The 72,089-nt window shown below is 41.7% G+C and overlaps 2 protein-coding genes across 8 annotated transcripts in view; one reads left to right on the top strand and one right to left on the bottom strand.

Annotated features, from left to right (window-relative positions):
• Nucleotides 1-6,486, top strand: part of RGS19 (regulator of G protein signaling 19) — a 19,279-nt gene extending 12,793 nt beyond the window's left edge. For 4 of the 6 annotated variants that reach the window (XM_075176666.1, XM_075176667.1, XM_075176668.1 and 1 more), the window contains 4 exons: nucleotides 422-540; nucleotides 1,168-1,242; nucleotides 1,448-1,682; nucleotides 5,135-6,486. In XM_075176666.1, the coding sequence (XP_075032767.1) occupies nucleotides 422-540; nucleotides 1,168-1,242; nucleotides 1,448-1,682; nucleotides 5,135-5,323 (618 nt within the window). In that variant the 3' untranslated portion in view covers nucleotides 5,324-6,486. The remainder of the gene's footprint in view (nucleotides 1-421; nucleotides 541-1,167; nucleotides 1,243-1,447; nucleotides 1,683-5,134) is intronic. The other 2 variants (XM_075176672.1, XM_075176671.1) reach the window with 1 other exon arrangement.
• Nucleotides 6,487-31,409: 24,923 nt separating this feature from the next.
• On the bottom strand, nucleotides 31,410-52,185 carry TCEA2 (transcription elongation factor A2). 2 transcript variants are annotated; one of them, XM_075176665.1, is made up of 10 exons: nucleotides 51,947-52,185; nucleotides 48,716-48,778; nucleotides 47,506-47,611; nucleotides 46,594-46,663; nucleotides 46,107-46,240; nucleotides 33,063-33,119; nucleotides 32,798-32,952; nucleotides 32,563-32,709; nucleotides 32,278-32,349; nucleotides 31,410-31,578 (listed from the first exon to the last, which is right to left on the bottom strand). In XM_075176665.1, the coding sequence occupies exons 1-10, from the start codon at nucleotides 52,016-52,018 to the stop codon at nucleotides 31,570-31,572; spliced, it is 885 nt and encodes a 294-aa protein (XP_075032766.1). In that variant the 5' UTR covers nucleotides 52,019-52,185; the 3' UTR covers nucleotides 31,410-31,569. The 2 variants fall into 2 exon arrangements, with proteins under 2 accessions (XP_075032766.1, XP_075032765.1); XM_075176664.1 differs by lacking the exon at nucleotides 51,947-52,185 and having other exon boundaries at nucleotides 48,716-50,767.
• Nucleotides 52,186-72,089: the final 19,904 nt, after the last annotated feature.

The following is a 72,089-nucleotide window of genomic DNA, read 5'->3' as shown; positions in this document are numbered from 1 at the left end:
TACACAGCATAGATTGGAGTAAGCACCAAAAGCAAATGCATTATGCAGAGGATGCTGGGGGAGCACTAAAACCATAGAGGGAGGCAGAGGTGTGCAGCCTGTGGGTTGGGACCTGAAGCGGGGAATCTGTTTTTGGTGTCGCCAGTTTGTCAGATATGTAATACATTCTATTGGTAAGAACCTCATTTGGTGTCCTTGGATGATACACTGACACAGTACCAGCTTACAATATGGCACAAGAGAGCTCTCTTCTCTTCTACCGAGTGGTGGAACACCAGTACATTGAAGGAACCTCTCATGTATCAGGGATATGATTACTAGAGAGGGTACAGTGTAGGGAATACACAAATAAAAGTGGGCGATTAATGATCTATCAAATGTTATGTGCACTGTATTCCTGACTGTATTCTCTCACTCTCAGTACACAGGCCCTGACCCCAGTGAGTCTCCCATGTCACGATATGACAGGAACCAGCCTACCCGGAATCACAGGTCCAACCCCTGCTGCTTCTGTTGGTGTTGTTGCTGCAGCTGTTCCTGGTGAGTGTGGGGGGACATTACCACTGCTTAACAGTGTTGCATTGTTTCTCCATCTGATGCTTGACATGAGCGGCTTGTGCCTGGATCTCTGTCACATTTTACCATGGGTGAACATACACGTGTGTGTCCAGATCTGAAGCATCCTACAGTTCATGGTTGAACAGTGACCGCATACACTGTCAATTGTGTTTATCATCCATCTGGATTCACAGTGCATGCTAATCTAGATCTGATAGATCCCAATCTATACTATTTTAGACTATATACTATGAAAATGGTTTTTAGAATCCACTTTTTTTTTTTTTAAGTAATAGTTTTTTTTGTTAAGAGAATAGATTTTTTTTTTAATAGTTTTTATTCTCTAATTTCCTACTTTTTTAATATGGTGTACTAATTCAGTTGGGGAAACATTTACTCATTAACATTATTAGATGTAGGAAAAAATGGAATAATGTTATAGAAACCTCCTGTTGTTTATTTATTTTATTTTTTTAATTTCCCTTAATGTCAGTTAGTCCCAGCAAGGAGACAGACTGCAAAGTGTGTATTACAGTGTTTGAGTAAAAGAGTCGACTAACAATAATTTGCATCATGTGACTTCTCTAATCCTCTCTGTTCTATTCCTAGGAATGAAGATCGCAACAGACGCCGTAGACTGTCCCGAGATACAAAGTTGGAGACTGTTCCTCACTGTGAGGTCTGGTGAGTGTGATGCACTTTATGGATTATGCAGTAATTATTTGTACATTGATGGGCCTATAGTAGGGCTCTCATGTGTCACGGTTTTTCAAGGAGAGTGCTCTCTCACCAAAAATATTCACCTAATTTAAACTCCTTAAGAACTTTGAGGTAAATGGTGACGTTGAAGTACAGGGTCTCCTTCTGACACACTCATCTGTCCAAACAGCACGAAGCCAAGCTCAGAAGAGGTGTACAGCTGGGCCCATTCGTTTGAGAAGCTGATGAAGAATCCGGCCGGTCGCAACGTGTTCCGTGAATTCCTCCGCACCGAATACAGTGAGGAGAACATGCTATTCTGGCTGGCATGTGAAGAGCTGAAGAAAGATAACGGCAAGCACAGTGTGGCAGAAAAAGCACGCATAATCTATGAGGATTACATCTCCATCTTGTCTCCAAAAGAGGTAACATCACAATGTCATACCCACCAGATATCCAACTTTTAACTAAAGGTCACGTTTCGTATATTGATAAAGGACCCTGTATTTGTCCTGAATTTTGACCTATGGGATAGCTGCACTCCCCAATAAAGGTAATAATAATCATGTAAATGCATTACTATGTGAGACAAACTTTATTTCTGTTCTTCATTCATTCCAAAAACATACTGGTAGGTTAGTTGGCTGCTATCAAATTGACCCTGTGTGTGTGTCTGTCTGTGTGTGTATGTATGTTAGGGACTTAAGATTGTAATCCCCAATGGGGCAGGGACTGATGTGAATGAGTTCTCTGTACAGCGCTGCAGAATTAGTGGCACTATATAAATAAATGGTGATGATGATGATGATTCATGTCCTTAGTCCCATAAATCATGCAGAAGTTTGAAAGAGAACCCCAGTCTGTAAAAGGATTATTTTTTACATTAACAATCGTAAAATAGATCAGCATGGTTGTATTTGTGGCTTTACTGCCCTCTTGTGGGCATTTAGCTAACTGCAAATAGTTTCTTAAAAGGGTTTTCTTGGTAAATGTTATTTTCATCAGCCTAAGCTACAACTGCAGTTTCCAGAACTTCTTAGGAGTTGTAATTCAACAGTATCAGAATATTTCCTGTTACTGATTGTATACTGCAATTCTAAATAGTTTACAGCTGGAGAAGTTATCAACAGCAAAAGTAGTTTGCACACGTAAGTAAGCATATTGTTTATAGTTTGAAATAACTTACTTTTTCTTAATGGTATGATTTTGTTAGATATTCAAAAGTGCACTGGAGCGTTCACAGGGCTGAACCAACCTGTAGCCAATCAGATTATTAAACATTAACAGGACTGGACCAAACAGTACCCAGAGCATTGCATTGAAACATTCACAATAAATCCAAAAGCAGTAATAAAATATTATGTAAAACACTGCTCTATACGAAACAAAGTTGTAACAGAAAGATTAAACATATCAATACTTACAAAAATAAAAATGTTGTGCCTTTTTAATATACACATATTTATTATATTTGTTTATTTTGGCAATATTAGTAATTTTCCACAAAATTTGGCATGTGGGTGACACAAATGATCACCATGAATATTTATCGATTGATAGGTCATTAAGTGCATCAGCCTGCGTGTGTGATCATTAGCTAACAGCTATCATGGAGCTTCTTGGGACAGGTTGCTTCATCCAGCTCGCTGAATGACTAGATCTGTGCACTTTGACCTACCAGATGTGTATCCAGACTAGTTACTAGCTCTGATTTGTTTTTTTAGCTGAAACAACCATACTGCATAGTGTGTCCTGGTATATGTGTTACATCTTACTATTATTTTATACAACATTTTTTATAATAATCATCCATATCTTATTTTGGATGATTAATGAGATTAAGCCACTATTTTGCTTACTCTGACTAAATCCATACGCACCATGTTAAAATGCAACCCTCATGTGATCTCTGGGCATAACTTACAGCTATATTTTGAGTTGAGCATATCTTACATTTGCGCCCACGTACTCTTGGAGAGGCGGGTTAGGGATCTTCAGGTGTAGATCCAGTGCACTATGTGCAGGGAAACATAAGTCAACGACGGCAACTGTGGCAGAATTTCATTCTTATTGGGAGTCCCATAGGCCTGATGCTAGTTTCCCAGTTGATGATGACGACGAACATATCTTTACTAAGATACACACAACTCAAATTACAAATGTGAATGCAAAAGTCTCAATTTTATGGACACTCTGCCTGTCGGATCCTCCTAGTTGGAGGAATGCATTCTTCTGAGTTCTTTCTGGTGAAAAGAAGAGGATGCCTCTGGAGGGGCCTCAATAATAAGGGCACAGTGGGGCCCCTTTTTAATTAAAAAGAGGACATGTCCTTTAATTGTTAAGGGTCCTACTTATGGACCTTTGAAGTAGTTTTTATGACAGTAAATTTCCAGAAAATGGTAATTTTCTGCGGATTTTCGCATTTTAAAGTAACAAACCTATTTATCATTAGAGCTCCCAGACTCTTTAATCACAATTGCAGTCCCATAGGTATCTATGAGGACTGCAAAATTGCCCTATTTATCAAGTTACGAAATTCTGAGCTTGACCCAGACTGATCTGAAGATGGCGTTAGCCGTTCTATGGCGAGAGCATCACAGGATAGGGACATTTGGATCCCTCCCCAGCAGATTTCATGTTCCTCCCCTCCTTACTATCGTACATTGTGCACAGGCCAGAAGTGATTGCGATCACTTTACTATAGACGGTGTGCCAGGACACGCTCCTATCAGAGCTGCTCTCCCAGCTGAACAATTTTAATAATTAGGTACATTAAATAATTTCATATCATTAAGATTATTAAGATAATAAATGTTAAATAATGTGAAGAAAATACAATAAGTGACAAATAGACCCCTAAATATGTGCATAGAAGACCAGAGGATGCAGTAAACAGTGGACGAATCTTCTAGGGGTGTATAATTATGTAAAGATAAAGCCTGTGCTCTCTCCAGTGTTCAAGGCATTATGCCTGATAATTGTGGTGAATATTGATTACTGTACTGTGTGCAGTGCTTTGGTTCTCTGCATGTCCATCCATTGCAGTGCTCTGTCCAGTGATTGGTTGCATTCACTTCTGAACAGTGAATTATTTCTTTTGAGTTGTCTCTAAATGTAAGGAATTACAATTCCTCTATAATTATTATTTATTTTGTGTCTCCTGATTGTAGTGTTTGTATTGAGGGTTGTGCTTTGAGTATGTCATTTCAGTACTGTGCTTGTTAATTACAGTTTTGTTGCAGCCACTGATTGCAGTACTAGAGGTACCCAGGTTTTTATTTCAGTGCCCAAACTTGTACATTAAAGTGTACCTGAGGGCTACAAACAGAGGGGGCTGCCATTTTGTGGCTGAACCAATATTCATACAAATGCAGACTTATGATTCACTAGGATCATCACTGAGGCATTTCATGAGGCAGATCTTTTTGGCCTCAACCAGTATTCAGATGCAGCCAAATTGGTTTACTAGGAACCAGTGACATCACTGAGGCATGTGGCACAAAGTGTTACTGATTCCTTGTGAATTGATAGGCTGCATTCTCATGAATATTGGATCAGCTGATAAAATGGCTGCCTGCACTGTGGGAAGCAGATGGGTATATTTTAATGCTAATAAATGGATTTCTTACACTGGGTATCATGGCATTATGTAATTGGGTTGTTGTGGTTTAGGCCAAGTATGGCTGAATTCATAAATGTCTCTACCGGAATTGACTTCTAAATGATGGTGAATGTAAGTTGCCATTTTGCCGATGGTAAACTGTGGAAACCATGTGCATGTTTGTAAATTGAGACTAAAGACGTTACAGTTCTTTACTGTGTTTTTCTATGCTCTCTAAATTTGATTTACTGTCTTGCTCTTGATCCCCCTCTGCAGGTCAGTCTGGATTCACGGGTTAGAGAGGTGATCAACCGGCGGATGCAGGAGCCCTCCTCTCACACATTTGACGATGCTCAGTTGCAGATATACACCCTGATGCACAGAGACTCCTATCCACGATTCCTCAGCTCGGGCATTTACAAGGCCCTCATGCAGAATATTTCACGCTCCAGTTCGGAGTCATAGGTTTGACCTTGTCAAGACGCTCCAGAAACAGACTGAAACGCACATTTTATACAAGCCGCTGGGAGTAAGAATGGGACGCAAAGGACAGGTGGTACAAGTCCCACTTTCTCCAGCCACCGTCCATGACCCCATACTCCCTCAGAGTGCGGAGCAGCACATGAGACTCTGCCAGTGTGAGACTTCTGCTCCCGTGGCTTAGAACTAAATGGTGACTGTCTTCACCTCACACCTCTCCTGATCTCCCTCCCCTCTGTCCACTGTAAAATGTGTACAGGAAGACAAAGGGGTATTAGGTACTGTATGGGGGGAATTTACCTCAGGACAAAAATACTACTGAACTCCCCAGGGGGGTCTGAGAGGGGGGTTGGTCACTTTGATTTTACATGAATGCCTTTTGTGACGGAAAGGGCTTGGGAGGACCTGGGTCAAAGATTTTAAAATGCGCTTCACGCTTAGCAGTCAAGAACTGGAAGATCGAAAGAGCTAGAATGTGGTGGTGGGGGAGGGCTTGGATATCTATTTCTGTACCCCTCTTCTGCTATTGTAAAATGACCACCCCCACCTTGTGCTATGTCTGCAATGTAAAAGGACGGTTTAAGGGGGGAGGTACGATTTTATTCCATTTTTAGGCATTTTTCTGAATATTTTAATTTTACATTTAGAGTGTTGTGGAAGCTAGGCCTACTCCATGCAGGTGGGGAGGATCCATTGCAGAAGAATTTCAGATGATTTTGGGGCAGAAGTTCTCCTGTCTTAGACACATAACACAAAATATATATATATATATAACTCAACACATATACTAGACACACAACATGCCAACCACACGCAGGCTGGGGGTCTGTTTACAGTGATCATTTAAAAAACCCAGCTGAAAATGTAATAACCATTTCCCGGATGTGGCTGTGAGTTGTTTGAGGACCAATGCAATGCTCTGCAGATCCTGCCTCCTTATGGAACGGAAATCATCAGCGGTTTTATCAGGTTCCAGTTGTTGTCTCCCCCTGTTGGCCAATCTTCCCAAAGCTACCAAATACTCCAGCACTCCTCAAGCAGATGTCACCGCCTGACAGTGTTACTTTGTTTCAACACCTCCATGAAAGTTTTAACAAACTTTTTATAAAAATATATATATATGTATAAATATATATATATATATCTAACATGATGTTGCTTGTTTAATCTGTTGGTTGGTGGAACCGATACCTTTGACTGAGTCACACACCTGTAATGCACTAATTCCAAGTTGTCATCATGCTTAGGGATTTGCACACTTCATGTCACGTAGCTCCCTCTGCAGGTCAGCAGCACACACTCCACGTCTCATAACGTTTTCACAGCAGAAAATTGTTGAGTTTAATTTCAAATAATTATTTTCCTAACAGTAATTTTGAGATTTGAAATACAGGGGAAAGAAAGCAGCTACAAGTTGTATTAACCACAGTAGCTATAGACTTTCTGTGTCAGGAAATTGTCAGAAACCATCAACTCCAGTAACGTTTCATCCACAGGGCTAATTTAGTATCAGTAGCGGCTGCCAGCAGATCGCTAGGGAAAATTATTTTTGTGATATCCCCAAATTATATGTAATGAATGCCTCTGGCAGGCCTGGCCAACCTTTGGCTATCCATGTGTTGTGAAACTACAAGCCCCAGCATGCTTTGCCAGTAGAAAGCCAGCCGATAGTTATGACGGCATGCTGGAACGTGTAGTTTCACAACCGCTGGAGAGCCACAGGTTTGTCAGGCTTGGTCTATTGGACCATGTTTGCAGTGATTGTCAATGTGAGAGCTTTCTCTGCTGGTAGCAGCGCAGACCGCATGTCATGTAGCTTTCTCTGCTGGTCAGCAGCGCAGACCGCATGTTGCGTAGCTTTCTCTGCTGGTCAGCAGCGCAGGCCCCATGTCACGTAGCTTTCTCTGCTGGTCGGCAGCGCAGGCCCCATGTCATGTAGCTTTCTCTGCTGGTCGGCAGCGCAGGCCCCATGTCATGTAGCTTTCTCTGCTGGTCGGCAGCGCAGGCCCCATGTCGCGTAGCTTTCTCTGCTGGTCAGCAGCGCAGACCCCTTGTCGCGTAGCTTTCTCTGATGGTCAGCAGCGCAGGCCCCATGTCGCATAGCTTTCTCTGATGGTCAGCAGCGCAGGCCCCATGTCGCGTAGCTGGTCTGTAGAGCAGACTCCATGTCATGTAGCTTTGTCTGCTGACAGCAGCGCAGACCCCATGTCATGTAGCTTTCTCTGCTGGTCAGCAGCGCAGACCGCATGTCATGTAGCTTTCTCTGCTGGTCAGCAGCGCAGGCCCCATGTCATGTAGCTTTCTCTGCTGGTCAGCAGCGCAGACCGCATGTTACGTAGCTTTCTCTGCTGGTCAGCAGCGCAGACCGCATGTCATGTAGCTTTCTCTGCTGGTCAGCAGCGCAGACCGCATGTCATGTAGCTTTCTCTGCTGGTCAGCAGCGCAGGCCCCATGTCATGTAGCTTTCTCTGCTGGTCAGCAGCGCAGACCCCTTGTCGCGTAGCTTTCTCTGCTGGTCAGCAGCGCAGACCCCTTGTCGCGTAGCTTTCTCTGCTGGTCGGCAGCGCAGGCCCCATGTCATGTAGCTTTCTCTGCTGGTCGGCAGTGCACGCCCCGTGTCGTGTAGCTTTCTCTGCTGGACAGCAGCACACATTCCATGGTGTCTTAGCTCTATGTGGATGCTGGTCAGAAACACACACTCTGTAATATAGTATAAATCCACACCAAATCTCGCTTACCATGAAGGTGAACATAAAGCACCTTGATCCTTTGACTGAAGAGTCATATGCACTAAGGAGGGTAGAGACATGTCACGAAACAGACCATGATTGAATCTGGTTAGCACTGAGAAGACCTGGATTCATGAAGGATACAGTTTTATTTAGCTGTATATCATGACAGGTTTGTTGCATAGGATGTATCTTGCTATGGAAGCAGTTTTTATATATTGTGTAGACAGTTACAGTAATAGCTGCAGGTGACAACAACAACTAGCCCTTTGACATGTCCTTTTATAGGGAGTTTGATAAGACCTGATTATTTCTGTCATTAATTGAACTCCCTGGAAAATCCTAGGTCTTCTTTCTCTACATAACTAGAAGTCAGGCGTTAAGTCTTACAAGACGATTCCTCCCATCGACACTCCTCTTTACTCATCACATTAAATGTACAGACCCCACAAAATGTACAAAATACAATGTTCAGATAAAGCTATATTCAGCATAACATGTTATATGGATTTTATGTTCTGTGACGTCCTGCATTGGAAGATAGTCAGAATTCACACCTCATGATTATCAATCCTGTTTCACTGTAAGGCCAGAGGATCTCCAGTCCAGTGTGTTGTGCTGTGGAGGTATATATTCCATATTTCTCTCCTGTCGTGTCATATTACCCTGTGGGGACAGACTACATCTCATCATGTCATATAAACATTGGAGGACAGACTACATCTCTCATCATATCCTATTGGCCTGTGAGAAATACTGCACCACCCATCACACCATATTACCCGGTGGGGACAGACTACATCTCTCGTCATGCCACATTTCCCTGGATAGGATCTACAATTTCCTTCACCTCATAGTACCCTATTTGGATAGACAACATCTCGTGTCTCGCAACATTGTAGGGACAATCTACATCTGCCATTACGCCATATTGCCCTGTCTGAAAAGACTGCTTCTCCCGTCGCCACATATTTCCCTGTGGAGACAGACTACATCTTCCGTCATTCCCTATTGACCTGTCTGGACAGATTACATCTGTCATGAGTACTCCAAAATGCCCTGTGACGACAGACTACATCACACCATATCGCACTGTAGGCTCGGACTACATGTCCAGTAGTGACAGACTGTGGGGACAGACTACACATTCCATCATTCCATATTGCCCTGTTTGGCCACAATACACCTCAAAATGCATAACTGTCCTGTAAGGAGAGACTGCATCTCACTTCACTCCATATTGTCCTATTGGGACAGTATAGATTTCCCATATTGCCTGTAGGACAGACTTCATCTCTCATTGTGACGTATTACCCTTTAGGGACACACTACATGTCCGGTCGCTCTATATTGCATGTATGGACTGCCTAACTCTCCTGTCACACCATATTGTCTTAAATGGACATACTACCTTTCCTGTCGCGCAATATTGCCATGTGGGGACAGACTAGATTTTCCATCACACCATATTGCCTGCAGAAACAGATTTACTATTACTCTGTGGAGATAGACTACATCTGTCATGCCATATTGCCCTGAGGGGACAGTCTATCTCCCCTGTCACGTCATACTGCCCAGTGCAGACTATATTTCCCATCATGCTATATTGCCCAGTTTGAACAGACTTCATCTCCTGTCACATCATACTGTGCCCCGTGGGGACAGACTGCATCTACCATCACTCCTTATTGGGTACAGACTAAATCTCCTGTTAGGCCATATTGCCCTTTGGGTACTTACTATATCTTCCATCATGCCATATTGCCCCTTTTGGGTAGACTACATCTGTCACACCGCATTGCCCTTCAGGGACATCTTTCACCACTGATTATTGGGGACAGACTTAAATCATCGATCATGTCATATTGCCCTGGGGGAACAAACTACATCTTTGTCATGCTATATTGCAAGAATACATTCTCATGTTTTGGATGCTTTTGTCATCACTATTTGTGACGGATTTACAGAGATTATGGGGTCTGACCTTCAATTGTGTAGGTCATATGGTTACATTGGGTGTATTCATGCTGTAAGCTACTGCGGAATTAGTCATTTCTGACTTGCTGACCTGCAAGCAAAGTCAATTGTGGATTTTAAAATCTAACATTTCAGTCAGCAATTTTGCCATCTTCCAGATATAGGCAACTATTTTTTAACATACTATAGCAATTGGAAGTGTAACGAAGAACGACGATGCCATGGAAATATGAATATTCCAGGCAGTGGAATATGGCATCTTTCTAGGCAGGTGAATCACTATACAAAGGAGGGCTCTGCTCATTTCAGAATTCTCCAATCAGGATAGCTGGAGAAAGGACATTTAGGAAATCCACAGCAGACTAAACCATCATGTAAAGTGGATTTGGTCATATTACCTTTATATTTTTTAACCTAGTTACTGCTAGTCTGATATTTAAATTTACACATAACATTTTCTCCTTTAGGACCCTCTTGCTAGTTTAAATAGGCAAATGATGGTATATTCAGCAGAACCATTTATACAAGGATTTAGTATTCAAAGAACCCCAGTGATATTTTCTGTACAGATACACCCTGAGAGGGAACATGCACATTGACAATACATGTCATCTACTGTAAAATATATGAAATATGAACTATTAGGGCAGAATATTCACAGTTATTGTACAAAGCAAGGAGGTTTTAGGTAATACATATGTTTGTTCTAAAAATTTCCAATAAATATTTGTTGAAACATAAAGTTTGTTCAACAATGGCTTCAGTTTTTCCTCCATATAAAGTTTATAAACTTTCTAATTTGACACCTGAGCTTGATCTCAGTAATGGAGGCAACTTATTTATCAAAAACAGTTACTCTTTTTAAATATACCAGTACACACTCCAACCTTTGTGTATGTTGATCTTTATTCGATCAATAACAAATTAATATGATCAGGTGCACAAAATGACCCAATATTATGTTCAATAGCAATAATAGTGATAATTCAAGAGTGCATATAAACACTGCTCTCTACAGAGATAGCATTGATCTCATAAAATACTATAAATGTAATAGAGAAAAATAGTTAAATATATGTATTCTTCAATGTCTAATAAAGTGCAATTATGTTCCCAAAAAGTTTAAATAAAATACAAACTATTTAAATATTAACAATATAAAAACATTCAATATATTACTCAAATGTATATATATGATTGTCAATAATGACCTGGTAGGATGGTACTAATAGTCTGTAATCACATCAACATATTGACATCAGATCTCATAATAAAGCTGCTGTTTGAATAATTTGATAAGTAAATATATGAACTTCCCAAGTGCTCCTCAGATGGTGCTGCTTTATATACAGAGAAGATATTGCCAACACTTCAAATAAATAACACAGACACTGAAATGGTATTGGATTAAGGACAGTCAAATACTACCGAGATAATGGACAGTATACAGAAATGATATACAGAAAATGAAGTATTTTATTGAAGGGGATTGAATTTATACTAACATATTTTCTGGTTTAATGAGCAGATTTATATTCAAAAAATCAGAACTACGATGGGCACCAGGTTTGCCCCAAGTTATGCCAACATGTTTATGGGCCACTGAGTGGACACATTTGACTATAGTGGCTATGAACACTGGGCAAGCTTGGGGTCATTGCTACAATACATTTATGATATCATCTGAAATGAAAGCAGAGATATATCTGGATCAATTTTGTTCTTATTTGGCTTAATAAAACTCTAAAGGCCACCTGAAAAGGATAAGGAGAAACTGCATTGATAAAGAAATTTTTTAACACAACCCAAAGAAATGAGACAACAATTCATCAATAAAGGCTACAAATTGTAAATTATGGTTAAGACTGCAAAAGAGGATGATGTTATGGATAGAAACTATATATTAATCTTGGATAAAAAATAGGAAACATTGGAATTTGCTAACCAAAGATCCTGTCCTTTATAAGGCTATTCCTGTGCAACCCTAATTTCTATATAGAAAGACGGCTAATCTCAAAACTAAGGTTTAATGAAATCAATAGGTTTCTACAGGTGTGGATTTTGAATAGCATGTTTCCTCCACTATGAAAGGAAACAAATATTGAAAATATTTTATAACATGTAATAGTAAGAACTGCATTTGATAGATTGCATTTGATACAAACGCTGCAATCCCTAGGTCTTCAAGACACAGTTCTATCCTGGTTCTCATCTTACCTCTCTAATCGCTCTTTCACTGTTAATTTCTCTGGAGCCACATCTGCTCCGCTTCCCCTATCAGTTGGAGTACCACAAGGCTCGGTGCTAGGTCCTCTGCTGTTCTCTATCTATACCGCTTCTCTTGGAAATCTAATAAGTTCCTTTGGCTTTCAGTATCATCTCTATGCGGATGATACCCAAATCTATCTATCCTCTCCTGATATCTCGACATCTGTGTTGTCCCGTGTAACTGACTGTCTTTCTGCCATTTCATCTTGGATGTCCTCTCGTCAACTCAAACTTAATCTTTCTAAAACAGAGTTAATAATATTCCCACCCGCCAACAAGAGCATACCTGACATTTCTATCTCTGTTGATAACATGACCATAAATCCCACCCCACAAGCTCGCTGCCTAGGTGTAATCCTTGATTCACGCCTATCCTTTGTTCCCCACATTGACTCTATATCTAAATCATGTTACATACATCTAAAGAACATTTCCAGAATCCGCACATATCTCACACAAGACACTGCTAAAACCTTAATTCATGCACTAATCATCTCCCGCATTGACTATTGCAATTCCCTCCTTACTGGTCTTCCCAAAAACAGACTCAAACCCCTAAAATCTATTTTGCATGCTTCGGCAAGACTGATTTTCCTTGCAAATAGCTATTCCTCTGTTGAATCACTCTGTATGTCTCTACACTGGCTGCCTGTCTTCTACCGAATCCAATATAAAATACTTTTACTAACCTACAAGGCCATCAACAAAGCTGCACCAACATACATCTCCTCTCTTGTCTCAAAATATCTCCCAACTCGGCAACTCCGTTCTGCAAAAGATCTGCGTCTCTCATCCACCCTCATTACATCCTCCCATTCCCGGTTACAGGACTTTTTTCGGGCTGCACCCACTCTATGGAACTCTCTCCCTCGCACAATAAGACTCTCCTCTGTTCTACAAACTTTCAAGCGTTCTCTGAAAACCTACCTATTCAGACAAGCTTATAATATTCCTCAACCACCATCTTAACCTCACTACCTTTAGCCTGTTACACAATTTCACACAAGACAACTACCCCCGGACCAACATTGTTGTGTGACAGGATCATTTAGCTTATGAGTCACCCTACCTTTGCAGTCTGGCTGGGCCAAGATGCAAAATGTATACTTAACCTCATGTGTCAATCTCCCATTGTCCCATAGATTGTAAGCTTGCGAGCAGGGCCTTCTCACCTCTTTGTCTGTTTTACCCAGTTTGTTTATTAGTTTATTACGTTTGTCCCCAATTGTAAAGCGCTACGGAATATGTTGGCGCTATATAAATAAATGATGATGATGATGAATGTGGAATACAGTATGTAGGGAGGACTTCTTGTGTTCTTAAAGAGAGGCCAACAGACCATATTATAAATATTAAATAGGGCTTTGATAAGTATCCTGTTTTCCAGCATTTTCGAAAAAAAACAAAAGTGTTCAGTTATATCTCTTCGAAAGTTCTGTGGAATTTCTAGTGTTAAAAGCCACTGGAGAAAGAATGACTAATTTGGGCAAAACAGAAATTAAATGGATTTACAAATTGGGCACTTTACATCATAGTGGTTAAATGCTTATTTCAAATTAAAGTCCATTTGTTGAAAGGTAAGCGTTTCTTTTGTTCATTATGTTATGCATTTTACCATGGGTGGAATTCAATTGCCTGCGATGTAGCGCACAAACATCACGCTGCACACACTGCAGGCAATTACGGTAGAAATCTCGCTAATTTTTTCTCACCTCTATTAAACGTCTGTGAGAAACTTTGTGGCTAATTGAATCTCCCCTCATGAGTCTATATGACACAGTGGAATGTTGTATTAGGTTATTCCCTATGAATACTGTATTGATTAAAAATATTTATTGGTTCTCTATTTTACTATTGGCTAGACCATTTCAGTTATTTATAGTATTTTACATCAACAGCCTACAGTTATTATATGGTAGGGGTTATTAGTGGGTTGTGTAATTGGTATGCTCAGAAGTACATCGAAGGATGGAGCATAAAAATTGCATACCCATTTATAGTTGGTATTCTCATGGTGGTGATACCCAATGATGGGGCAAGGTAAGTGGATGCCATCTCTAGCCTGTGGGGTTTTCCAGATTTCCTTTCCTTCTGATTTCCACAGTACTGCAGAATATAGCTGAGAACTAAACAGTATTTATAACTGTCCTACTGTGGTGGCCAGGGTCAGACCCGATTTAAAATTTTCGAGATGAAAACTATTCACATTACTGTAACACTCCTGGCTGTCTCCTCATGGTCCACTAGTTCGCCTAAACTCTATAAAGCTAGCTTTGACAACTTGGAGATTGATGCACATTATGAAGGACGGGGGGCTAGAGGTTATTGACATCCTACATCTGGCTATCCTCATTGATTAGTGATCCCAGAAGGGTTATAGCAGCAAGAATCCATCAGCCAACGACATAATAGAATATTCGTAAATCATATATCATATAGATATTATATAAATATTATTGCCAGAGAAGAACGATGGTCAAAGTCCAAATTGAGACCTAATGGTGAAAGTTTTTTAAACCATAAATCGATTTGGAAAATATCCTCCCCTCCAATCTTTTTTCTTTTTTAACAAGCTGAATGCTCACAAATTTTAGGCCGTTTGGATTTTTTTTATTATCCATTAAGAAATGGTTGGGTACGCTATACATACTTAATCCTTTCTTGATGCTATAGATATGCTCCACCATCCTAAGTTTCAACTTTTGTTTTGTTTGTCCTACATACTGAAAGGCCACATGGGAGCTCCAGGATGTAGATGACTCCTACAGTCTTACAATCTCATCTTTTCTTTTGAAAGTTTTGCAGTTTGTATTTGAGATTGTCAGAGATTGTGCTTTCCTATAGATTTTCCTAAAACAGTCTGGCAAGAATGTATTGATTTCCTCATCCATTTTTAATATATGGCAGTGTTTTTTAATTATAATTATATTTTCTGTGTTTTCTTTTGCTAATATGTTGAGTAATGAATGTGTTCACTTTGCCTTTTACTTTCACATTATCTAAAGCTTTTAGTACTGCTTCCTCCTTGTATCGTCTCTCCAGGAATGTTTTCTTTAGATCTTCTCCTTGTTTTTGAAAGCTATCATCACAAGTGCAGTGCTTCTTAAGTCTCTGAAATTGGCCTCCTGGAATATTTTTGATCCAGGCTGGGTGATGGTTGCTATTGACTAATAGAAAGTTGTTATTGTCCATTTGTTTTATGTGGGTTCTTGTTTTAATTTTCTTTACTTCAACGTAGATCTCAAGGTCCAAAAAGGTCACTTGTTGTTTGCTGGTATGGGCGGTAAATTGGAGGTTTAATTTGTTGATTTATGTGAGGAAATTATCATTATTATATCTTATAAATATGTTTTGTTTAAACAATATTTTATTGAGTGTTTGTAAAATTGAAAAAAGCATGGGGGATACAGAAAGGAAAATTTAGAGAAGTGGGACAAAAATGGAGGGGGCAAATACAGAAGTAAGACATCTTGACAGAGCTTTCTAACAGGTACAGATAGCATCAGAAATACATAGGCAAAAATAAGTATATATGCAAAACTGACAATAGTGAGAGACACTGTTATAGCACCAGGAGGAGTGAAAAAGAATGACTGTTAGTAAAGATGGGTGAAGAATTGGGTGGGGTACAGAGGGGAGAATAGAGGAGGAAAGGGGTAAAGAGTGAAATGGGGTCAGGTTCTTATGACTAATCAAAAGAAGACAGTACAAAATCAATTTTCTGAGTCAAAATATTCAGGCCAGGACAGCCATGTATACAGAAATTGGTTAGGACGGTCATGGAATAAGCTATTGATGTGTTCTACTTTATAGATTTGCCAGACATTGTTGATTAGGGTTGTAACAGTAGGGGGATGCAAATTTTTCCAATTCTGAGCTATTAGGCACCAGGCAGCAGTGAGGATGTGTATAGGAAGTTTCCAAATCTGTTTAGGGATACCAGGCGGAAGGGGAGGGGGGAGATAAAAGGACAGATTAAAGGGGAAGGTAAGACCTGTGATCTTATGAATAAGCTCAGTCACCTCCCGCCAACAGGGCTCAATGTTTGGAAAGCTCTACCAAACGTGGGACAAGGCTCCTCGTTGGCCACATCCACACCAGCAAAGGTCTGATGTAGCCAGGTATATTGCTTTGAGTCTGGAGGGGACCAGATACCACCGAAAAAGAAGTTTATAGAAGTTTTTCTTGATCCGAGTACAAATGGAGGTTTTAGCAATAGCTTCTTGGATGGCCATCCAATCTTCCACAGACAGCATCTCATTCAAGTCCTCCTCCCAGCGGAGTTTGTGGGGTTCTTTATCAGGGAGATTGTGTTGCATGAAAAGTGAGTAAAAGGTACAGATAAGTCCCTTGGAGGAGGAACTTCGAAGACAGAAAGTCTCCAGCGGGGTAGGGAAAGAAGGAACCCTCAGATCTATTAGGGTGTTGTGGAGGTAACGAATCTGAAAGTATTGGTAGAATGAAGTGGCAGGTGATTGGGAAGCCCACAACTCTGGGAAATAACCCATTAAAATGATGTTGGGGAGAAAATTAGGTATGTCGTGTCCATGCAGAAGGCCTTAGGGTTGAGACCCAGAGGGAAAGAGGGGTTGTGCCACAGAGGGGTCATTTGTTTCGGGTTGCGAATTAAGTCAAAAGTACGAATGCAGTACCTCCATATAGTAAGGGAGTAAAGGGTAGTGGGTGGGAGAATAATCTCCAGGATCCAGCCAGAAAAGAGAGTGCAGCTTCTCTTTCCGATCCAAAATGACTTGCCACCACGCTGTTCGGCTGCGCATGGAGGCGGACCATAAGGGGGGCAGTACTGGAGAAGAGATCCCTCATCCTTCACAACAGTTTGGTGGGCTTCCCTCATGGGGGCAGCCATTTCCCTGAAACTTTTGATCTCATATGTTGATGAGCCTTTAAGACATATCTATCTGCCTGTGGATTGTAATCACTGATGACTCTCCTAGAGCTACATTTTTGTGGATGAAGTAGTGTTGGAACCATAAGGACCTACACAGATAAGCTGATCTTTCATATTGATTTGGTACACACATATATAGGTGGTTGGTTGCACCACAAACTTGTCTGATGGTCTGACAATATTGCACTAGTCTGGTTTTCCTTTTCTTATCGTTTCAGCCAACAAGCCTGCCGAAAACGTACACAGTTTGACTGGAATGATCCAGGATTCACACTTTGATGAGCTTGTATGACACCTGTTCTGGTACGATTAGAATATACATTTGGGTTTTTGGGATTGTTGACCTGAAAAAAAAAAATAAAAAAATATATATATATATATATATATATATATATATATATATGATGTACCTTTGTTTCTTCAAGTTATTAAGTTAAGTTATTAAGTTAACAATGAGTTGGATGCAACTGTCAAAATGTTAAAATTAATTGGCAGCTTAGAAGGTCTTCCAACACACCCATCAGGTGGCTGTCCGGTATCATTGTTGTTTTTATAATAAATCTTATCTAAATCCATCCAGTAGAAGGCCCAGAACAGGCTCCCTGGGTCAAAGTTCTGGCCAGCGTACACCAACAGGAGGTATGACCGGGATCACAACCCCCTAGTAGGTCTTCTGGGTTCCAATGTTACCAGTCTGTGAAGCTTTCGTCCAAATCCATCCAGTGGAAAGCACAGAATAGGCAGAATAGGCTCCCCGGGTCAAAGTTCTGGCCAGCGTACACCAATGGGAGGTCCGACAGGGACCCTAACCCCGTTAAAACCTGCCCAGGATCCAACTGGACCCCCTCACGCTGGTTTCATCCCAATCGGTGCAGGGGTGTCTGAATGCAAACACACCAAATCCATCTAGTGGAGGGTCCAGAACAAACTCCCCAGGTCAATGTCCTGGCCAGCGTACACCAACGGGAGGTTCGACTGAGACCTACCCCCTAAGTATGTCTTCTGGGATCCATTGTTAAAAGTCTTTTGAAATTTTCATCCAAATCCATACAGTGGAAGGCTTAGAACAGCCTCCTCCGTTCAAAGTCTTGGCTAGTGTACACCAACGGGAGGTCCAACAGGGTCCCTAAACACCCTAAAATAAATTTGTCCGGGATCCAACTGGACCACCTTGTGTTGGTTTTATCCGAATCGATGCAGAGGTGTCAAAGATATTCGCTACATGTATGTATATATATATATCTATATATATATATCTATATATATATATTCCTGTATATCAGATGCCATATACACAATTGTAATGTCTAAAAAGGGGACTGCCAAGGGTAAAGGGCCTGCAGGAAAGTCTGCAGCATTATACATATGAAAGTGTAATGTGAAATTATCTTGTGGACAGCCTGACCTGGACACCCTGTGTACAGAATGCAAAGCGGAGTGCCGTGAGATCAGTGTGCGCCCATCTCAATGTTGACAGCCCTGGATGAGCCGGCCTGATCGCTGGGTGATGTCACAGTCCATAGAGGTAGGTGATCCTTCTCCTTCCTTTACTGCACTACACACATAATCTTCACAGTCTCTTCCTGCATGTAATGGAGCTTCCCAAGCAGAAGCAGGATTGGTAGTATCCCTGGCCGAATCCACCCAGGATTTGGCACGGGCTTTCTCAAGTTTAGAATGTTTGCTTACTGTCCCCTACAGGAGTAAGTGCGTAGTTCCTGACTCCTTTCATGCCCCCAACCTGGATTCTGAATTTGAGGGAGAAGATGCGCATAGCCCAGAGAACTCTTCCTCCACACACAGCGTGGATAATCTTATCCTTGGTGTTAGACACTCATTAGGTTTTGCGGAGCCTAAGACTGGGGACCCCTCTGCTTTCTCTCTTTTTAAGAGGCCTAAAAAGTGGATTGTTTATTTTCCCCCCTTCCCTTAGCTGTTGAAAATGGTGTCTGAAGCTTGGCAGAAGCCAAATAAGCAGTTTGAGATGCCGGGCAGATTTAAAACTCTTTACCCACTCGCAGCTGAGGAATCCATAAAGTGGGAGGGTACCCTTAGAGAGAATCCCCCCGTTCCTTGCCTTACCATAGCTATGGCCATTCCTGTGCAGGGCATTGTTTCTCTCTGGGATCCAACCAACAAGATATGCCATTTTCTTCTCTATTCAGTTTATGTGGCGGCGGATACCTTGTTTAGACGCAGCATGGGTCAACAAAGCCATTCAGCTGTGGACAGAGCAATTGGTTAAGGGTCTCCAAGACAACGTGCCTAGAGCTGATCTACTGACATTGGCAGAACACATTCAGGAAGCCTCTGACTATGTGGGTCCCTGGATGCGTTGTAAGTCACTTACAGGCTCTCTGCACTGTTGGTTGGAGGACGCTGACTCTAAGCGCATCTTTTTTTATTTTTACTAAAACAACTATTTTCTCCAATGACTGATTGTCCTGTCCTAATCAGGCTGCCTCTTTCTATAACAAAACACTTACTTCAGCCCTAGACAATGCAGCACCAGCTTCTACAAATAACCAAACAGACCCGCTACCTGCAAAAGTGCTCCCGCACTGCAGAATGCCACTGGAGGATCTCTCGTTCCTATCCCGATTTCCTCCACTATAAATTCATCCTTCCATCTTACAATTGCCAAACAAACGTTTTTCAAATTTCTAATATCTACCCAGTCTTCTAACCCACGTCGCCTTTTTGCCACCTTCAATTCACTTCTCTGCCCATCTGCACCTCCTCCCCTTCCTCCGTCTATTTCAAAGACAAAATCAACAACATCCGACAATATATTTGCTCATACTAAATTCCACTTTCTCTACCCACCTTTACCTACACTCCCCAATCCACCCTTAATTCACTCTCTCCCTACTGCACGGCAGTGCGGAGCACTGTGATACCTTCCAAATCTAAGATCATAATAATAATCTTAGAAACGTTGCCGTTTGATGGTATCACACTGTTTGGTTCCAAGTTGAAACATGTCATTCAGGTGGCTACAGGGGGCAAGAGCACCTTGTTATCAGTCAGCTCCACTAGGCTGAAACAAACATGTTTGTGTTCCTTTCATTCCTTTGGCAGAGCTCGGGGGGCTCCTTCCAGAGGACAGTCATCTGCTCTAAGGGGAAAGCACCACAGGGACCGGAACTCCAGCAGATGTGGGGCCCCCAGCCAGGGAGACAAGGCTACAGCATAACGGGATCCTGCACCATGATATTGTGCTGGGAGCTTCCAGTACCAATGGCGAGCATCAACCACAGATGACTGGGTGCGGGGGGATTGTGACACTAGGTTATGTTATTGACTTAGTCCAATTCCTCGCACAACGATTTGGTAATTGCAGGTATGGAAAAGGGAGAACTCATGGCATCCATCAATATCAAAGATTGCCTACTTACATGTGCCCATCTGGAACACCAGTGTCTTCTCTTCTTTGCAGTACTAAAACATCAGTTTCCATTCAGGCCTGGCTACCACCCCAAGGGTATTCACTAAAGTGATGGCAGTCATAGCAGGAATCCTGCATTCCCAGTCGGGTCACGATTGTACCCTATCTGGACGACTTGTTGCTAAAGGTGCCATCCACATTTTTCCTCTTACATTCCATCCAAATTATGACTCAATTTCTGGAAGCTCATGGCTGGGCATTGAACCTACCCAAGTCCTCGTTCAATCATGCACAACAAATGCGGTTTCTGGGCCTCATCTTCAACACAGTAACCCAGAGATTCTACCTCCCGGAAGAAAAGGTCCGTTCGCTTCTACATAAGACCAGGGCTCTCCTGGCAAGAAAGGAAGTGTCTCTTCTCCGCTGTATGAAACTGCTTGGATCCATAGTATCAGTGTTTGAGGTGGTGCCCTTCGCATAGTTCCACTCTCGACCTCTCCAGAGGGAGATTCTACAGAAATGGTCCGGCTCCACCGAACATTTGGACAGAAAGATCAGCACACTGTCAAGAGCTTCATGCTTATTCCTCTCATGGTGGTTAATCAGAACAAATCTATAAAAGGACCAGTCATTCTGCTCATGGACCTGGACCCTGGTCATCACAGATGCCAGTCTGTTCGGCTAGGGCACGTTCATCAGTCCTCTCTGGTTTCAGGGCCTCTGTTCCTCTCGGGAGGCAGCACTACCCATCAATGTCCTGGAACTGAGGGCGGTTCCTGAAGATTCAGTCAGACAATGCCCTGGCTGTGGCTTATCTGGACATTTGAGGGGGAAATGCAGCTCGTGGCGATGCGAGAGACAACCAGGATCATGTTCTGGGTGGAACAACATGTTCTGATGATTTCAGTCATCTTCATCCCAGGGGTGGAAAATTGGGAAGCAGACTTCCTCAGCCAGCACAGCGTCCATCCCGGGGAATGGTCCATTCACAAGGACATTTTTGCCCTTCTGATACATCATTGGGGCACACCAGAGATCGACCTCATGCAGTTCCAATTAAACTTTCAGGTACCTCTTTACTGCTCGAAGTCCAGCGATCCAAGAGCAGAATACACGGGGATGAAAAGTCTATCCCCTGGCGCTTTAGCTTAGTGTGCCTTTTTCCTCCATTTCCCATGCTTCCGCGGGTACTCAACAAGCTAAAAAGGGAATGCGTTCCTGCCATTCTGGTGGCTCCATATTGGCCACGCCGCACAGGGTACTGACATTCAGGGAATGGCGGCAGGGCCGCCCTTCCGACTGCCTCTTCTTCCAGACCTTCTAGTTCAGGGTCCTCTTCTCTGCCATTCCTTAGACCAGCTGACTTTGATGGCGTGGCTGTTGAGGCACTGATTCTCAGGGCCCAAGAGTTCTCACATGGTGTGGTGATCACCATGATCAGGACAAGGAAGTTTTCTTCTTCACCCATTTATTATCAGATTTGGAAGATATACATCCTCTGGTGTGAGTCTCAGGGGTTTCACACTTCCTGTTTCAGTCTTTCCCGTTTACAGGTGGGCCTGGATAAGGGACTACATTGTGGTTCCCTTAAAGTGCAGGCCTCTGCACTCTCCAGATTTTTTCAGCGCCGTTTGGCGGTTTAATGGGATGTACAAACATTTCTTCATGGAGTTTTACACGTTCAGCCCCCCTTTGTCCATCCAGTGGAACCATAGGGTCTCAATCTCGTGCTGCGGACTCTCCCTAGGGATACCTTTGAGGTGTTGGATTGTGTGGATTTACGTTATGTTACTTGGAAGGCAGTCTTTCTCTTAGACATAGCCTCTGCATGCCGAGTATCAGAGCTAGGAGTGCTGTGTTGCAACCCCTCTTTCTTAGTGTTTCCTGAGGATATGGCGGTGGTCTGCACTAAGGCCTCCTTTGTTCCGAAGGTAGTTTCCTGGTTACATTTGAATCAAGAAATTGTTGTGCCAACATTCCATCTACTTCTACATCTTCGGATGAGACCTTACCTCTGTTGGGCGTAGTTTGCGCCCATATATGTTATTTTGATTGCACAGCTCCTGTCCTTAAGATGAACCTCTTTATTATTTATGACACTCACAAGTGGGATTGGCCTGCATCTAAGCATTCCCTTGCTCGATGGATTACATCCACCATTAATTTGGCTTATGTCCGAGCGTCTCACCCTGTGCCGGTGGCTTTGACGGCTCATTCTACAAGGGCTGTTGGTGCTCCTTGGGCGGCAGGTATTGGTGCTTCCGCAAAGCAGCTGTGCCGGGCTGCAACGTGGTCGTCTCTCCATACTTTTTAAAGATTCTACAGGCTGCAGGGCTTTGCATATGCGGATGCGAGCTTTGAGCGCAAGATATTGTGTGCAGCTGTTCCAGAGCTAGCCCTCACTTAGGGGCACCTTAGGTATGTCCCCAATGTCTCGCAGTGCCCCCCAATGTTAGGAAAGAGAAAAGAGGATTTTTACTCACTGTCAGGATGAGAGCATAAATCTGATATGATGAAATAGAATATTAAATACCAGGGCCCAAATAAAATATTGCATTGATACAATAATGAACTTGATTTACAACTCAGATAAATGTTTGACCAAATGTTTTTAAAAAGAAAACAATTAGCCCAGTAGAAGGTAATTAGGTAGAACAAACCCTTTTGTGAGGAGATCTGCTTAAGATATGCTAGGAAAGAGAAAAGAGGATTTTTACTCACTGTCAGGATGAGAGTATAAAACAGTACTTACATTACATAAATGACAGGCGGGTCTGTCCATCGCCGCTTTAAGGCAAGTCGCGGTTGCTGATGACGTCATTTTTTCCAGCCAGCAAGACAGGAAGTCGTGATGTGAAGTAATCTGCATTCCGGCAAGTAGGTTTTTTCACAGGTCGGTGTACTACTCATTCGGAATCCTCATGTCGTTCTGTGTCGGGGTAGTCAGTACCATTAATAGGTATTAAACCCCCACTAACTAAGATGAGTATGGCAGAGTTAACTAAAGAAAGTCTGCTGCGAGGTGTCTCCTGCCACAACAAAACTCGAAAGGAGATGATTAAGGACCTCACCCGTGCACAGGAAGACTCGCATGATTCTTTCAGCCAGTATCGCATGTGGACTTTTATTCTGGGCTACAAGATGAGTCTTGTGGAAAAGCTGGAATGCCTAGAGGAGAGTTTTAAAATTGCTCAAGCAGAGGTATATGCTTGGGGACGGATATATACCCCATTATGGCAAAACCAGTGTCGCCGGATGGCAGCAGAAAGGCGCCGCCTGCAACAGCTTCTTTCACCGGCTGGAGAAGCAATCACCCAGCCTATAGGGGTAGTCCACGAGGAAAAGGTGCCCCTGCCGGCTACAGTCAATGTGGGATATGCTACAGAGATTTTGCATCCAGAGGCCCCATTTACTCTGCTGGGGAAAACTGATAATGCTAGCAGCATACTACCAGAGGCTGCACAGAATTTGCTACTGAAGAAGGCCGATTGTAAAGAGGACATAATTGTTGAGAATACTATTTCTGTGGGAGAATTGGAAGTGTCTGAAAATATTCCCACAAGTGTGTTTGTGGGTACTGATCTTGGACGATTAAATTTCCAGTATGTTCTCGCAAATGTTGTTCCTGCTATCTCTAATTCTGTTGCGCCGTGTGACTCATCTCAGGTAGTATTGGATAATGCTGAACCTGGCAATGATGTCGCTTTGTGTAAAGAACCTGAAATGCTCTGTGTTCATTTTGCATCTGGTAATGTGCTAGTGAAATGTGAGGGTCAGAAGCAGATAGCTGCTAGTGTTAACTCTGGCAATTATGATGATTTATGGGGAAAAAACCTGAGGTAATAGGGGGGAATTTGGAAACCCCCAATAGTGTAATGTGTAATGAAGTTAATGCCACACATGTCACTGTGATCAGAATCAGTTGAGAATACCAACGTTTTTTCCCAGGTACCAGGAGGTGACAGGGAAAGGGAATGCCCTATTATACCTGAAGTGTGTAATGATTTTAATGCCACCTATGTTACAGTATCAGAACCTGCTGAGAGTAACCACATTTTTTCTCAGGCACCAGGATGTGACATGGAAAGGGTATCTTCTATTGTACCTGAAGTGAGTAAATGATGATAATGCCAACAGTAATATTGCATTAGAATCTACACATGTTCTTCCACTGACATCTTGTCATGAGGTAGGGAAAGATGACAGTGTTACTGTAAATATTGGCATTGATTCTGGTGTAGATAATATGCGTGCTAGAAATGGGACAGATGACAAGGTGATTAATTCTGTTGTGTTAGAGAAAGACAATGTTTCTACCCAGGTAATATTCTCAGAATATAGGGTACAGGTTAAATGGGAAGGAAGGCAGAGTGAAACTGTGTGTTCTGTGCCTGAACCAGCGGTACCCAGGGGTGTTGAGAATGAGGGGAAAACATAGTCCTGACCAACGGGAAATAGCAGGTGACAGCAATCCTTACATTGCTGCTGGGACCAGTAGTTCGAATGTTCACCACTCAGATCCCCATTCACCTGAGTTTTCTATAGACACAGGGGGGTCAGTTGCTAGCCCACACTCACTTAGTCAGCCATCTAACGGCTTAGAGGAGGTAGATGAGGGGCCCAAACTCCCTGTTACTCTATACCCCCAGATAGATGAGTCCAAGGGGGAGGGGAGTGTCCTGTTCAGTAGCCCCCCAGATAAGAATCGCATAGTATGTCCCACTGACAAGAAATTTTGTTAACTGGGAACAGGGCAGAGTGGAAGTGGGTAGTCTGCTGTGCCAGAATTAAGAGGTTTCCACTTACAGGAGTTTTTGTGAGAGGGAGGCGTTCTCTCAAACTGCACCCACAAAGAGACGCAATCAGTGAGAGGTACAGAGAGTGTAGCTAAGAATGCTAGCCCACAGCTATTGAAAGACCAGAAGTCCCAGCTGAATGAGATATTTAACCCCTTCTTAACCCATTCCACCGGAGACCCTAGTGAGAGCCAGCTAGCAGCTATTAGGATGGAACCAGGGGAAAATTAAATGAAATGAACTTGGGCACTGACCTGTAAGTCAATCCCCATGCCATCTCTTAAAAGGGGGAGGTGTCAGGATAAGAGCATATATCTGATATGATGAAATAGAATATTAAATGCCAGGGCCCAAATAAAATATTGCATTGATACATAAATGAACCTGATTTACAACTCAGATAAATGTTTGACCAAATTTTTTTAAAAAGGAAACAATAAGCCCAGTAGAAGGTAATTAGGTTGAGCAAACCCTTTTGCGAGGAGACCTGCTTAAGACATGCAGATCACGGACATACATTTTGTTTGATCATGTATTCCACTTCCTAATTGACGTCCTTTCAATAGATAGTGTAAACATAAAGAACCACTAAATGAGAGAGCCAGATGCCTAGGTGAGAATCTTGGAGACAAAGGCCACATTTGAAAGCCTATACAGGTATATAGAAATATGGGCTTCAATGGAAAATGTCTTCATAGTTCATATTTTGGGAAATCTGGGTGCCACTGGTTACCAAGGAGCAAAAATCACCCCAGGGTTGTGAATGACAGGTACTGGCGGTATCCGGGAACAGCTATAATCACATATCTTTGGAAAAGGTATGTCACATTGTCATAATTCTATCATGTTTGGTATTTAAATGTGCAGGAGATTATGACTGGCTTATTGAAGGGGGGTTATATCTCTGGGATATATCTGAGAGAAGCTACCAAAGGTCAAAACTTTAGGAATCGTTTTGAACAAATCCTCCCAGGGGACATCCCTGCCCCCCTATTAGCATTTAACACCGCCCCCTGTGAAGACTGTCCCATTTCATTTTGCTTAAAAAACCTGTGTTGGGAAGGGCAAGTTGTCAAATTTTTGGGGAAATCAATTCACACTGACAAGCTATCCATCTTCCAAGCCAATTTCCCTTGGCCAGAAAAGGCAATTCATGTAAATGCTTATCTGAATGTAACCCCTTTTATTTTAAACTGCTTTGCTTGTGTATGTTATATCAATCTTTTAATTGTTTATTACTTATTTTTATATCTGTATGCCCTGTACTTTTGTATATTAAATCTATAATTTAATATGTTGCGTCCTTGATACTCTAATGAATCCATTAGCCTGTTAAGAAGAATATAGCTTGGCCAATTTAACCCTTTGAATGCCAGTGTGTGATTTGTTGATACATTTGATTAACAAGCTGTGTGTGCTTGCATTTACATTTGGGTAACAGTCTGGAGGTGTGAAGAGTTAACCCTTTGCTTGCTGGTGTGGACCTTGCTAGTCTGTGAGCAGCTAGAAGCCTTATGTGCCAGCATATTGGGTCCTATTGCCTGTATTCAATAGGTGGTGGCAAACATGAAGTGTGTGAGGTGTGAGCGCTGTTTGGGGGCGATTCAGTAAGTCTATAACCTGTGTGATAAGTAAAGAGAGACTGCGTGCTGGAATTGTGTGTAACCTCATACAGTGAACACCCCAAAGTCATGGCAGCTGGGAGCGTGTTGATGACACTCACCATAAAATGTTTCTCTGACTCCATTGGGGGAAACTGCGCACCCTCTCTTTGCTTTGAAATAGGTTCTGTTAAGGTTACCTTGTTATATAAAACTGAGGTTGCTGCCAAAGAGGAGGGCATATTAGGGAAGTATTGTGTATTAAAGTATGATAAGTGTCTAAACTCCAAATCAACCTACTATACCCCAATGTCTCACAGTTTCCTCCATAAAATCTGTTTTCCTCCACATGTCAGAGAAAACAGATTTTATGGCGAGTAAAAATCCTCTTATATCGAAGAAATTTGAATTTTGCTCTGCATCAACTTCCGCACTATTCTCTACTTCCGTGTTCCATGTGTGGTTCAACGCCCCCACGAGAGACGGAGAAGAGTGCCCACAGACAGCAGTGAGAAAACAGCTACAGCAACGGACAGAAGATGGAGAGGACATGACAAGGAGAGTTTTTAGGGTAAGACCATTCTCTGTACTAGAGGGTCTTTAGTTGAGAGGTGTGTGCAAGCTGTCAACTGCTATAACCTCTAGCTCAAAAGATGATTTCACCATGGTATTTATCCCTGGTGATTAAGGCTTTGATGGAATTACATTTTGAGCTGTTAAAATAAATTTTTAGTCTTGCAGATATAAAAAAAAATGTTTTTCTCATGCCCATTAAATGTTTGCATAGGTTCATACCTTGATTTGAGAGCCATAATGATTGAGGATACCACCCCTTACCATCTAAATTCATTCAGGTTCATTTACTAAGGCTCAAGTTAGTTTGCTAACAAGGTGAAAACTGACATACCTTGGATGTTACACTTTTTAGTCTATCTACAGAGGAAACGGAAATTAAAATGTCTTCACTTTCCTTAGTCAAGAGGGAAAAAAGGTCATCCTTTATCAGTCAAAACTTGCCTGATAAAGGATTTACATTCTTTATCAGGCAAGTTTATAAACAGGGAGCAGAGAAAATAGAGAAAATAAGACACACTCAATTAAATCTATGTCCACATTTTGGGCCTTCCATACTCATGTTGTACTAGAGGATGTGTGTAAAGTTGTAGTGTGAATGTCTGCCTATTTAAACAAAGTATTACAGATTTGATGAGGAAGCAGCCTGTGCAGTCAATTTTCCCTTAAGAGCCCTGGGGAAAGATGACATTCCGCAGAGTAATTCAAGATGAAACCTCCACTCAATTTCGCTCACACCTCATAAAATTGCAAGCAAAAATGAGCAGAGATTTTGCTACTGTAATAAGCGCCCCACTAGAGTCGGCATCTTCTAATCCTAGACCCAATGGCTAGTGCTTTAAATAGAGAACTTGCCTCTGCCACTGTACCTTTAAGGAAATGAATGAAAAGGCAGTTACAACAGTTTATTGTTATTTAATAGTAATATATAGAAATCCTTATACACTAGTGTAGTTTTCTGACAGCTGTACCACATATATGACCTGGAAGTACACCTCTTCGGTTAAAGGGCACTCTTGCCAGAAAGTAGTTTTTCACCTTAAACAAGTAAAACTGTGAGGATCTCATGCAGTAGGAAAGCCCGGTTTGAGAGATGCCACGAGCCAGAGCCTGGACTGTATGATTCTCAAAGCATGATGAGCCTGAAAAAGTTTGAATAAAAACAGCGTTCTGCAGCGTTGTCAGAGAAGCTGACTGGACATAGCCGCTGTTTCCCTCTGACAACCAGGCATACTCCTTGAAAATATATTTTATTTTTGTCTGTTGTGTTTGCAGCTATAATTTGATGTCACACACCCTACATTCTCTTTGTTAAGAATGTCTGATATTATCTCTGTGCTAAACTTTCTGTAACAAATAAATAAATGCTGATTTTTGAAAAAAATGCTCCAGACTGACATGCCTAGAGAATTATCCATTACAGGTGCCAGTAGAAGGGGGATAATTTACTGAAAAGAGGTTTTACTTCTTATGAAGGGTTTTCAGGTTAAATATTGCCTTCTTGCTTCAGCTTTCCCTTAAAAGAACCACGAAACCTAAAAATAGATATTGTCTACAGCTGTGCTCTGAAGTTGTTATTGGCCATTACATGCAAACAGGTAGCTTAAACGGAGCTAAATTCTGTGTGCACCAGTAGTATTATTGACAGGTCTGCTGGGTACAGGAAAGTATTCCCCTTAATCGCAAATTTAGTTGAAACATTTACATATAACTGTGAATGTTATTAGTACCTTGATTATAAGACAAGTTTTATTTTGAATTTAATATTCCTTTTACATAACCATTATTAAACATAGCCACACAGTTACTCTTGTCACTCTACTAAATTGGACAGATATTCCAGAGACAGTGTAACCCGGTCATTCCCAAACTGTGCGCCATCTCACAGGGATGCCACGACCTGGGCCAGTGGTAAGTAAGGCGGGGGACGGCTTGGTAATTATTTTGGCTTAGGTGTGCCTTGAAAAATTTATAGAGCCTATGGGTGCCTCCAACTGAGAAAGTTTGTGGAATCCACTGGTGTAACCAAATCATCATTCTGAACTGAATCGAATGCAATCTAGTAGTATTGGACCAGAGCACAGTCCTCATTGCAATTCAGTTGTTCGATCCGCTGATCATACCTCCTAATGGGCAGCCGAAGAAAGCAGCTGGCTGAAGGCATATTTGCCTTGATACTTGGACCCTATAAATTCTTCCCTCCTGGTAAAACAAACAAGGCTAAACAGTGAGAAGAACTAGGCAAAGTTATGAAACTTCTTGTTCTGCTCTCGAGTGGTGATTGATAGCAACATTTACTGCTGTTATGATGATATACACTGATCAGCCACAACATTAAAACCACTGACAACTGAATTGAATAACTTTGATTATCTCATTACAATTGCACCTATCGAAAGGTGGGATATATTAGGCAGCAAGTGAACAATCCTTTCTTCAAGTTGATTTTTTGGAAGAGTTAGAATCTGAGCGACTTTGACAAAAGCCAAATTGTAATGGTTAGATGGCTGGGTCACAGCAACTCCAAAACAGCAGGGGGTAAATGTATAAACGTCCGATTTTTTCAACTCGCCGGAAATCGGCGACTTTGCAGGTAAAATTTAAAGCGGCGATGGCTTGTAAAGGCAAGTTTGCCTTTACAAGCCATCGCCGCTTTAAATTTTACCTGCAAAGTTGCCGATTTCCGGCAAGTTGAAAAAAATCGGAGGTTCGTACATTCACCCCCAGGTCTTGCAGGGCGTTCCCAGTATGCAGTGGTCAGTACCTACCAAAAAGTGGTACAAGAGAGGACAACCAATGAACCTGTGTGATGTGCACAGAAGGCTCATTGATGCATGTAGAGAATGAAAGCTAGACCATCTGCTCCAAACCCACATAAGAGCTACTGTAGCACAAATTGCTAAAAAAGTTAATGCTGGCTATGATAGAAAGGTGCCAGAACACAAAGTGCATCACAGCTTGCTGTGTATGAGGCTGCAATGGGCAAGTGAGGGCCAGAACTGGACTATGGAGCAATGGAAGAAGGTGGCCTGGTTTGATGAATCACATTTTTATATGGTCAGCCAGGTGCGTGTGCATTGTTTACTTGGAGAAGTGGTGCCAGGATGCAAGCAGCGGAGGCAGAGTGATGCTCTATGCAATGTTCTGCTGGAAAACTTTTGGTCCTGGCATTCATGTGGATGTTACTTTGACAAGTACCACTTACCTAAGCAATGTTGCAAACAAAGTACCTTCATGGCAATCAATTTCCCTGATGACAGTGGCCTCTCTCAGCAGGATAATGCCCCCTGCCCCACTGCAAAAATTGTTCATGAATGGTATGAGGAACATGACCAAAAGTTGAGCATATGTGGGATGTGCTGGAAAAACAGGTTGGAGGCCCCACCTCGCCACTTACAGGACTTAAAGGATGTGTTGTGCCAGATACCACAGGGCACCTTCAGAGGTCTTGTGGAGTCATCCTTGACAGGTCAGAGCTGTTTTGGTGGCACGAGGGGGACCTACACAATATTTGGCAGGTGATTTTAATGTTGTGGCTGATCGGTGTATATCTTACTGACACAGCTAGATCTAAAAGGTACTGAAATTATGGATGCTAATGGATTTTCACTTCTGTCACTAGAAATACCAGTCTGTTATTTTCTAACAGTTAATAATCAAGACTACTGTAACAAAATAAAAGCATCTACTATGTTCTGCTACAATACCTCTAGTGGGAGGAAGAAATTCAGACACAGACCATTTTTCTTTTACAAAACCAGCAACATTCTGCTGCCTCAAGTCATCTGTTTTTCCCTTTTACTGAGAAAATGTATAAACTGCAAAATAAATCTTTAACAAAAATGTGTATTTTGTGAACAAACTGCAAATAAATGATAACCACATCCCTGTTCATGAGCGAGAAAATCAAAAGAAATGAGCGGGCACTTTTCTTGGCATCTTCTCATGCAGTTTTATGAGGCAAGGGGATTTATCACACAGTTGGGGCCATTAACAAAACTGTAAATGAAGAGAAGAATGAAAAAATTAATGTAATATTCACTTACTTTGTGCTTTAATGATGTCACTTGTCCCTAGTGAATAGATAGGCTGCATTCTACAATTTAATATTTTGTACTTTTATGTGCATTTAAAAGCAGTAACAAACTATAATACTTGTCCAAAATTGGCACCTGTGCCAGCACTCCCTCTTTCTAATGCCACTAACAGCCATTTGCAAATAACTTGCTATAGACACAACAGGCAATCTAGTGGTGTAAAAGATGGCTTCTAGCACTAGGTTTTGGTACAGGGAAAAGGTCATTTTAATGGTTTCTGGGGGGTTTTAAGGCCTTATTAATACCACTATGCAAAGATCAATGATGTGCTGTAATTAATAGTAACCAATCAGATATCAGCTTTAAGCAACCTACTACAATCAATACTTGCACTATTTTCTTTATTAAAAACAAAAAAAAAACAAAAACAATGGCAATTATTACATATCCTAATGCATCAATGTAATTTTATGTGAAGAGGAGAGGTCCTCTTTAAGCAATTACAAATCATGTGAAGGTACAAAATAATAGTCATTCAGGTGTAAAAACACATCAAACAAAATATAGTCATTCAGGTGTAAAAACACATCAGGCTAGTACTGTATCCTTATGAAAAATGTACAAATGTTATGGCTTCCAGTATAAGAGCTTGTATCCTCACCTTCCAGCGATTTCCACATTCATTGCACGCCACAAATGTGGTCATTGGTTCATCAGCGCTACGAGTCTGCACCTAAATGAAAGCCACAGATAGTTTATCAAGTCAGCTGTGTACACTATTCAGTGTCACTGTCAACGACATGCATGTACTAGAGGAGTATACTTGTGTGTCAGTATACACATGTGTAACCTGGACATTGTGTATGTGTAAAGGTGTATTATTATTATTATTATTGTTGAGTGGATCTATGCTCTGTAGCCACGTGTGAGAGGATCCAGAGTGTACCTGTGTGTAAGTGCAGTTCTTCTTCTTGCATTTGCCACAGGTGAATAGGTCTGTTTGAGTTCCTCCTGTCTTTGCCATTTGATGTTCTTGTATTGCAGCCTTTGTCATGGCTTTCCTCATCTCCTTTAGCTCATTACTGGCCATTTCCTGGGGGTGGAAAGGAAAAGCAGTTTGATAAAAAGACTGGCATGCTGAATGTCGCTTACTTACTGATTATATCTCTGCACCCCATCACCTCACAGCTCATCACTGCAATTTGTTCTGGAGTGATGGCTCCACATAGGACGTTCTTCCTTAGGTCTGGATTCTTAGAGTCCTTTAGATTGGCGATACGACTCCGGATCCGGTTCTTGTATTTCATATCAGTGTTTTGCACCTCATCGAATACTAGTGATGACAGTTAAGGGTCAAGTAATATAAAATGCATTATTATCCTCTGTATATTAGGGTGTTGACTTTGATCTATTTACCCACCACCCGACCTAACATTAGAAGGATATCTTCTTCGATTTGAGCAGCCAACATTTCACAGTCTGAACCTATTGCAATATAATCTCCTAGAAGAAAGACAAATGGGGAAAACAGATTTAACACAATGTAATTTCACATTTTTTTCACATAATTTAAACAATGTCAACCTTTGTAGACATCGCAAACTGAAACGGTCTATTTTGTAAATACAAACGTTTGTTTCACTTTTATCAATTGTTAGTCTGTACCAAAAACAGTTTATAGCATTACCATTTCGGCCGTTATAGTGTCTTCTTCATGTATTAATCAGTCTACACTTTATTTGAAGCATTGCCATGGCTCGCACAAAATAAGCTATGCTGGTAAATTATAGTACATGGACAGCATTGTGCCCAAGTCTGCTGCTGTCCTGGTTATCTCATATGGTGGCTTCCTAAGGGCTTGGAATGGACTTTATATTACATGGCTAGCTGTGTACCTCCTGTTTGTAAGTTTTAGAAAGTGTTTATTTTTCTTGTTTACACACCAACATTTTCATTTCCATAGGGTATTGTACAATAAAGGTTCACATACCAGCACAATTGATGGTCAGGTGAAATATAAAATAAAGACCAATTGCTTCAAGTAATATAAATATGAAATGCTTCAATTTTACTGTGTTAAAGGATAAAAGAGTGGAGGGATAAGAGGAGGGGGATGCTACTTGGAGGACCACTTATAAGGTGGCCAGTAGTGAGGTGTCCTGTGCCGAGAAACAATTTCTCCATGTTTAATGATATTTGTTGACCATATCAGCCAGCTGACTAGTAATATATTTCATAGAAGAGATGCACCATATGCTGTTCAGAATGGCATTCAGGGAGGGTAGTATGACTTTTTCCAGTAATGAGCTATTTGAGATGGTGCCACATTGCATATATGTAATATTAATTTGCTCATTGAGCGTCTTACATTTCTTCAATAATAAGATTAATTGGACTTTAGGAATTTCCAATTCCGTTGTCAATTTGATCTCTGACTCATTCCAGCAAAATATATCTTTAAAATAAGACGATACTAAGTACAATCTGTTATAGAGTTTCTAAGAGTTTTCTCTTAGAAGCTTATAGAACATGTCGTCATTCTGCGTCTAATGGACCCCTAGTCCTCCATGCTCATGAACAACTTTAGTCCATCTTCTCATTGAGATTCATAACAGTCCAATTCAGAAGATTCAAGGTTTAGTATTTTGTGATAAAGGTATGAAATGGCACCTATGACAGATGGTGAATAAATAGTCTTTCAAAAGGTGTAAGATAGCTGTAGGATCTCTTTTGTTAAGTAGTTTGGGCAGAGTGTAGCATTTGGTAAAACACTGCGAGGTAAGTGAAGTTTGTTTCAGAACTCTTCAAATGAGACTAGCGCAAATGGCTCTATGATGTGTCCTGTAACTCCTGCTTTGGCCTAGAGTGAGCACAAAGTTCCAGGAGGAAAAGCAAGTGAAAGGCGTTTATTTAGTCCCATAGTGTTTTGGAGAAAAACATGGCGGGGTCAGAAACTGAGAGAAGAGGTTAACATTTTCTAGGGTGCCGGAGGGTGAATTCTTTAAGTCCATTTTCAAAACCCATGATCTGGCTCAACTAGGAGGCCCTGTAGTATTTATGGAAAGGAGGCAGTGTATCCCTTCTGAGATTGCTTGGCTAAAGTTGATTCTTTTAAGCCTAGGTCTCTCACCTCCTCATATGAACTTATTGCATCTAGACTGTAAGATGTCTTTTTTTTTTTTAAACTGTTTATTTTAAGCTGCATCCGAAAAAAAACAAAAAACCCTAGTATAAACAGATGTTAACATAAAAATTCCACAGCACAGCTAAGTTTTTTGATGTAGGGCTTGGTAGTCAATGGGAAGTGTTTGGAAGAGATATAAGAGGTGAGGTGAAATATTTATTTTTAGTATGTTAATTTTACCAACCAAAGATATATAAAGCAAGTTACAGTTTATCAAATCCAGATAATTTGTTTGAATCAGTTATGGGAAATTTGCACAGTGAAACCCATCATAGTTTTAGTGATAGAGATCTGTAAGTATTTGATGACTTCTGGGTGCATTTGGAAATTGAAGAAGTTTATTGCTAAATTTGTCATATGATTTGTTAAGTGGAGTGGTAATGCTTCTAATTATTGTTCACTTTGTATCTTAAGTGTGTCACAAGTGCTTAGACCTGTAAATTGCGAAAATTTGCATTGTGCACGCCTACAAACAGAATGCACAGTAGCCTGCATCTGACACTTGCGCCTCTTTATAACTGGAGAGGTGAAATGTTTTAGGGAAGAGTTGGCTAATAATGTAGGCTGGAAACAGTAAGGGCATATTCACACAAATGTGGCTGAGGAAGACCAGCATGAAAACGCATATACGCCTGTCAGGACACATATCTTGTGCATCTGCTAGAGGGCAAGCCGCATCTGATTGGCCGATTGCGAATTCACCTCTACAGTTGGTAGGTGCTCTCTGCACCGATTGTGCATATATTATAGGATTTTGTGGCCATTTATTTAAAAATATATTTTTTTTTCTACTTTCATTCGTAAAGAGAACGAGGAGTATTATATATACGGTTTTTGGAGTGTAAATTATGTCCAACCCAGCAACAGGTCCATTGTCTGCAAATAAAGCATTTTTATAGGTCCAATTGTTAATTTTGACTCCATGTCAGGGTTATTCCTAATTTTTGTGGCTAGGGGTTCGGTTGAAAACACACAAATTATTGGTGACAGTTGGTCATAATTCTAGCAAACTCGTTCTTCTGCATAGAAGGTGTTTTGTGTTAGTTTATGTGGTGAATCAAGTTTATTATTTTAGTGGTGTGGAATAAATCCTATCTGATCTGGATCTACCAGTCTGGAGTTTAGCGGGTTGAGTCCGTTTACTACAATTTTGGCTTTAGTGGTATCTGAATGCAAATAGTCTCCATTAAATATTTGGCTAAAGAGTAGGAATTATGTAGGGGGACATGCTTTTGTAATACACCATGGGAAATCCATCTAGTCCTGGTGCTTAAGTTTTTTAAAACCATCCTATTTGACTTATTCCTCTGATATTTCCTTGTTAAGGTGTTCAATATCAGAGTGATGAGTTGGTCCAGATATTTCAGGGTGTGTGAATATTATATAAAAAATGTTTCATTTAATTTTCCCAAAAAATATTAATGTCTCATAATGGGTGTTCAGTCGGATATTGTTCAGCGCTCTAATGGCACTCAGTTTATTAGTTAGTGCATGTTTTGTTACCATTTTTGTAAAAGGATTTCTTAAGCCAATTTTTAGATAGTTGTATAGAATGACTACTGCCCAGTATTCTAAAATATGCCTGGTGTGTGTTGGAAAAAAAATGTGTAGTCCCTTGAACATGGGTAGCTCATTTGTCCCATGACGTATTTAGAGCCAGGATGATGTGGTGGAGGAAGGATGTCACAACGGTAGAGGAAAAAAAGGGGTTGGCCTCAAGTTTGGAGCCTCACAGGGTTCAAATATATTATTAAAACAACATAATTTAACTATAGTTTGTGATCCCAAGCCCACTCATGTCCACGTATGGGTTACATATGTATGGAACTACTATCAGGCTACATATTTCAGCTAACCAGTCCCCATTATAGTTGCCAAATAGATTAAACTATCGGCAAGAGGCAAATATTTCACAGCTAAGCTTATTATTTTTACTGAAGGAGTTCATCAAAGCTACTAGGCATAACCACTAGTCATAATTCGCAGTACCAAAGCTCAAGAACTAATTTGAGTATACTGGGATGTTCTGCTGCACTGAGGCTATTACATGTTGGGCTAAGAGAAACAGATTTTATGGTGAATAGAAAAATCCTCTTTTTTGTTGCACTGCCATTTATGGGACACTGCTAACCATGGAGACATTCCAAATTTACTCCTATGGGTGGGTACAAGCTGTGTAAAACTTTTCGGGCAAAGCCAGCATCTTTGGAGGCAAAGATGTTGAAGCGATGGCATCTGGTTAACGGAAGACCAGGTAGCTGTCTGACCAAGGAAACCATTTCGCACAGCCAAGGAGGCGCTAACCAACCTGGTGGAGTGGGCCGTAATCTCCTCTGGAACTGGAGAACCCTCTGAGAGAGCAAACTGATGAATGGTAGTCTTAATCTATCTGGCAACTGTTTTGTTGACAGGCATTCTCACTTGTGAACCTCGTATATAACACCAAGAGACTATCAGTTTTACGCATGGATATCGTGCGATCCACATAGATCTGCAAGGCCGAACCACATCCAAAAGAAGCAAATCCTGAGAACTGGACTGCAAGTTCCGGGGCAATGCAGGTATAGCAATATCCTGGTTGATTTAAAATTTGGACACCTCTTTGGGTTGGAAAGAGGCCTTTGTGAGTAAAACAACTCTGCCCTTGTGAAAAAATTTGATTTTTATACTTACGTAAAATCCGTTTCTCTTAGTCCATTGGGGGACACCAGGGACATTGGGGTATAGAGTACAGACAGGGCGAACAGGCACTTTAAACTTCTGTTAAACTAAGCCCTAGCTCCTCCCCCTCTATACCCCACTTCCTATAAGTCTCAGTTTATGTTTAACCAAGCCCACAGAAAGCGGAGATAGAGAAAACAGGAAAAGAGAATAAAATTAACAAACAACATTTTCTTAACAACAAGACTACATGTCAAACAACAGGAGAAACTAAAGCTGCCTCACGGGAGGGAACTTTCAGAAGAAACGACACAAAGTACCGTCCTTCCAAAACTTGCATTCTTGAATCCAAACACATAAACTTGTAAAACTTAGTGAATGTGTGTACCGAAGACCACGTGGCCGCTTTACACAGCTGTTCACTGTAGGCAACATGGCAGGCCGCTCAGGAAGCACTTACAAACCTTGTAGAGTGTGCCCTCAGATTATCTGGAACAGGCTCCCCAGCCTCACTATAAGCTTGACAGATAACAGCCGTAATCCACCTAGCAATAGTTACTTTAGAAGCTGGCCCTCCGGTCTAAGACGAGAGTGTGGTGGCGGGTCAGGGCGGCTGTGTCCGGAGCTGGGTTGAGGGGGTGTGTGAGGCGGGTGGAAAGCCCCTGTCCCTGTCCGTGTCGGGGGCTTCCTGGCTGGAGAGCTCATTTACTAACCTGTCTCCTGATGGGATCGTCGGAGGTGAGGAAAGCTGTCATCTGGTGGCGCAGGGGACATTGGCATTAGGTCTTCCCGCCATAGCACGGGGCCGCGGTGCCATCTTGGAGCTAAGTGGCTCTGAGGATCAGGCCTGGATATAGTGCTGGAGATGTGGATGCCTTGGACTTGCTGGTTGCTGGAGCTTGTAAGTGGCAGAGTTTGAGATCACCTATCTGGCGCAGTGGAGAGAATATTGTGGCCAGTAGATCTTGCTTGAGGGCTTTCCTTTTTCACTTTTCTGTGTGCAGGTGCTGTGTGCATTATATACAGTTCAGCCGATTCAGCTCTGTAGAGGTCATATCGCTTTATGGGATTTCTGGATTCTGAATATAAATTCAGCTGAGGCCTGGGTGATTTGTTTCTAATCTTCTCCTGCAATGTGAGTGTCCTATATACAACCTTATATTGCATCTACTGCTGTTTATATAGAAGGTGTCACTATGGGAAAACACTCTGCAAATGTTACTGCTGCCAGTAGGCTGGAGAAGTATGCACGTTCCAATTCTTCCACATCGGGAGAAACTCCTGTACCTAAGCCACAGGCGCCTCAGTCTTCCAGAGATTCGACTTTGCCTACAGATGCTGCTACTAACTTGCAGGAGGTCCTGAAAGCCATTGCCGAGTCTGAAAAAAGGTAACAGATAAAATTGGAGAGGTGCAGGTCAACTTGTCGTTGATGCGGCAGGATTTTCAGAAGATCTGGGAGCGAGTGGCAGATACGGAGGCTCGCATTTCCATTCTTGAAGACACTACAACTCCTTTACCTCAAAAAGTGGCTGGCTTGGAGGCTCAGATGGTGTCGGTTAACAGAAATTATCGGACAGAGGGCCAGCTCAGAACCACTAATGTACGGTTGGTAGGTTTTCCCGAAAAGGCGGAGGGGGATGCTCCTGAAACCTTCTTGGAAAACTGGATGATCCAGACATTTGGCAGAGAGGAGTTCACAGTTGCGGTGGAGAGAGCACACCGGATTCCAGGTCAGAGGCCGCCTCCTAGTGCGCCGCCGCTCACATTTATTGCTAAAGTGCTTCATTATAAGGATCGGGATGCTATTCTGTGCCTGGCTCAGATTAAGGGCCCCTTAATGTACCAAAACCAAAGAGTGGCTGTATTTCCAGATTTCTCAGTGGGTGTACAAAGCAGAGCTCAGTTCGTACAGGTGAAGCGCCGCCTTTGTGAGATGCAGTTGCCATATGCCATGCTTTTCCCGGCTACCTTTTTCTTTTAATCACCTTCGGAGGCAACTCAATGGCTGGATAGGAGAGCTCCTAGAGGTCTTCGCCCGGATTGAAGATGTCTGTGGTGATGTATTAACTCCCTGGACTGAACTGATGCAATTGTTTATTGCCTACTTCTGATAGCTAAAATGTCTGAGAGAATGTTCTCTAATGCATATCATTCTGACATGTTGCTTATATGTGTTGAAATACTTTTTTTTTAATGTAAAAGTTATTTAGCTACTCATGAAGATGTTAATTCTAGGATAGTATTTCTGAAGCTCCCTGATATTCGGTATCTATGGATCACATGGGTATGGGGTGCTGGAGGAGTAGTCTTATGGATATGTGGGCTGCGGGGCTTCCCTTGCTTAAAGGGTTACGGTCTCCCTCTCCTCATATAGCATATACTAGTGTTTCCATAAGTATGTGGGGAAAGCTGTGTAGTTTGTTTGAGGGGATAAGGGGCTAGTTGCAGTGGGATCCAGGTATGTCTAAGTTGTGGGTGGATATACGGGGAGGGGGGTTGTTTGGATAGGGTAGGTAGGGTTAGGTTTAGTAAAGTTCAACGCAGTGTCAAATTGGTCTCTTTATGCACATACTTTCTGATGTTGAGGTTAATCGATTTTGTATATGTTATTGCGGCTGTCTGGTGGCTGGGTGTCTGCATGGGTCTAAGGGGGTGGTTTTCTATCTGGAAGTGTATCATGTGTATTCCCTGGTGTTATGGCGACTGGGAAGGTGAATAGGGGGTCCATTAAATTTTTGACCTTGAATGTTCGGGGCCTTAACGATAAAATTGAGAGGCCTTTGATTATATCTCATTTGAAAAAATATGAAGCAGATGTTGTTTGTCTCACTGAGACTCATTTAGAGGGAGGCAAACTGTTGGCTCTTAAGAAACCATGGGTTGGATGGGCATATAATGCTACTCACACTTGCTATTCAAGAGGGTGTCTCTCCTCAAAGGTAAAAGAGTTAATTTTGTTTTGTAAGAGGCGGAATCTGACCCATTGGGTAGATTTGTTTTTTTTTAGGGGCATTTTTGACTCTACTCTATAAATTTATTAGCTGTTTATGTCCCACCCCCCTATAATGGTGAAGTTTTGAGAAAATGTAGTGATTTCATCTCTCTATCTCCTGATACTCCTGTGATATGCTGCGGGGATTTTAATAATGTGCTGGATCCTAATGTTGATAGGTGGAGGGAGGCGGGAGATACTACACGTGTTGGAAAGTTTGCTGGTCTGGTGGATGAGATGGGCTTGGTGGATGTGTGGCATCTGAGGCACCCGGCTGAGATTTGTTTCTTCTGTTATTCTACCTCGTATTATGCTTTTTCCCGAATTAATTTGGGACTTATCTCTAGAAGGCTGCTGCTGGCTGTCTCGGATGTTGCATATTTACCGAGTATTAACTCTGAAACTTAATGCCCCTCGAGGCCAAGTATTTTGGAAACTTTACCCCTTTTGGTTAACGCTAATGAAGGATGGGGACACATTAGTCTCAATGGGAGGGTTATTTTGCTGTCAATGTACATACTGCTGCTCCACCTCTTGTTTGGGATTCATTCAAGGCTTTTTTAAGAGGTTCCCTGATTAGAAGTATTAATTGTTTTAAAAAAAGAGTCCAGGGGGTAAATGTATTAATGTCAGGATTCTTCTTGACATTAATACATTCCAGGATTCGGCGTGTTCAGCATCTTCGGCGATTAAATTTAAAGCGGCGCTGCCTTGTAAAGGGACACTTTCCGGTGCTATTGAAATTTGGGTCTGTTTTTGTCCAATGGATGCGCCTGTTGTATTCCTGCCCTACAGCCAGAGTCTGTGTTAATGGCTTCGTGTCTTGTCAGTTTGCCCTGGGCAGAGGTACAAGACAGGGTTACCCCTTATCCCCCACCCTCTTCGCCTTGGCCATAGAGCCACTGGCCTGTGTTATTAGAGCACAGTCAGATATTACTGGATTGATGGTGGGCTGCAGGACGGACACGATTGCCCTTTATGCAGATGATATGTTACTTTTTTTGTCACGTCCCATTAGATCCTTACCTGCACTTCTTCGGGTAGTCACAGCTTTTGTTTTTTATTCGGGGCTCTTAATCAATTGAGACAAGTCTAGTGTGACTCCGATTAAGGGATAAGTCTTGCAGACTCCTCTTAAATGGACTCTGGTATTCAAATATTTGGGTATTTGGATTTCTAGTGACATGGGTCAATATATTGAGTGCAATCTCCAGCCTCAGACTGACAATCTTAAGAGCCGGGTTCGGGTGTGGAAGCAGCTGCCGCTAACGGTCACAGGGAGAATTTGGTTAAAATGATAATGCAGACAAAATATTTATATGTTTTTCATCAGTCGCCGATTTACATTCCTCATAATTTATTCCGTTCTGTTGATCGACTCATATCTTTATTGGTATGGGCGGACAAGAGAGCCCGGGTCAAGTTTACTACTTTATGTCGCTCTCGGGGGTTGGGGAGTCTGGCTCTGCCGAATTTGCGGCTCTATTATTTTGCCTCTCAACTGGCACATATTGATTGTATGGTTGCTGTCTTGGGAGAGCTTAGATCTTCACGACTTCTTAGTCTCGATGACAGGATCTAGACATTTGCAGATGCAGTACCTTTTAGCTGGTAGGAGGCTTAGGGGTGATCCCTCATTGTTGATACAGGCCCTGAGATGAATGGAGATGAATTTGCCTATGATCCGTGTACTCCACTCTGGGATAATCTGGGTTTCGGTGAACTAATAAAAATGGGGGGAGCTGGAGCCTGGCATATTTATAATATAGTACATATTGGGCAACTTTATGTGAACGGGATACTGTGCTCTTTTGAACAACTACAGGGATTATATGAACTGCCTAGGGGTTATTTTTTCAGATATTTGCAACGGAGACATGCCCTGGCCTGGCAGTTTCAGAGGGCCGCCCCAAGTTTTAGTACAGATCCTTTATGGGTACAGCTGTTAAGGCTGGGCCCAAGGCAGCTAATTTCATTCATGTATTCAATTTTGCAGGAAGGATCTGGTGCGGGTGGCTTGCCGAGATTGCGACGCCTGTGGGAAATTAATCTTGGGGAAATTGAGAATAAGACATTGGATACTGTGTTGAGCAGCTCGAGCCGGGACATTGCTTCTGTCAAATTTCGTCAGGTCCAAGTCTTCCTTTTGCATCGGGTGTATTTTACCCCTCTCCGGCTCTCTAAATTTAGTGGGGGCCAATTGGTTCTGTGTCCTAAATGTGGTAGTGAGAGGGAGGACTTTTGGAATATGATCTGGAGGTGCCCATCGGTTTCCTAGTTCTGGAGGGAGGTGGGTGTTTGTATAACTCGACTGGAGGTGGGAGTGTCTGCCATTACGCCAGGTTTATGTATATTTGGTTTGGGCTTGGATAAGAGTATTCATAAGGTCATTAGACTGTTCATTACTACTATACTTATGTTGGCAAAGGTGGTCATTGCAAGGAAGTGGATGGCTCCGGAAGGCCCGGCTTTGAGAGATTGGATTGATCTTGTTAATGACACAGTAGGTCATGAGCGATTTATGTACACCAGTAGCAACTTAGTTGCTAAATATGAAAAGATTTGGTATAGATAAAGAACATCCCCTTATGTTACAGAAAGTCTGAGGGAGGTGGAGCTTTCTTAAAGCTATATTGGGGGCAGGCACCCAGCCACTATTATTAATAATTATGTTATTATTACTGTTACTATTATTACTTCGATGCCTCATTGTTTGCTATATTTAGACAGATCGTACGGGCTATCTTCATTTTTTGTTGTATGATGTATTTTGACAATTTTTTTATAATCTTATGACACTGCTTGTGCCCCTGCTTGAGTTTAGTTCTATTGTTATAAGCCTTATGTTATGGGCTTTTTCTTTTTTCTTTGTTAAAGAAGATAGGAAAAAAAAAATTTATAAAATTTTATCTGATTTAAAAAAAAACAAAAAAACAGAAAAAGAACTAAATTGAAAAAGTGCCCTACTCTGTAAGCACTTGGGAAAAAAAACTGATTGTCCTCCGTCCAGGGGGCAAAGGGGGAGAGAGCAGGCCTGTCAGGTTGTTAGAATTTAGTGCCTTACTCCCAGCACAGCGCTCCTCTATACCCCATGGTCAGCAGTGTCCCCCAGTGGCCAAGTATCAACAGAGTTAAATGAATGCAGTTTTTTATTTCACTGCATATAGTATTGACTTTCATCTGTACCACTCTGTAGAGGACTGGTAGAAATTTGGAGTCTCCATGGTAAGGCCTGCCTTCTCAGGAGGGGTTTAGTATTCCAGTAGTCATGCCTTGCAGTAAAGCAGTGTTTCAGAGTGCTTTGTGTGCTTAGGCAAGCTGGAGGTGCCAAATCATGCAAATAGTTTCAGCAAGGTCCTATTTGACTTTGTTAAACTTTATACTTCATGTTTTAACTTTTGACCGTATATTTTGATTTACCATATTTTTTTATTTATTTTGTTTGGTTTTTCACTTATTTTATAATGTTGATGTTTTAATTTTGTTTTTTCCAATGAAAACAAAAGTGCAGTGATGCAGGTGTAAGATTTTATCAAAAAGGGAGAGGCTAAAGGTGCATTTCTTTTTTCACAGAGAAGGAAGTCATATTGCTCTCTCCATCTTCACATCTGAGAGGGCAATTGCTTTAAGCTAGCAGCATATAAACTGCAAACCTCATAGTACTAGGACACTTTACATTGATACTCATACATTTTTCAGAACACATAATGAAAGAGCACAGTACACTGTTGTGCTGTAGATTCAATTGGAGGACACTGTAAAATCACAAAGCAGCCGCTACAGGAAGGTACGCTCTGACGTTGCTGTGTACAAAATCTAACGTCCAAAGCTAACCTCTTTGAATACAAAACACTGAACCTGTAACACTTTGTAAACAAATGAATAGATTACCAGGTGTTCGCAGAACACAATTGCTCAGCCAAGGCCGTGCCGCCAGGGAGGCACTTACTGATCTGGTAGAATGTGCATTTTCAGGAACAGGCTTTCCTGATCCAATGCAAGGCTGTCTAATTGCTGAAGTGATGCATCTAGCAATAGTCTGCTTTGATGCCAGCTAACCTCTCTTTTGTGCATCATAGAGGAACGTTATCCGTTTTCCTAAACTCTGGAGTTCTATCGAGGTACGTCCTCAGGACCCAGACAAAGTCCAACAAGACAAGGGATTTCCCTTCATCGGGCCTTACTTCAACAATACCGACTCCAATGGTTCAAAGTGAGGTTGTTGTAATGCTGTCAAGACTGCATTAGGTCTCAATGAGCTATAGGAGGAACCAACCAATACACATTCGCTTTCTGCAAAATAAAAAGTCTATACAGTTTCTTATGGAAGAAGACTGAAAAAGGGCTGAAACCTATACCATTAAGGAACAAAATCTCAGAACGCTGTCTAGACCCTCTTGCAAAACTGAAGAAACTGACTAATCTAAACAAAGAATCTTTCGTAATTTTGAGCCGATATTAGCTTTTTAGCCTTCAGCATAGTATCTGCTACTCTGTTAGAGAGGCTTTTGGCTTTAAAGATCATGACCTCAACAGCAATGGCATTAAAGTCAGTAGAGGGAAATCTTGATGATGGAACAGCCCTGATTTACTGCTGCCATCATGAGAACATCGATGTACCATTTTCTTCTTGGCCAGTCTGGAACGCCATGAATTACCTTGTTTAGAACCTTTTAGGCATTGCTTCTCCTGAGGGAACAGATAAATTCACTGGAATTTACACGGGACAGTCATGGTGTCCACCAGAAATGCCTTCAGATCTTTTGTCCTTGAGCTTTTCGACCAAGATGCCATTATGTCGACATCTGGATGACCCCATTTCTTGACTAACTGTAGAAACACTTTTGTATAAAATTACCATTCTCCAGGGGGTAGGGCATGCCTGCTGAGAAAGTCCGATTCTCAGTTCTCCACTCCTAGTATGTTGCTGAGATTGCCGGAATATTCAGCTTCACCAAGGGCATTATTCTTGTGGTTGTTTTCATTGCCAGGTAGCTCTTGGTACATCCCTGGTGATTGATGTATGCCACTGCTATGGCATCATCTGACTGTATCTTTATAGTGTTTCCTCTTAGGAGGGGCTGTGCACTGACATGAGCACACTGCTCTTAGCTCCAGACATTGATGAGTTGTTTTGTTTTGCTTAGTCTCCGCAATGAGAGTGCTCCCGTGTGGGTAGAGTACCATCATGCTGATAAAATAGCCTACATCAGAGGTTCCCAAACTGTGTGCCACGGCGATCTCACAGGGGTGCCGTGGCCAGGGCCGGTGGTAAGCGAGGCAGGGGACTGGCTTGGTAATTATTTTGGCTTAGGGGTGCCTTGAAAAACTTATTGAGACCCTAGAGATGCCTCGAACTGAGAAAGTTTGGGATCCACTGGCCTTCATTGTTAACTTAACGCTACCACAGGCAGCCCAAAAAAAAAAGTGCTCTGCTTCTGAGGCACCTTCATGCCAGGGGATAAAGAGGGGGAGGAGCTCAAGCTTCATAGTGGTTTTTTTTCTTAAAATGCCCAAGCTCCTTCCTACACCTCATGGTTGCAGTGTTCCACAATTGGATGAGAAATACAATTTAGCACTAAAGTGAAACACTGGGTTACAGATACAATGCAAGCAGACATTAAGCAGATAAATATAGGTGTTATCTTACCATCTGTCTGCAGTGCTGCTGTTAACATCTCTCTACACTTGGTGCGCACAGTATCCGAGGTAACAGGAAGAGGTGGAAAACGAGTCATCTTTGGGGTCACCGGAGTTTTGGGGGCATCATTCTTCTTCTTTGAACTGCAAAGATGAACACAGAAAATATAAATGGGTTGTCCATGTTGAATTTAACATGCCCTTATCTGGGATTCCCACTGTTACCTGTAGCAAAAAGGCTGCTTGTACCATGGATTTTGGCAATGGAGTATCTATCAATTGAAGATCTATAGACTGTTTGTAGTACTCACGTAATGAGCAGGCTGCATCACATTTCCACACCTGGCTTCAGGTAACAGGTGGGTCTCCGGTGGGAGGGGGGAGAGGGCCATTAAGCCTTTTGCTCAAATGATCACAAAAGCTCTTTGGCCCCCATCCAACAACCCAATAAAATCTGTGCCTGCAGTCAGCACCAGGAGGTCGTGTCACCTGCTCACCTGGGCTCCTTGGAGGAGGTGGGCGAGGCTGAGTTTTGACACTTCTCTTTCCCTCGCTGTTCTGAGCTGTCTGCAGGAGAGACATGGAGAAGTCACACATCATGTGTAACCCTGCCTCTCTTCTGTCAGGAATATGTTCTACTACAGCTACTAATCTCTCTAACAGCAATAGATGTGAAAACTATCCTCTGATTTTTACACTGCACTGCTGCACAATAATCTCTTCACTGGATTGTCTCCACCTTAAACTAATCTAATTGCTAAATGTGAGGGGCATAGCTCTAGAAAACAGTCTTTTATCATTACATATGAGTAGCTCTCAAAAAGAAATGAAGCTCCTCTATAGGCAGAACCCTTGACCTTTACACATAAGGATCTCTGCTACAAAATCAAGTTTTCACATGAAAGATGCTCACCAAGGCTTGCATTTTGGGGAGCAATTCCAGGCTAAACAGAGCAACCTGTATATATGAAATGGAAGGAGCCCTGCTTTACATAGAACAGTTTTGATACATTACACGTAGACAAATCACATATCTCAATGCTGAACAAACCCTGTGTTGTGCTTGGGAAAAATTAAATTGTATGCATCTCTGAAGTTTACTTTACATAATGGGTAACCCAAGGAGTGTGAGAGGAGCTGTGAATGAATGTGTGGAGCTCTGCTCTAAATGTTCTAACTTTAGTGTATGAGGAGCTCTGCATTACAAAGACTAATCACAAACAGCACATAGGTGAAGCTCTGCTCTACATAGTCTGACCCCTGAGTGGTTTGAGGGAGGAGCTCTGCTCTTTATAGCCTAACCCAAAAAGTGTATGGGTGGAGTTCTATTTCACATATTCTAACCCTGATTGGCGTGTGGGAGGAGCTCTGTCTATTAAGCCTATCCCTGAGCCTATCCAACTTCTCACCCAGCAGCTTCTTCCAAGACTTGATTAGAGATTTTGACAGTGCGATGACCTCTTCATCATTGCTTTCCTTTCTCACTGCGTTCACGGACATCCCTACCCGAGTGGACTAACAAAAAATATGCTGTTACCAGAGCCCAAAGATCATACAATATAATCTGTATACACAACAAAACATGACAATGAGATTCTAATGTAAAATCTAAATGTTATTCATTATTAGGCTGTTCTTCCTCTTACTACTTAAGCTGCATCATAACAATTAATAGTTTATATTCATTGTTCAATTATTGATGGAACTGATAATGTTTCAAACACAATAAATGTGGGGTTTTTTTTAGAAATGAAAAGAAAAATAACCTTTTGTTTCTACAGATAGTTAACAAAACAGAACAAAAACTTAAACTTTAATACAAAGCATCACCTACAAGCAGAAGAAAATATATACTACACCTCATCTGTGAAATGACAGCATATGGGGGCTCATTTAGAGTTGGTCTGGTTTTTTTGCACAAGACACGTTTGTACTGCGCATGTGCACAATAAAAGTGTACGCCTACATCGGTATGCAGTTTTTGCGTATCATCGACTTATGTCTTCTTACGCCTGGAGAAACGGAACAGGGTTGGCAAGTGTAGGCAGAGTACAGTAAGGGCGTGTTCACGGAAATGTGACTCAATTAGACGCATATCTCTTGCGGGTGCTGAAAGGATTGTACCATGATGATGACTATTAGCAGCAGTATCTAGATGCAGCTGATTGCGTATTGACCCCTCCAGCAACTGTAGGCCTACTTAATTCATTATTACTGTGGCTACCTTATATGAGCTCAGGATGTCTATTGGTCTACTGCAGAAAAAAATGCCATTGGATTTATAAAGGGGAAAACAACAGATGGTTGTATTTCATTTAACGTAACTGAATTTGTATTTAAGTTAATTTTATATGGAAATGCAAGTTTTATTAATAACAGTCACTATTCTCTCTTGTGTATAAGACACTTGTGTACAAATGGGTTAATGCGACTTTAGCATTTACCACTAACAAATTCTACTGGTTTTGAGCTGGATGTATCTTGAGATGCGAGTGCATCTAAATACATTTTTTATGTACATCTTTTCCAGCATAGAATTTCGAAGAGCAAATGTGTCCAACTCTAAATGAGCCCCATAGCACTCATGTTCACTAATCACTTGAAGAAAGCAAACCTTACCTGCAGCAAGTCAAGAGTCACAGACATGTTCTTCAACTCCTTTAACAGTTCTAGAGCCCCATCCTGCAAGGGAAATATAGTGTAGTGAGGCCCATCGATATGGGACCCCACTATACAATGACAACAGTGCCAGAGGTTTGGTAACATAATATGTAAAGATTAATAGAAAGAACTGTGTCTATTTTTTTAAGTTACAAGCCAAACTCTTTTAGAATGAGGAGATGGAATATCGGGTTATTCTTGCACAAGGTAACTACTCCCTGACTTCTGATTTCCTGTAGGACATGTACGGTGTGAATCACTCCAGATTCTAGTGGAGCAATCTTCCTGGGCAACTTGCCATCACCAATAAAATACAAGAAAATTCTGTGCGACCGATTTTTAAGTCATCTCAATTGTAGGTTTGAGAGAATATACTACAATTTAAATTCCTTCTCCATCCTGCAACTAATTGAATGATGGGGATTCCATACTGGGGAGATGTTGCAACCTTGCATTTTTAAATCTAGGTCACATGACAGATTCACCAATGGTTTATTATTGGTAGGGTCATGGCACCAATTTAGTTCAAGTGAATCTATCTAATGATCGGCTTCAAACTCCAAACCCCCTTTCAAACAAATTTAAATCTCTTCTCAAGCTTAAGACCTGACATGAAATGATATTCACTTCTTCGACCAACAACCTGCTCAACTCCTTCCCTGCACACTCTGGCACAGTCTCTTCATTTGAGCCCACAAATGAAGATGAAGAGATGAAGTATCTACGTTCTTCTTATCTTCCTACTCTACTACCTGTCCACTTGACCCTATACCCTCACAAATTCCTGTCTCCTGTGCTCATCCCAGCATTAACTTAAATCTGTAATCTCTCTCTCCACTGGTGTCTTTCAATCATTATTCAAGCACGCAGTTATTATTCATCATTTTTTTTTAAAAAATCTGACCCAAACTCTCTCTCATTCCCATCTTTCAGCCCCCTTGTCCTTCCAAGCTTCTTGAGAGGCTTGCCTATACTTGCCTCACATAATTTACTGTATGCTATCCATTTAGGCTTTCATTCCCAACACTCCATATGGACGGCACTAAAGTGGTCAATGATTTGATCACTGCTAAAATGTAAATTATATTACTGATTTCAAATTCGCCTGCTGCATTTAACCACTCTCTCTCCTTTCTCCCAGTAGGAGCTCTTTACATTGTTGCAGAGGCAGCCATCTAGGGCATGCCCAGCTGCTATTCTATGGAATCATTAACATCAGGCCCCACTCCATTAGAGCTTACAGTATAAATTGCCTAACACACACGGGTCCATTTTTTGTTGGAAGCCAATTAACCTAAATCTTTCTAAAACATAGCTAATAATATTCCCACCAGTCAATAGAAGATGACATCCATATTTCTGTAGACATGATAGTAAACTCTATCTCTCAGCAGACACTGCCAAAAAAAACTAATTACGCACTCAATCTCCTGCAATTCCATTCAAACTGGTCTTCCCCTACCCAGATTTTCACCTATACAATCTATTTTGAAGGCAAGTGCTAGACTAATTTTACTTGCAAAACCTTCTTCTGCTGCTACGCTCTGTCAGTCCCTACATTGATTGCCTATATTTTACCAAATTCAATATAAAATACATCTACTCACTTGTTACCAAATATCTCCCAAGTCGACCCCTCCGTTATGCACAAGGTCTTTCTCTCATCAACACTCATCACCGGCTCCCATTTCATGTTACAGAACTTTTTCTGGGCTGCACCCACTCTGTGGAACACCCTCCCTCACACAAAACATTCCTTTAACCTCCAAAACTTAAAACTGTTCCCTGGTACATCTTCAGGCAAGCTATCAAATTCCCTAACTACCCTTCTAACATCCCTAGGCTACTCTCCCCGATTACAATCCCTCTACAGTTTCACGCAAGACTAACAAGTGTTCTCTTTCTATGCTGAACCAACACTCTGACCACAAAGCATTTTTTATCCTTGAAATCTGGCTGGAACGATATGCAATACGTGGCACTTAATTTCATGTATCAAACTCCTAGGGGCATATTCAATTCCGATCCCGATCCGCAGGATCGCACCGGATCGTCCGCGAACCTAATCCGTGGTACCGCAATAACGTGGATTTTCGGGCTGCGTACAAAAATCCGCGTTATTGCGGTACCGTATTACCGGCAGTACTGCGCATTTTCCGCGGTAACGCGCGTTACCGCGGATCGGATCGGAATTGAATATGCCCCCTAATGTCTTATAGATTGTAAGCAGGTTTTTTTTGTCAATTCCCAATTAAGTGCTATGGAGTATGCTGATGCTATATACATAAATGTTAATGGTAATAGTTGGGACGTTCTAAGAAATGGTGTGTTGCCACTGTACTGACAAGACATTACAAGTGAGGGTTCTTATCTGATAGCAACACCACTCAAGTTAAGGTGATTTCCTATGGTTTAGGGGCTCTTATCTAATTATACAACTGCCCAAAGATGGAGAGGGATGGTGTTGATTTGAAATTGACCATTCTTCTTAATTAGGTTCCTGGCAGAATATAGTTCTTTCAAGGGTGTTCTATCCATTTACAATATTATCCTAGTTCAGTAGTAACCTATATTTTTTTAAGAAGAGGTAAAGTGTCATTGTTCTGAGCCCACAACTCCATGAATTCTGAGTTCACAAGATCAAGTATGACTCCATTTATTTACTGAGCTCCTGTTAAAGTTATCCATTCCCTTTTAGTTTTTGGGGATCTGCCAAATTAGAGCTGTATCCCTAGTAGTTTATGAGTTAGTGCAAAGTCAGCGTGTCCTATATGGGTTAGGGGGTTCTGTCTACAGTAAAATATTATGCATTTGTTGAGGGAAATATTGAGCCCTATCAAATAGTCTATACAATCACAGAGTCCATCTTAATCATTGGGGTGCCAATAACTGACTAGGCCAGGTAACCTATGGGTCTAGCACTATTGTGCCACTACAAGTTCCAGCATTCCTTGCCAGCTAGTGCCTTAGAGGGATGCTAGGACTGTAGTTACACAAAAGATAATGTTGCCCATCTCTGGTCTCCTTCGATTCTGGTGGTCCCCTTTGTTTTAGGGGGTGTCCTAGAGGTAATGTGGACCCCATTGCAATAGGGAATGGTAACGTTATCTTCTGATGTTTATGGGGTCCCTGTCAGACTGGGTGACAATGACCCTTTGGAGCTAGAAGGATTTGGGGGTCAGAACTCGCCGTGCTCTTCTTGGCCACCATCTTATCCAGCTTCTTGGCGATACGAATGACCTCCTCCCCATTCGTCGTCATCTTTCTGTCTCCAGAGACTACCGTGATGTGGATGTACTCGCCACGTCGGGCTTTCCCAGACGCCCGGGTTGTCCGCTATCTCACAATTGCTAGATTTCAGATAGAACCTGGTTCAAACAGTCCGGGGGGTCTTCATTCCCTTCGCTCTCTGGGATCTGTAGTCCTCGGACTATCGTTTCCCCATGCGTACTTACGGGCACGTGCCAAACAAAGACTACAACTCCCAAAATGCTAAGCCACATTAGCGATGCTACCTCTGGCGCGAAGGCTGCTGGATCTTGAAGTCTTAATATGTTTAGAATCCCTTGGAGGAGATCAGTGCTGGACCATTTAGAACTACACTTCCCAATGTGTACCGCGACTCCGTCCGTGCCCGTTATTGATGCTGTGAAGGTATGGAGCGTTACTACCCTGCCATGGCGACACTGCAGAGTATTGCAATATAACATCCTACACTGCAGAGCAATGGTCTATGATTATACTGTACACTGCAGACAAATGGTCTTTGATATTGTACACTACAGAGTATTGCTTTCTTTTATCATACTATGGTTATTATTGCTATATATATTAAACTAGCAAGTTATCATTTCACTGCAGAACATTACTTCATCATCTGATAATGATATTGCATTCTACGCTGTAGAGCAGTAGTGTAACCCACAATCCCCAGCTACTTTGAAAAAAATGTTTTAGAGCCCAACAGTGCTGCGCCATCTCCTCAGTGGTGGCCTTTGTGCATACCAAGTTTAAATGAGAATGGTCAGTGGAAAACGGAGACATGAAAGATTAGTAGTAGTTGTTATTGTAGAAAACAGCTGTTGGCAACCAGACTGCCTTTCATCATTTATATTAACCAAAACTCTTTTTTGTTATGGTTCGGGAGAGGCCTTTCCTTTTCATTTTGCATGGGCACGTGTGCTGGGTTAAAGGTATCAAAGCCAATTATCCTACACCCAGTGGTTGAAGTGGGGGTGTATACAGTGGTATGCCACACAGCCACTTCTGCCTTCATTGTAAAACTATCAGATTCCATTCACTTACATCCCCATTACATTTTTGATATCCCCACCAGGGGCGGATCTAGAAAGATTTTCTACCCCGGGAGATTTAGGGGGGAGGGGCAATTTAGGCCCCGCCCCCTTTCTGCCTTTTAAGGCCGCCTGGCAGTGACAATGTGCTGCCATGCTGCTCTGATTGTGTTTAAAACACAAGCAGAGCAGCCGGGCAGCACATTGTCACTGCCGAGCGGACCTGCACATACTATGCAGCCGCCGGCAGCAAGCCCCTGCTAGGGGGAGCGAATGCCCCGATCGCCCCCCCCCCCCTTCCCCCTCTGGATCCGCCACTGATCCCCACTTCTAAATTTGCAAACCGCTACTTCTATATTTACACTTTGACCATTGCCTACACCAGTGGTTCCCAAACTGTGCGCCTAGGCTCCCCGGGGTGCCTTGGAGATCTCACAGGGATGCCTTGGCCAGGGCCAGTGGTAAGCAAGGTGGGGACTACTTGGCAATTATTTTGGCTTAGGGGTGCCTTGAACAAATTTGGGAGACCCTAAGGGGGCCTTGAACTGAAAAAGTTTGGAATCCACTGGCCTACGCCCATATTGAATATAGTGTGAAATGGTGAGTGATTTCCTTGTGTCAATGGTCAATGTGTCCCTTGACCATCTATCCTGATGGCAGTGGCTTCTTTGTTTTTCTTTGGCATTGTGCTCACTGCTGGACATAGAACCAGGACACTTGTTCCATATGTTTGCAGATAAGTAATCCTCAAATTAACCCTCTTCTTGGTGTGATGACACTCCTAGACACCAGAGTCGTAACTTAAAATTTTAGCATCTGGGGCGAGAAGAAAAACTGCCAACCCCCCATTCCTCAATTTTAACAAAATTAACCCAAAATATTTATAAACTGCCTCCCTTCAGTATTGCACCCTGGACAGTCGCCCCTCTTGCATAGCCCTACTTACTGCCCTGCTAGACATCACCTTGTAATTGCCCACTGTATTTACAAATGTTTAGCTGTTGTAAATTTGTGGGAAGATGATTATGTTGGAGGTAGACACAGAGCTGGTCTAACTTGCAGCAGTCTCTAACATTGCTCTATATTAATTCTGAAGAGTAATGCTTTTGTATTTTTCAACTATAGAGTATTGATTTGTCATATTATAGCAGAGTATCTCCTTGTAGAGGGCCTTGGTTACAGCAAATCTAAACAGATTTGCATTCAGCCAATCAGTGGCCAATTATGGCTCACTGTCAGACATTTGAATTCTACACCATGGCGATCCAATCACATCTCACCTCATCGCTAAGCCCCCACCCCCTGCACTGGTCTGATCAACTGTTGCAGGCGATCAAAGAGGAAGGATTGTGATGCAGGAGCATGAAGTTAAGAAGAAAACCAAAGCGCAGGAGCGTGAAGAAGAAGAACCAATCAAGAGGTAGAGCCTGGTGCAGATTAAAGAAGACAGAGCCTCTTCAATGAAGCGAACCGCAAAACCGGAGAACAGGTGCCGATGGTAGAAAGAACTGGAGAAAAGGGAAATTACGGCAAAAATAATTTTCCTGCACGGAGCAAGTAAATATGATTCCCATATGTGTCACCACATTCGGGGCTCAAGGCCCATGGGTATAATTGACAGACACAAGGCCCATGGCACAGACAGATGGGCACAAAGTCAGGGGGCCACAGTTTATTTTTTAGGTCCTTATAAAAGTATTTCTTTGGACACATTTAATCAGGCTTAGAAGCCTGGAGCCACAGTAGGACAGGCTCATAACCTGTCCAGAAGATTAATTTTGGGGCACAGTAATTTCAGGCAATATGCCTGCCCTGCATGTAAATCAGGCTTAGAGCCTGTGGGCACTTATTTTGTTCAGGCCGAGGGCCTGTGGCCATATATATCATTCAGGGACTAGGCCTGTGGGGACATTCAGACAAAAGGCCTGCCGGTATTAGGAGTTCAGCCCAGTTCAAGAAACCACACATGGTCTAAATCACAGTCATCTTGGTCCCCATTTGCTGCAAAAGTTCCCAGTGGCTATTTTGTCATAGGTCACTTAGAGACCTGTAATTTTTCCCTGTCCCTGTGCCCAGCTTTTCTGCTCCATTAAAGGTAGGCTGTGGTCCCTAGGAGTATTGTGTGGTGTTCGCATTATTTCGCTGTTATTGTTTGCCGTGTACTGTTATTCTGCCCTATCTACTCTATTGTGCTTTTTCTGTGAGTTGGGTGCCGTGTGGGGAGGTTTTTTGTTCTGTTTGCCTCCAAAGCCGCTGAGAGTACACAGTGATCAAGAAAACTGAGCTGCTGGTGAGTGGTCCTTGTCTTTGTGTTTATTTGTCCTTGCGGGGTATTGCAGATTGTGGTTAAGGAAAACAAAATCCATATTTGGTGAGGTGTTGAAGAATCCCTGCAAGGACAACTGGTACAAGACTTGAAGGAAAATTGATACACTCCCATCAGGAGCCTTTTTTGTGGATTTGTCAGTGGTTGCATTGTGATCAGGTAAGATCTGTGTGCGTCTGGTGGTTTTACTCAATGTAGTTCATTGCTTTATGACATCATACACTTCAGAGCTGTAACACAGTCTACACTACATACTACTGCTCTTACATTTATATATACACAATACTGTATATATACATATATATTTGCACATCGACCAGCTACATCATTAAAGTGCCAGAACTGGACCATGGAGCAATGTAAGAAGGTGTCTTGGTCTGATGAATCACATTTTCTTTTACATCATGGGAAGATGGCAAGTCGGTGGAGGCAGTGTGATGCCCTGGGCAATGTTTTGCTGGGAAACCTTGGGTCCAGGCATTTATATGGATGTTACTTTGACACGTACCACATACCTAAACATTGTTGTAGATCCTTCATGGTAACAGTATTCCCTGATGGCAGTGGCTTCTTTCAGCAGGATAATTCGACCTGTCACACTGCAAAAATTGTTCAGGAATAGATTGAGGAACATGACAAAGAGTTCAAAGTGTTGACTTGACCTCCAAATTCCCCAGATCTCAATGCGATCAAGCAGAGAGATGTACTGGAAAACCAAGTCTGAGCCATGGAGTACCCCACATAACACCTTTAGAGGTCTGCAGAATCCATGCCTCGATGAGTCGGAGTTTTTTTTTGATCTACACAATGTTTTCTACACCTCTCCTGCATAAGGATCGATAAGGACCCAGGGAGTCTGCAGTTACAGGCTGCATACAATGTTAAATACTTGCATAGTAAGATTCCTAGGTGAAACATACACAGGTGGAGAACAGCATCTAGTAAAGTAATTATACCAAAGGGAAAGGTTTATTGTATTTAAACCTATATTGTTCATTTATGCAGGGCGACTAATGGCAGCTCGTTGACCAGGGACTAGGCAGAAGGACTGTGGCTAGCCAGAATTATAGTTCCCTAGTGTCATCCTGACAAAAGTGTGCGGTCTTGTTAGTGAATAAAAGCACAATTCCATTAAGAAGTTGTTGTGTCTGTCATCTGCTGTCTGTCAGCATCAAAGTGGTGTCAACGTGGGATTACAAAGGACAGCTAGATCCTGCTGTCCACCCAGTAAACAAATGTTGGCGAGTGAAACCTGTGGATTACCACTATCAAGTAACAAACCACTATAAAGCTGTCAGTTACATTGGGGAAAAATTGCTGTGTTGCAGGGAAAGCAAACATTATTTTGTGTGAAGAGGCAGAGAAAAAGGAATAAACCCTCGGACTGGTAAAGCACCTGTTTGGTTTGCAAAGACAGCAAAAACCCCAAAAACTGTGCAAATAAGTTTGGCTATTGGCCTGTGTGGAATGCTACAGCCCCTGTTTGTTTTGTAAAGATAGAAAACATTTTAACAACTGATGGTTGTTGTAGTGCCACACCTACTGATTCACTAACTTGTGAGTTGGGTGTAGTCTAAACAAAAAAATCTGTGCAAATAAGTTTGGCTATTTGTCTGTGGAAAGTACTGGATCCCAAACTTTAGAAATGGAAGATATACTAAGAGACTTGGTGAAAGTGGCAACTGCACAGGAGGAGAATACACGTCTTCTCCGCGCGGAGATTGCTCATGGGAGACGAGACAGGGAGGCTCCAGCTGCATCCACGCTTCAGGAATTAACTTCTGACGATTATGTGAAAGCATATCTGTTAGCATTTGATATCTAGCTTCCTATCTACCTTAGGGCTAGATTTACTAAGCTGCGGGTTTGAAAAAGTGGGGATGTTGCCTATAGCAACCAATCAGATTTTAGTTATCATTTAACTAGTACATTCTACAAAAAACAGCTAGAATCTGATTGGTTGCTATAGGCAACATCCCCACTTTTTCAAACCCGCAGCTTTGTAAATCTAGCCCTTAGTGTTAAAAACTGCACACACTCAGTTGGGCGGTGGACACTTGGTGGAAGATGGAAACAGAGCAAAAGTTCCATACAGTTTTACTAGCCCATTACTGAGAAAATGTGAGAGGGGCGCTGAAACGGCTGTGCCCGAGATGAGGGCGCAGAAAGAGGAAAGAAACTACTCACCTGGCTGGGCGGTCCAGCGGTGAGTATCCTCTCTCTTTCCACAGGTCCCAGTGGCAGCAGGCAAGCGAGCCAATCAGGGATCGCCTTCGGCCATTTAAACTTCGGGATTGAGTGAATATTTGGGGTAGGGATTGTTCTTTGTGGCATTGGCTCCCTTGTTTGCCAGGTGTTGGTCGTAAGACAAGGTGTGTGGAAGACCCCGGCGAACAAGGAACTCTAGAGCAGAAGGGATAGAGGGAGTCGCCGTTGTAGACTCGCGTTCGTGAGTATAGCCGCAGCGAGGGCTGTTCCCTTGGTGCACTTACCTTGTGGAGCTGGCCTTCCCGTATTTCCCCTTTCCCCTTACAGCAAAACAAGTACCCTGCACACAAAGACAGAGGCCTTTTTCCCCTGCGGCATTTTGGGCACTCGGACATCCCCACCCATCCTCTCCCGGGAGTGCTGGAGTATTCCCCAAAATTCGACTGTCTCCCGGACATTCCACTCTAGTGACAGCAGAACATCACTTTATTGCATAAACCTGGGCCACACTTCTAGATAATTTCTGTATAGCAGTTTCACAAACTAATCACAGATATCTCATTCATTAGATATTATGGTGTAATATTGCAGCATTTACTGTAGAGGGCACTATTGGGCAAGTATCCCTGCATATACCTATTCACTAGCAAATTTGTTTATTTTTTTTAACCCTCTACACTGTGTTACGATACCTACATGAAAAGGATTTTTTAAGTATAGAAGTTGTATTATTAAATCACTGATCCTGCAATTTTGCAGCTGGAATTTAACATTTCAATTTTATTAAAGGCAAAACCCAGCATGTTGGATTGGAAGATATATATTTACTAACCACATACCTTGGGTTTTGCCTTAAATAAATTTCCCATTTTAAATCCCAATAGCAAAATTGCAGAAAATCAGCAATTTAAAAACAAAACAAAAAAAACAGTGTTTGATATATAATGCCGTTCATGTTTCTAATTTCTTTAAACACAAATATTTTGGTAAACTACTCAAAGTGCATGCATCACCTACACACAGTGGGAAAGTCATTTATAGGCTGAACCAATAACCATAATAATACAGTCTATCACTTCACTACACTAAGTCACTCAGTGATGTCATTGGTTCCCAGTTAATTAATATACTGCATTTAAATATTGGTTTAGGCCAGAACATGGTTGCCTCCACTCTGTAGATTCTTGACTTAACAATTGAAAGAAAAACATACACTATGTACACACAGATTTAGGGTCTTTATGCTTAACAAATAACTCATTGTCGCAACAGATTAGACTTGAAAATATCTTTTTCATTTAGTCAAAAACAGGTACTTCCATGCTTCTGTTCAGATTACTCCCTTGACAATGCCAAACAATTAATTTGTTTGGCCACTGGATGGCACTGTTTTAGTTCAGCTTATGGACAATATTTTAATTTACGTGGAATAACAAACAACATGGAAGCTCTGACTTATAGGCATAAATTCACAGTTTGCCTACATTTTGTGTATAGATGTGAATTGCTAAACAGATTTGGCTACACCCCACTTTACCTAGCTACACTCCAATTTTCCAATTTCCAAAGTCAAACCCACCTCCCTGACATCTGAAATCAGTGCTATTCCCAAAAATGTGACTAGTCGTGGTGGGGGGTAGGTATGGCAAATTGCCCCTGGTACTATGAGCTTGGCAAATAACGAGTGTTGTGCTCAGCGGACATGGGCTGACAAGTTTTTCTGTTCTGCCCAATGAAATCAAAAATTGTTGTGTTCTGATAATTTAAACATTTGGCTGATCAGACCCATGCCAATTTACAACCAATTTGATAAACAAAACTACTAAACTGACCAACCAAAAATGAAAGTTAAATCACTGCAGATCTACAGTTAAATCATTGTACATATAAGGTCTGATTCATTAAGGAACATGTATGCCGATATGTGGCTTATTTTCTATAAAATCATTCTGTGTTTGCCCAGAACCGGACTATACGCCAGTGAATGCAGCAACATCTAATAAGTCTTGGAGCGCAAATGACCCTTGCTACAGCCTACGATTTCAGGGGCAGAATGGGGAGGGGAATGAGCGTATGCACGTAATCGATGTACAGTAAGATCGTGCCAAGCTCGAGTGCATGCAGCAACGTCCGATTCAGGATTTGGGCATCTCAAATGTACGTGTTTTACTGTTTGAATCACTTGCACCAGCTACAGGTGATGTGTAAGTGCCAAGTGATAGCGGTCGCATATACATGCTAGAACATGTCTTTGCAATCAGGAGCAATTTTAAAAATGCATTTTTTTGTACTGTAGACTTTAATGATAGATATATTGAATGGAAGAAAAAAAGCAAAAAAAAAACAACAACTTTTTTTTATGTTATTTTTATTAATGACTATATCATTAACAGGTGATAATCACTGAATACTTTTTTTTCTGTACGCTCTGCTGGGACTATATATTACACATATGTATTGGACGTATCTTGTAGTGTATTGTGTCGGTCAAAGTAGAGCGCACCTTGACCCATATTTAACAAAAGATGTTTCTTCAGATCTGCTTGTAGATAAATACGGATGTGCGTATGGCCGAATTATGTGCGTTTTAAAAGACATCAAAATTTATGTTTACTTTGCGTGCCTTAGTGAATAAGTCCATAATGTTTTGTTGTGAAATGGTAAAACATTCCAGTATCTTGGAGCAGCTTTGTCAGAGAACTGGCAGCTGGGAGAATGATCAATATGGCGCACATTATTCAGCACACTGACACCAGGGCCATCTTTTCCATTGGGCACGATGGGCAGCTACCCGGGGGCCCCACGGGCAAGGGGGCCCCATAGGCATGGCTCTTAATGAGAATAAATAATCCTGCAAAAGAAAAAAACCTGCAAAAAAACCTACAAGGGTCACCGAGCAAGTACATCAATCTATCTCTATATATCTATATCTGTATCTGTATACATCTATATATCTAAATCTATATCTATGGGCCCCGGTGCACTGCTTTGCCCGGGGCTCATAATGTTGTTAAGATGGCCCTGACTGACACTAGTTGGTAGAACTATCTGAGTAAAAGTAGTATTGCACCCATAAATAGTCTGCAGATAATTTTATGTATTATATTCATTTTCTGGGGTTTGATTCCATTGTATCAACATATGTCAGTGTGTAACACTTTTGTTTATTTTTTTCTAGTTATAATTCAGTTGAAATTATTAGGCAAAACTTGATTTTTAACCTCTTAAAGCACATTTAACTGCTTAAAGCACATTGCAGTGAACAATAGACCTTTCTCTTACCACTTTGAGGAGAAATCCTAGATGTCATAAAAGCAAGCAATGGTTATTTTGGGATCAGAAACAAGGCTGCTAATTTGATAAATGAGCCGGTATGTCAGAGACACATGAAGACATTTTTCCAGTGGAAACAAGAAATATAATTGGCTGCCATGAAATCGTAAACAGGTAAAAAAAAGTGGCATAATTAAGAGTTAGTCAAAGTGAAAAGAGAGATGCATTGCATGAACAGTTTAATATGTTTTTTTTTTATATTTTCAGCTTGGTGACTGAAGTTTTTAAGACTGGATGCTCAGAAAGGGTTAATTGTAGAGTAGGGAAAGCCAGAAGCTGCCTCCTCCTCTCTGCTCTGCAGTCTCTGGCAGATTTGGGTGGGGTCCCTAATGAGGAAACCGCACCTCCAGTGGAGTCAGGCGGCTCCCAGACTGAATCCCAGAGAGACCCTGTCAGCGCCTGTCCCCCCTTCTCCAACCAGATCCGAGGGGTGGGGGGGGCAGGAGACCCCTCCATCCAGACTCCTCTGATATTTAGTTTGTTCAGTCTTCCTTAAACAAACCAGGACACAGGGATAACAAACCACCTGGGTTGATAGCTGCTAGGACTTATTCTAGACTCCTTGATCCTTTGCTTTAGATGCACCCACTGCTACAGGGGATACTATTTGTACAATTCTCCTTTTTTGAATAACCATTGATTCTTTAATGTCTGTTTTGTTCAGAAATTGTGGCATGATCATTTCTAAGCCAGTCTGCTACAGGGGCGTTACTCTATGACAGTCTGTGAAAAATGTTACATATATTCCCCTGAAAATTCAAAATACCAACTACTGTTACTAAATCCAATTATCATCATAACATTTATTTATATAGTGCCACAGATTTTGTAGCAATTGACATATTTGACATACAAGAGAACAGTAGGCATAAAAACAGGTCTGTGCGTACAATTGAGCAGAATAATTAAATGCATGGATGCAATTAACAGAACAAATTGCATAGCATACCGAAAAAGTTCAGCATCAGACATAACAAGGGACATACAGTTGAGAGAATAATAGATACATGGATGCAATGCACAGAACAAATTACATGGAATACAGAAGAAAAATAAACAGCGTACATGACAAGGGACATACCAGGTAAACAGAGCACAGACATGAGGTAGAGAGGACCCTGCCCCTGAGGGCTTACATTCTAGAGGCCTAGGTTATGCCAAAGTCTAGTTGGTGCAGAGGCCTAGATGGTACAGAGGACCTCTTTAAAAGTGAAGTGTCACAATGGCTCAAGAGATTAATCATCATAACATTGTAGGCCTCAGACTTATGCGGTGTCTAGGAGATTCACTTGTATTTTTTTAAACAATCCTGAACACACTCACTGGGTTGCTGAGGGATATCACGGAGCTAGCATTCTTTGTGCAGATGATCCTGTCTATATATTTTGCTGAACATTTGGAGAGAAAAATGTAAATATGTGTGGTTTAAAGTATGGGAAAGAGGAAGAGGCAGCTGCCTTGGGCACGGTATGACTTGGGGACCAATGGAATGAAAATGTTAGTCCTGCTTTTCCCAGCTCTTGCAGATTTATTATAAATAGGAGGAGGTGAGAGAGAAGTTTAATTGGGCAATATGACAGGACTGAATACGTTCAAAGGAGAGAACAAGTTTATTTATGCTGGTAAGCTAAACATCTGTCTTATACCTATGCAATCAGTCCCTTTTCCCCCACACAATTAGCCTCTACTATCGACATATCCACTTCCTCTATCTGTTGGGTACTCACAAGGCTCTGTTCTTCGTCCTCTGTTTTTTCTCTTTCTATACCTCTTCTCTTTTTGATCTAACATGCTCCTTTGGCCTCCACTATGACATCTATGCAGACAATACACAAATCTACATCTCCTCCTGTGACCTCTCTCCATGTTTATCCCATGTCTCCAACTGCCTCTCTGTCAACTCCACCTGGATGTCCCAATGCAACCTAAAGATCATGATGTCCAAAACAGAGCTTAAGATACGTGCAGCTCTGCATAGACAAGTAAATGCATTGGATTTTTTAACGCATTTTACATCAGCGTCCAACTCTCATGTGGTCCATTGAGTTTAACTGGCCACATGACTTGCTAAACGCAAGCTGAAGTGCTAGTTAATGATGAATTTGTCATTTAAATCCTTGTTATTAAACGCAAATGTCACTAAGTACCCGGGCTAAAAAAGTCATTGTAAAGAAAATATACTTATTCCGAAAACATAAGAGGCGTGAGGAGTAGTAATTGACTACTTCAACAACTTTATTCATAAATGCTGTAAGTTTAATGCAATACATATACACACTGTAGAAGAAATAAATGTATATGTTGTGATAGCTGTGAATTTGAAAGTATGTGACAAGGTGGGTGTGATTTCGAATGGAAAACACAAGGGGGTAAATTTTTCAAGCTGCGGGTTTGCAAAAGTGGAGATGTTGCCTATAGCAACCAATCAGATTCTAGCTTTCATTTTGTGGAATGTACTAAATAAAGGATAACTAGAATCTCATTGGTTGCTATAGGCAACATCTCCACTTTTTCAAAGCCGCAGCTTAACAGATTTGCCCAAAGGAGTTTTTAGCTTCCCAACATTGACATTATCACCTTTTTTCACTTTTGCTCCCGAAAAATGACTTTTTATGTCCATATAACTTGCCTATACAAAATATAGGGCAGGAGCAAAAGTCCTCATCAATTCATTTTGTGTGTTACTCTTTTAAGTTATAAATTGGTCAGTGCAGGACTGTTGCTGCTATATGAAGTGGAGATGCAATAAATAGAGTGCCTCCCCTCCCGGTGACTATGAGTTCTGTGCTGAGAGCTGGGTCTAAATATCAGTACCTGGTAATATACAAAGAAATACTCCTGATCATCCATGTCCTGACTGAACTGTTTGTTGCAGTGAGAACAAAGGATATTCAAATTCTTTACTACTCTGCTAAGTGGTGATGTCATGACGGGCAGGTGGGAGAAATGGCAGCTCAGTATAAGGACTCTGAGATTTGCGTTATGAATCACAATGTCAGCTTCTTGTGACCTTGGAAAAATGTTTCACTGTGTCGTAGGCAGCAAAAATAGACAGGCCATTTGGGGAGACGACTACTCTTTAGAGTGCTGCATAAATATGCATTCAGTTTAAAAAAAACGGACTATGCGGGCAAACCATGTGACAATGCAAGGGGTGTAAATGCAATTTTATTTTGCAGGAAAGAAAATTACTGCCCAATTATGCATGTAGCTCACAAATACTGGGCCGCCTACCCGACTCTAAATCTCTCCGCACATTTGTCCCCCCCTGCAACGCAACATGGTTTTGCCGAGATGCAAAATTGCCCCTTCTAGCTAGATGTACTTCTAAATCTAAATGAGTATTATTATGTTCAAATTCCTCTCCTCAGCTTCCATGTCTCACTCTATCAATCCCTGAGTAAATTTCTCATATTCTGATTTCTATGTCTTTTCCATACATATTTGTTAGCGGTCAGTGCCTATCCCTTCTCTTGTGTTTAATTTTTAGCATCTCTCCCTCTCTCTATCCTCTCCTCTCCCTCTCAGGAAGCCCTCTCCTGTGTCCCGCTCAGCCTGACATGTGCTTGTATGTGTGTGTGTGTGTTTCCTGCGGCCAAGTAGTGCCGTGTCTCTGTCTGGAGGGGTCTGTGGGAAGCTGGGATCTCCCCAGATCTCACACGCGGCTCCTGCACTTCCTGCCATGTCTCCATCACACGCAGGGACGTTATAGAAGTCTCCCTGGCAGCCAGCGGGGACACCAACTGCACACCAGGGGCTGGGTCCGGAGACGCCAGAGGAGGGGGCTTCTTTATTGTATCCCCCACCACCACCACCCCACTCCCTGGCACATATCCCTGACATTCCCAGAGCCGTTAACTCTCACTATGTTCCACAGGAAGTCACAAAAACCCAGGAGAAGAGTAATAGAGGTGACAGACATGAGAAAAGGCACAGTTCTCAGAACTGGTCACCTGCAATTGAGAATAAATTTCTCTTTTTTTGTGGGTTATTATGGGAGCAAATGGTAACTGCATCCTGACCAGTCTGTGACAATATATTTGGCCTGATTCTCTTGTTTTACATGATCTGCAGCTAGCAATGTGATGTCAGTGTTATTGACTAAATAATATTTAAATGAAGGGATATGAAAACTATTAGTACAGAATCATTGAGAGCCAATATATAATCTGACCTGATAAATTTAAACACGCCGTTTCTAAATAATGTAGTTGCTAAGACTATATTGATTGCATCAAGCTTAATAAATACTTATTCTGTCTTTCTTAATTGTACCTTTTGCCTAGTCACAAATTTTGTGGACTGAACCAATATTAATGAAACTGTACTGTGTCAGTTCACAATAAACTAGTTACATCACCAATGGTTTTAGAAAGTGTAGTTTTGTGGTGTCACCTGCCTACTTTTGTACAAATTAACTTATTTTTATGTGTAAGCTTATAGATTTGTGCCCAAGTTGGCAATGGTGCGTATATTGGGACAGTCTGAGGCATTCCTTAGTAAGTGCGGATTAGGCACTTGAGTTTGCCTACCTTTGCACTGTGAAAGCTGACATTTTATTTTGTGGGATAAGATCATTTAAATGAGCTGGCTGGTGGAGAAGGCACATTTAGAGAGGCGTTCTGATTTTTGGGTGGTTGCTTACCCTTTTCCTCCCACAAAAAGACTTTACATCGCTGTGTGGTCAGAGGCAGAGTCATATTAAGACTTCATGGGCATCCAGGCAAGAAACTGGCTTTGTCCCCCCCTCATCCGCCTTGCCAAGATGCCTTAACCCATTGCATTGCCCTGTACCGTTCCATCACACCACAGTATTTATTTTTGCTTTTTGATCTTCATATTCCCAAAGAGAAATCCACTCCCCCCACCCTCAGCAGGCTTTAGCTGGTGTGGAACTACAAGTCCCAGCATAAAAAGAATGCCAAGCCTTGTAGTTCCACAACAGCTGGAGAGCAATAATTGCATAATACTGTAATGTACTCACAGCCCTGGTGATGGTCAGGAACCAATGTCTGCTAGGCCTCAGTCACGTCAGATTGAGAATCCAAAATGCCTGGAAAACGTGTGTCGACTTCGGACTGAAGGAACTCAGCAAACAAAAGTTCTGATTCATGTTCGGACATCAGGTGCTACCTGGCAAATTTTAGCCCAGGGGTCAGACTCAGCTCAGCAGCCTATTAGGAACATTTTAAAGAAAAAATATGCAGGTAGCCCAGTGACCAAGCCGAAGGTAGCCCACTATGGGACTGGCCCGAGTCCAGCCAGCCCCTGTTGGATGTACATATATTTGCCTAGTGTATCTTGCATGAAATATCTCTGCGCATGCTCAGAATCAGACCTTATGCCACCGAACTCAATTGCATGCAATTCATGTCCAAATGCAAATGACACTTACCTACTGTCTATGACTTAAAAGGTGGACCAGGGGAGGGATGAGACGGACTAACATAGGCAATGTACAGAAAGGGTGTGCCGAGGGCCTTCCAATGCAGATGTAGCCGATAAAAGTCCCAGGCTTCTCGTAAGTGTCCTTTGGTTTCAGCCGTAGCTTTTGTACCAGCTACAGGGCAGGTTTAAGTGCAGACTGATAGTGATGATTGACACGGCATAGTCTTTGAGTTAAGCACTACACGTCTGTGTGCCACTAGCTAGCACAGAACATGTGTATGCAAGTAAGTTAGAATATAAAAACGTATTGTATATAAATAAATGATGATGATTGTATGTATAGTACGCAATAAAAGCATCTTATTTATGTATTGAACCTTCTAAAAAAAAATCCATATTTTTATTAATGATTATACTGTTAAGAGTTGTTCATTTATTTTATAATAGAATATTTTTTATGTATTCTAATGTGATTGTTTATTGCATATACACTTCTGCGTATACTGCAGTCTGTTCTTTCTGTCTATGTACGGCAAGTACTGTGTAGGCAGAACATACTTGCACCCAGATTCAAATGGAAATGTATATTGAGATCTGTTTGGATTTGAATACGGTCGGAACTACACTCAAGTTCTGTTTTCTTTTTTAAAACACAACTTACATGCAAGATGCATTCGGACTTTAATCAGACCCAAAGTAAATGAAGCACTGTGGCAGAACAGTGCATGCTCATTCATGTAGTAGTAGTAGTAGGTTGCCCCCCCCCCCCCCCCCCCACTTCCTTAAATCCAGGCCCTGCTAAAAAAGAAAAAAGGTTAGGATATTTGTTTGACGGGGACTTATTTTGCCTAGTGGCTAATTCTACCCTGTAAGAGATGCTAGAAACTGAACCTTGTCCTTCTACTTATCATGGGACATATTTGGCACCTCCCTACTGCACTCTTACAAAAATCTAATTTATAGGCACACTCTCATCAATGTAACATGTAATAGACAGTTCTGATATTATCCTGCTGTCACGATTAATTTAAGACATAAATGATGCTAAACCGAGCAATATGTTTAAGTTAATGAAGAGGGTAGTTCTAAAATGTGATAGGGTGGACTTTTATGTGACAATTTAACTGCTTCAAGTAAACCGTAAACCATGTGTATGCGCAATCCTGCATATTCCCCTTCTAATGGGGTGTTTCCAGGATTATTTCGAAAGACCATGATGTGGACGTGCATCATGGGCAAATTATAAAGCAGATTGCAGTACAATGTACAATACTAAAAAGCAAAACCTTACTCTATTTAAGCTTTTTTGGACTTTATGTTGCAATCTGACCTTACAATGCTTACAACAGCCTCGCTTATCGTATGACTTTAAACCATAGCACTTGTCAACTTGTATTCCAGTCTTTAGCACTTCATGTGCTCGTACACACTGTGACTTGGATGACCAATTAGGCTATTTTATACCTAAATGGCTGCAAATCTCCGGATGTATGAAAAGGCCTCTGATCTCTCTTTATATCGATGAGCAGCCATCAGATATTGAAAGTGATCCATAGTAGATGCTTTTGAGCAATGCCCAAATCTGCCCCAGTATGAAGCTCCACTCAGCCCAAACTTCCAGATTTTTCATATATGAATAGATCTGACAGAGATCTGAATGCCGATGGTCGGGTCGATAAGCAAGTCTATTGCCAGCTTTGCAATTCCTTTAGTTGCTGAATGTTTCCCATCACCCATCTAGGTTGTAAGCTGTTTTAGCCATGGACCTATTCCTCTTGTTGTTCCTATGTTACTCCTTTGTTTGTAACACTGTGTACACTATATGATGTACTATTTTAATGCATCATTTCTCATTGCTGTATAATCAAGGGAAGAAATTGATCATACCATGACAATAATATAGGAACAAACAATGAAACAGACGGTGAGATGACCATATTCACTAGAGCTTACAATGCAAAGGTCCCCCTTTGAGACTAATGTAAACAGACCCACATTAGCTTGTGCTCTGTATATACACAGACACTTACAGAGTCCTTGTTAGACTTCCGCATCCAATTACCATGAAACACAATTTATTATACAAAGCAGTACCTCTTAGAATAGATTTGGCTTATCAAGTTAAATAGCCACTCTTAAGACACAATTATAAAATTGTGTAGGCGTATCCAGAGTGATTATGGACACAAAAGTGGAGATTATAGAAGAAAAGAAGGATATTGATACATAAGAGAAACGCTTGTTGAATATACACTACAAGCAGACATAGAAGTATCACACGTACACACAACACTGCTACAGAGAGCTATTTCTAGTGACAATAAGGGGAGGGGGCTAGGAGATCCGTCTATTCTCTCTGCAACTCTTACTATTGTAAGCGGCTGAGGGGGGTGAGCTTTCTGACATATTTATATCACACAACACATGCATGGAAGCCATAGTTGCCAACTGTCCCTAATTTGCAGGGATACTGCTGATTTTTAAATACTTGTGCTTGGAAGATTTTATCTCTGGTAGTTGATATCGATTTCTCTTCATCTATATGCTGGGTGCAATTTTCACTATTTTCTTGGTCTTAATATATAGTGCACAGTGTCACTATTCTTTGTCTGGATAATTTATATTCTCAGTATCTTAACTAATTCTATATTTATTAATAACTGCATAGTACCACTTCTTTTGTACTGTATACCAGATATAATTTTCAGACATTATTGTATGCTGTATGTATGGATAATTGCACAGTACCAAGAATGTTATTCTCAATGTACATTCTTATTGTATATGTATGGATAACTGCAAAGTGTCATTTATTTTCTTACTACTATGCTGTATACGGAATGTACAGCTAGTGGACAAAAGAATTTAAATTGCTCACTGTGTATGCCCATCTTTCCCTTCACAAGACCTTTACGTACTTAACTATCTTATCTAAAAATAAAGACACAGAGACATATATAAGGTGGCTAAAGAAGGTCACAATTTCATTAATTAAATTTGGTGGCGGAGAAAGAGTTACCAGACTGATACCCAAAACCAAGCATGGATACAGCCATGCATCTACTTAAAATGGAAACCAGTCCTAAATTGCCTGGCCGGTGCTAACTAGCGTCAGAGTGATTGTACCCCTTCTAAACTCACAGTGCCCTCCCTCACTGAGCCGAACAAGGAACCCTCCTCACTGAAGGATGGTCTCGTGAGATTAAGAGCTTCCCTGCTCACTCTGCAGGATGTTACCTCTGATATCATCAGGAGGATTGCGTGATGTGGCTGGGGGGAGGTGTGATATGGCTGGGGAGTGGCGTGATGTGGTTGGGAGGGTGGCATGTTGTGGCAGGGGGGGTGGCGAGATGTGATTGGGGGTGGTATGATGTGGCTCAGGTTGGTGTGTAAAACATGTAGGCAGTGGGGGACATGTGTGTGTAAAGCATGTGGGCAGAGAGGGCATGTGTGAGTAAAGCATGTGGGCAGAGGATACATGTGTGAGTAAAGCTGCTGGGCAGAGGGGGCATGTGTGAGTAAAGCTGCTGAGCAGAGAGGGGCATGTGTGAGTAAAGCATGTGGGCATGTGAGTGTAAAGCATGTGGACAGAGGGTACATGTATGAGTAAAGCTGCTGGACACAGGGGGCGTATGTGAGTAAAGCATGTGGGCATTTCTGTAACGACAGTGTTAAAGGGCTCCTTCCCTAGACTACGGGACCCCTGTAGCACCAAATTACTGTAAAAAGGATATATTAAATTATTCCTTGCCTTGCGCTTTTCACCTGCTAGGCACATCCCCAATGGTATGGCCACACCCCCTTTGACGGTGCACCGCTGCAACTCCCCCCAAACAAGAAAAGATATATGCTTATTTATTTTGGAGGAGTGCCATCCAGGAAGATATAAAGAAGCATGATGTAAAGGGTATAGAAATTTGGGTTGAATTACCATCTTAACCAAATGCACCATACCTGACATGGACAGAGGTAGTTTTTTTTTCCAAATTGGACTTTTGCCTGAAGATAACTAATCACTGGGTTAATGTTAAGTGGTATATAGCCATGAACAGAATTCGTGACCCATATCCCAAAATATTTAAACTTGAGCATCCATTGTAAGGGATGATGAGTAGTACAAACCTATTAGAGTAATTCTATCGTTTTCAAATAAGCATTGCATAGGCGATTGTATTGTGTTTCCAACGCACAAAGTGATTTATTTTAGCAGATGTAAAAGTTAACAGTTCAATACATGATTATAATATAATACAGTACAGTACAGCCAATACCAAATGATACATACATACCGCTGCGTTCGCATGCGCTCGCACTGCGTTCCCACAGGTACCAGTGGACAGTAGTTCACCCTTGAATACTGTGGCAGAGTAGACTGAAGCTAGTGGGAGCGCAGCTATGATATATATACATTCAGTGTTACAGAGTGAACAATGCAGATGACGTGGCTTGCTTCTATAGGTCCAGACTTCGGGTGGGTCCAGGGTAAACAGGTTATAGGCTAGTTCAAACTAAAGAATCCAAAGGTGGGGGTCATCTCTCCAGGGGATGTGCTCCTTTGTTCCCGCCAAGACTTCAGTTACAACTAGTCTATTAGCATTTTATAGTCAGCATCATATTAAAGGTTTATTCCCTAACATTAATAACTAGAGTATGCAATGTATGCGATATCTTCGCCGAATGCACCGGACAGCTGCTGATATAAAGGGGATTAATATGATATCAGACATGACACATTTCCTTTAACCTGAACCTTAAATAACACTGAGGTGTACATATAATCATAATATATAAACTAATAATAAACTAAATGCTATCTGCTCATAAATCACTGTAGAATAGATTCAATATGAATATGAATTATATAAATAACTAAATGTTGTAATGCAAGTGTGTACGTGCGTATTTTACCGTGCGATCGCAGTATGCCACAGGTAGCATACTGAGTGCAATCGACTAATAAAACAATATTAACCAATATACTTTCGTTCATCCAATTATACGACTTCGACAAACCGGAGGCAACCCCCTATGGATAGGAAATATAATTGACCAGTTAATCCTGAGGCCAGAAATCTCACCGAAATAATCCACAAGATGTATCAAAGTGGTTAGGTATCCATCTGAATCTCTCAAAAACAGGAGCATGTCATCAGCATAAAACTTGATCTTGGGATTCATGGAGACCATGGATGCCAGGTGCGCTCGAATCAAACATGCCAAAGGTTCGATAGCAATGGCGAACAAGGCCAGGGAGAGAAGACAGCCCTGTCTTATTCCTGTATCAAAGTCAAAGGGGGCAGTATATTCCTTGTTTCATGGGAAAGACAAGATTGCCATGTCCAGCTCCTCCACAGTACTGGGGGCCTCAAGACACCGGAGAAAGTCTGAAGTAAGACAGGGAAGATGCACCTGGTTCAAGTAGGTATGCAGTTGCAGGGGTGAATATCTTGCCCTGAAGCCGAACAAATCACTAAGGTAATTACAGAAAATGTTAGCAATCTGCTCACTCCCGAAATAGGTAGCAACCTGACAGTTTGAAATGGCAGAGATGGTATTATTATGAAATTCTGTCTTAACTAAGCAAGCCATACGACTACTGCTCTTGTCTCCCTGTGTTTACCTAGTGAGCCTGGAGAAAAGGAGTCTATAATTTGACTCTAACAGATGATAAGCCCGTGCTTTTTGAGCATGCAGCCATTACAGCTGGTTGGAGATCAAATGAGTGGAAAGGTAAGATTACACACAGGTCTGCACTAATCTAGCCTTCTCCCTGGAGAATCTCTTA

The sequence above is a fragment of the Mixophyes fleayi genome, chromosome 6, assembly GCF_038048845.1.
Source record: "Mixophyes fleayi isolate aMixFle1 chromosome 6, aMixFle1.hap1, whole genome shotgun sequence".
In the NCBI taxonomy this organism is placed as follows: Eukaryota; Metazoa; Chordata; class Amphibia; order Anura; family Limnodynastidae; genus Mixophyes; species Mixophyes fleayi.
Note: the sequence above shows the minus strand (reverse complement) of the source record. Positions and strands in the feature narration are given on the sequence as shown.

Coding starts and splice junctions, on each gene's coding strand:
- TCEA2 (XM_075176664.1), bottom strand. CDS start 48,862: ATGTTACCAAACCTCTGGCACTGTTGTCATTGTATAGTGGGGTCCCAT. Junction 46,664..47,505: donor GTCTTGGAAGAAGCTGCTGG/GTGAGAAGTTGG, acceptor TCTCTCCTGCAG/ACAGCTCAGAACAGCGAGGG. Junction 32,350..32,562: donor AGAACTGCACTTACACACAG/GTACACTCTGGA, acceptor GCTTTCATTTAG/GTGCAGACTCGTAGCGCTGA.